The 55,689-nt window shown below is 42.3% G+C and overlaps 1 protein-coding gene across 1 annotated transcript; it reads left to right on the forward strand.

Moving 5' to 3' along the window:
* Positions 1–11,763: 11,763 nt before the first annotated feature.
* On the forward strand, positions 11,764–28,492 carry SPACA1 (sperm acrosome associated 1). The gene is made up of 7 exons (XM_065632989.1): positions 11,764–11,932; positions 15,538–15,585; positions 19,548–19,649; positions 20,016–20,122; positions 20,624–20,759; positions 28,007–28,151; positions 28,426–28,492. The coding sequence occupies exons 1-7, from the start codon at positions 11,764–11,766 to the stop codon at positions 28,490–28,492; spliced, it is 774 nt and encodes a 257-aa protein (XP_065489061.1).
* The last annotated feature ends 27,197 nt before the right edge of the window (positions 28,493–55,689 follow it).

The following is a 55,689-nucleotide window of genomic DNA, read 5'->3' on the forward strand; positions in this document are numbered from 1 at the left end:
AACGGCTTCTCACCCTGCATAGCAGTTGGCCAGAGGTTTTCTACTGAAGCTCCTGCCTCAGCCTACACTACCCTTAGCACTGACGTTCCCCATTTCCCTGCATCTGCCTGCTCTTGTGGCATGATCCTTCTTCAACAGTACTGCTGTTGTCTGCCTCAAAGACTGTAAGGGTATGTGACAGCCTGATTTGGGCTGCTACAGGATCACATAGACCCTTTGCCAAGGTATTAGAAACTTAGAAGAAGCGATATGAGCAAGCAGAGCTACATCAAGCAATGCACTTTCAGTCTAGAAGGCTGAATCCAAGCAGAAACAGCACAAGAAGTTGATATCCTTTATATATGCCCATGTTACTACCACGTGAAATAATTTGCAGCTAGTTTTACCCCATTTAGCTTTCCAATGATGCTTTTCAGGAGCTAATCAAGCATTGCCTCCGTTTGGATCTTTGTGTGATGACTTGTAGTGATGAAGAGTGCGAGTGGGGGTAGATAGCTGCTGTCTTTACCACCATGTTACCTTAACTCAGCCTCTAGGAAGATCTGAGTGCATAAATGGCTCAAGCCTTAATGCAATAGCTCTAGGACCCTGATTATGTAAGCCAATGTCAATTTAAAATTCAGCAAAACGTGCTATTTCACCAGGAAAACACAAGAGAGTAAATGCTTTTCACCCTAAGCAGTAATGTCTGACTCTTCCCAAGAGCCAGTGATTATCAGCTTGTACTGGTGAGCTAGTCAGGAAAACAAGAGGCCTCATTCTGCTCTCAGACTGGAATCATGCAGGAGATAGTCCACCAAACTGGGTTCACCTAAGAGGTACGAATGTGATGCAAATGAAGAAAGAGGTCCACACAGTTTTAAGGTTTTAACTCTTCTCTTAGTTTGAAGGAAAAAGGCTGCCTTGAAAGTACTAATAGATATTCCAGAGGAGATAAGAGAAAAATATGTAAACATTCCAACCAGTTCTGAAGGCCCTCCAGAAGGTAAAAGTATTGCTCAGAAATCAGAGATGATATTCCAGAAGACAAAAGAATGAAATAAACCCCTAAATTACCTTCAACCATGCACTCAGGGACATAATTACATTATTTTGCTCAGTCCATTCTTTCTTTCTAATCAGATTAATAAATATAAACACCAGGAAACATTAATATTTTGTATATGTGTAAGCTGATCTTATTCAGTATTTTGAAAATCCTTAAGCCTACTGTTTATTTTGCGTATTTATCATTTTGCAAAGAGAACATAGGCACCCAGAGCTCAGAAAAAGATCAGAGAGTCCAGTTCTCCTCAAGGCTATTTTTTCTCTTTAATCCTCAAGGACCTGATTGAGTTTTTCTCTGTTTATTATTATTTTATATTTCTTCTCCACATCCTATTTATTTATTTTGATTTAGAAATTATACCACCATGCTAAGGGCAACTGTCCTCTCTGAATCATTCCTCTTTTTGCTTGTGACATTTGTGCAAACCTCACGTCTGCCTTCCGCATTTCAGCCCTCGGTCCCAAGCTACTTCAGGCCACTGTATTTTTTAATTTTTTCCTCACTTGGCCAAGCAGCCTGAAACCAACTGCATAATATCCTATTTGACATTAAGCCTCACATATACTTTACAGTCTCCAAGTTCTCTGGGGCAATAGCTGTCTTTTTAAATTATGTATAGTGGGGCCAGCATAATGGGGCCTGAGGCCTTGAGATGGCTCCCTCAGGCGCTGCCTCAATGCAGCATATATTTCTAACAGCAGAGGAAGTAAACCACCAGAAGAAGTGCCGAATTCTCTGTCCCTTGGTAACTTTGCGTCCCCACTGGAACACATGCTACAGCTAAACATGAGTTCAATGCCGGGGTAAGTGATGACATTTAAGGGCTCCTGGAGGTCAAAAGAGATGATCCAATGGTTCCTCCCAGCCTTCGATCCGTGAATCCATGAATACAGATAACGGCAATTAAAAAGCAGCTCTGTGAAAAGGTCTCCACAGCCACTGTTGCGGGGACGCTGCTCAAGTTCTGCTGGAAGAATTCATCAGGAGCGAGGCCGTGGAGCCACTCTGCCTTCAACGAACGGGCACCACCTCAGGGGGAGAAAACATCTGCCTGGGGCGGCGGAAAGAGGTGTCTCTAGAACAACGTCATCCTAACTGAGGTGGAGGTATGATGACTCTATTGCTGATTCCATAAGTGGTGCCACAAATAGATGAATCAAATTCTCCACGTGTAATTTTTAGGAGTGAGCAACCAAGGACAGTGAGTGGCACTACCGAATTTTGAATCATTCACTGACTGGCTCTTGACTCTCCTTTAAATTGCCACCAGTTTTGGAGTTGTTAATTTCTGTTAGCTGTGGATTCACACTGTAACTCAAAGTAAGCTGCAGATAAAAGAAAAAAAAATATCAGGACATTATTTGCAGGTGTGGTCCAGGCAAGACAAGGACTAGGAATCCCAAACTACACAGCTACGGAAAGCTTGCTAGGCGAGACAGAGAATATGCAATATCCCCAGACACCCAGCAGCAGGTCTTTGAGGCAGAGCTGAACCTCACCTCTTTTGAGATGTCCCGTGGAGAAGAGGTGGGAGTCAGTATGTACCTGGCTGTTAACTATATGCCCTTGTTACACCTTTGCAAACCACAGCCAAAAGACACTGGATCATTTGTGGACATGGAGAAAAGGAGCTGCGTTTTTCAATCAGCCTACTTACTTAAGCAGCAGGCATCAGCAGTAATTGGCAAAAAATAAACTTCGAGCAACCTCACCCTCCCACCAAATCCCTTCCCAAACATGTACTGTTTTGCAAGCAGATAATATTTCTAGTAATGAAGCAGCAAAGCAAATACGGTTCAGTGCTCTATAAACATGAATGCACACAGACCAATACATGAGCCTTGGAACAAAATTCTTTGAAAAAGCACTTCTTCAGATGCTTCCCAGTGATGGAGTAGCTGCCAAAGAGAAATCATGACTTTTCGGAAATTGCTTTATAATGCAAAAGCACTGGAAATCATAGCTATGACTTTCCAACACAAATGATGTTCAGGCTCTGCTTGGGTCAAAGATACAACAGGGAAGGCTAGGAATGGGAGGCTGCTAGCCGGTGGGTCTTAGCTTTGTTTGACTCAGCTCCCAGAATGACCCAGCAACAATTCTTCTTCATTTACTGTGTCTGTGTTATTTTGGCACAGGAATATCCCTAGTTCTCTGGCATGATTTCATAAAAAATTGTTTGATCTTCGCCTGCACATTTCTGCAAGGCCTGGCTTGTTTCTCCTGCCGCAGCAAGACACCTTCTTGACTTCTTTCTGTCAGTGCTGGTGCTGCCATTGCTCTGAGGAGCTGATAAAGATACAAGTCTGGGTAACTTCAAACTGCCCCAAGCAACCGTAATCCTGCACAACTCTCATGATGCACATCAGCTCCAGATATCTCAGAAGTGCTGGCAATATTGAATTTTGCTGCAAAGGAGCAATAGCAGAGCCAGGGGAGAGCCCTGGAGTGTCACAGTTTCCACTTCTGCTATGGCAGAGGTGTCAGGGGAGCAAAGGCTGGATGACAAGAGTTGCAGGGAAGCCCTTAGGTCTTCATGATTGCCACCAAAACCCACGGCCCCACATGTCCTGATTCCTCCAGCCACAGCCACCAGGCCAGCTCTCCAGCGTGCTTGCACTGACAAAGGTGGCTGCAGGAGCCTGAACCCACTCTGGTTTCACCAGCAGTCTGTTGCCATAGGCAACTGCCTATTTTGCCTATACCTAGAGCTGGCCCTGAGCAATATACACAGCAGGATTGCTATGATGAGATTAGCGCTCTTTATTATACTATCCCTGCTCTTATCACCAACCCCAGCTCTCACAAATTCAAGATAAGGAAATTTCCCTCATGTACTTACCATGGTCTTGAACAGCACTTTAGAGAGAAGCGTGAACGCTGCTGTATTCACATTTACATGGGGAAATTTAGGGAGTCATTGCTATTCTTGTTTTCAGGTCCTCTGAACTCTTCAGTGTCCCAGTTCTGGTCTGGTTGCTTATCAGTTGTGCCAGCTTGAGTAGCTTGAGGGTGTCCTCTCTGCACTAGGCTAATGTAAATATGGGACCAAGGCATCATAATCCCCTCAACTGTAGCCCATAATCTTTTTCATTTGTTAAAAGAAAAAGTATCTCCCTCCTGATTCTTCTAAAACACCCAGGAATAGCCTGTTTCTTAGACCAGCTTTAGCTTGCACACCACTTCACTGTCGGCAGCTGGAACAGAGAGCTACATCAGGTAAACATACCTGTTGGCTTACAGGAAGGTAAAAACATCTCTAAAAATACTCTAAGTCTCACTGAAAGCCAAAATAGGACTTAGTCTCTAGAGACTCAGACACACCACCAAATCACCGCTGCTTAACACGTTACCATCCATCAGCTGAGCAGCTCAACTGCAGGCACAGCTGCATTGCACTACCCTGGCCTGACTTGGGATCACCACAGGGACATGGAGTGGACTCCACATTAGAAAAGGTGAGCCTAAACCCTTTCTTGCATATATTTTCTATTTAGGTTCCTCACTCCTTATTGAAATACCTTGTTGATTCCGGGAAATAGCTCACTGAATTTAGCCATGATTGTAAAATATATTGCTTTTTAATCAGAGTGGGGCATCTATTTCCTTTGAAAATCTCAGGTTTTAGATCCTTCAATACTTGTATAGCTCTGAAAGCCTGAGCCTCAAATTGGGTTCTGCAGAAAGATTTATGTAATGTGAAATTCTGTTGTACTAAACAAATACAGGCCTAAGTTGACCTGAAAGTGACCTTTTTAATAACAGAAAAACATCAAAATAAACAAAACACAATGCAAATACAGATTATTTGGTTACAGTAAATTTGATCAAATAAAACAGACAATCTAATTAACCAGTGATTAGATTAAGTAGAAGTCTCTGTATTGAGTGATGGATAATTAACTGGAATTGTATTTACTTATTTTTTATTGTACTGCAGAACAAGGCACATCTTTGCCTTTCTTCCTTTTCACTGCAGTCTTTTAATTAAACAAAATTATTCTGAATGTTTTACACAGAATCTAAGCCTCCAAGTAAGCACAGTAAGTTGGAAAGGGAAAGGCAGCCCTATACTGAGATTTAGTTGTTGATCAATACTGTTTGGATAAATCTCATCCAATGGAACAGTTACAACCCTGACTTTTCAGAGCTGCTTGGCATTTATAGCTCCAGCTGAGTGGAATGTGAGCTGCAGGTGCTCAGCCCTGTGGAGAGCAATGCCCTTATTGTTCAAACATAATTTATGCTTGAGAACAAACAAACAAACACATTCAAAGCAACTTCTAATTTCCACACCTGAGTCCGTCAAGATTTATTTTTTATCAAGGCAAATGCACATAAGGGAATGGTGCACAGCTGATCAACATCTAAGACAGAAATGGATCTTGCACTTTGAAATCCTTATCAGAAATGCTTGTGGTGACTTTTAAGTGTAGGCTATGTAAGAGGCAGTCTTTTAAAATGATTTGATTCCCTCCATTTAAGACCAGTAATCTGGAGGAGTGGTTTGGTTCCCCATGACTATCAAGAAAACCCTCTACTATTGAAGAAGCCCTTTTAATAACACAGCTTGTCAATTGTTAGATGTCATTTTAATTTTCTAAGTATGTCGTTAATTATATATTTGCCAGAGGCCCTGTGATATCCTATAGAAACTGTCATAGCAGGCAAGCACTAGGTTCACTGTATACATGGGCTGCGTATTCACATGTTGCTCTGTTCAGAACACATAACAGTTAATTTGATGAAATATCTGCTGGCAAAATTTCTCCCCTAGCTGTGGGACTACTGCCTGTCTGTCTGTCTAGACACTCTTACTGCTCTCATTACTGTGGTACCTCAGTGCATCCAGACCCATGGATATCTGAGGAGGAGTTAATAAGCATTAGCTCTTGCCACGTCTCTTCAGAGGATGCTTCTGCCAAACTGCAGGGGACAGCAGATGAAAACAGCATGATTCCTGAAAGCGATGAGCTGCCTGACGGGGAAAGCTAGTAGGACAGTGTGGAAGCTCTGGCATCTATTTAGCAGCGCCTTGCAGTCTGCCTCTGGCCAGGTGGCAGGGCATCCGCGTGTTGGCTTATACGCAGGCGTTTTTTCTCGCTTGTGTGCAGAGACGAGCAAAGCTAGAGTTACTGTGAGCTCTGTGCTAGCGAGGATGCCAAGGAACACCATGTGGAGGCGGGTGAATTCTGGATGAGAGAGTGGGTAAACAGAAAGGCTGAAGTGCCAGGGGTAGCCTCGGGGGCATTCCCTGAGGGAACAAACAGCAACTGAGCTAGAAAGTAAGGCCTTGCTACAGCAATTAGCTTATCGAGCTGATCTAAGGTATCAGTTAGGCTTTTAAGAGAAAGACCTGGTTAAGCAGGTGATGTGCATGCCTGCAGTTGCTGTATTGTAAGGCTATATTTTTGGTCCTGAAATGCTGCCCCATGAATTCAATCATTTACTTGTAAAACCTGGAATTTCTTTTATCATGCAGATTTTATTTACGCTGGTGCTGTGTGTGCAAGCTAGAAACAGGTAAAACCTCACCTTCTCAGCACTGTTGATGTTCAGAGCTTGGGTCTTGATCCTTGTGATGTTATTAAAAAAACTTCTACTGTCTTTCACGCAAGCAGGCTTTTAACTAATTCGACTTGGATTCAGTCCCTAATTACATCTAAGCAACCACTCTGACCATAAAAGGCTGTAACAGTGGGAGTAAAATGTGACCTCTGGTTTGTACTGTTTCAGCAGTGATTTCCCCCAGTTCTCAATCTCTCTCCTTACACGGAGTTATTGTACCTCTAACCTTTCTCACTATAGTCTGTTCAAAGTAACAGGAGAATGGAAGGGGCTATCTCAGAAAGTCCAAGAATATATCTGAATTGTCTGATGTTTCTGGCATAAAATATTTAACAAGTATTGTTGTTGAAAAGACTGGGTGTGAGGAAGGCATGTGTACCTCCTAAATATCAATAACATGGGCAAAATTATGTCATTGCAGCATGCTGTTGTCCATGGACAGAAATCTCAGTTGAATTCTGTCCGTCTTTCTCTTCACAAGGCCATGAAGACAAGGAATTACATACAAGCCACAGGACTTGAGAGTGTTTCCCCGTGTCCAGCAGCCTGGATGCATCCTGACTCCATCTCATGGCAAAACACAGGCATGTATCTTCCCCTCCTCCTCTACTCCTTTCTCCTGTTGTCTTCCTTTCTGGAAGGCCAGATGTATAGATGTAGGCAAGAGAGCCTCAGTGCCAGCAAGGAAGAAGGAGTTGTAGAAGATAAAGGAAAGCTCCTCCAGTTTTGGTGGAAGCAAGGAAGGGAGAGAATAATATCAGATCTCCTGAGAAATGTCACATAAGCGGAGAAGAAGAAATAGTGTCTAATTTTTTCTGCTCAGTGGTGATATATGCATGCAGACACCAGCCTAGGAATTGTGGGGGAACTCTAATGAATCTCTCTGAGTTGTGTCTATGATGCTGATTACCGCTGTTCCTGCAGAAGACACTTGTATTTGTGATTTGAAGATGCTTTCAGCAGGCAATGAAATATTAGTCGCTATTTAAAAAATGTACCACATAATTGCAGAAGATAGCATGTTCCCATTCCAATTAGAAATGAATAACTGTTAATACCTGAAGAAGCCCTGTGCAGCATCTGTAGGTAAATACCACTCTTTGTAAAGGGATCTATGCACAGAAAAATGCATAATAGGCTTCTGAATGTTAAAGCTTAGATGTAAACTACTTAAGCAAAAGAACCACCGTGGAGAAATCTAAGTAGAGTTTGAGATGTTTTTCCTAAAATGATGCAAAATATGTTTCTAGCAAATCATGTCTCTTTTATTGCTTGTATATCAATATGGCAAGCAGAACACTTTCTACCTCAGAAAAGTTTGTCTTCAGCTCTTCATGTTAAATTCACAAAAACATTTAGACATGGTAACGCTTCATCTTCAACCAAAGACTGTCTGTACATTAACCGTGCTTGCAGCCATTCTTCAACACTGAGGTCAACTAGCATGAATAGCTCATATTGACCCTTAAAGCTCCTACACAGCATGGGTATTGCAAATCGTTTACTGGGAATGGGACTGTTCCCAGTAAACATCTAAATTAGCTCATTGCAAATGCTGAGATGTGCCCTAAGTGCTAGGTTATGTAGGGGCCTCTATTCAACACGTACACAGTCTTTTGACATGTGTAGAGCAGATGGGCAGATTCTGATGATCTACATGTTGAAGGTGGTTGCTGAAAGTGGCAGTGCAGTGACTAAATACACGCTTTTGTAGATTCATCCCTTAACGATTTATGGAAAGCTCCCATTTCACTCCCATCCTAGAATTAGTACCGTCTAATCATCTCAAACCTATGCTGTGGCAATATGTCAGGAACCTACAGTGTCCATGAACCAGCGAATGAACTTTAAATCAACTGAAAAATCCCACTGATTTGTGAATGGAACAAAATCTGGACCCTCATCAAAAAATGCAACCAGTTCTGCAGCTTCAGTTCATTTCTGCATTTGGAGCGGTGTTGAGAGGGCTACAAAGGCCAGGTTCAGGGATTTGCAAATGCAGCTCTACTCTCTTGGCAGAACTCTACTTGCCCATCGGGGTCTGATTCTGACTCAAAAACTTTATTCACCATGTTCATGTTGCTTTCTTCACATAATTGTACAGTGCTGAAAGATCATTGAACAAACTTATTTTAAAGAAGGGAACAGACATATATATGGACTATGACTGCAGGCTTGCAAACAGCAGAAATACCTGAAAAACTCTCTGTTCTGCTATTGATCCAAAGGAGTGCTGGAAACATTACTATGGCAACAATGCTCACCCAGTGGAAGAAGCGTGCCATTATCTGTGCATAGGAACAAAACAAGAGGAGGCATTTTTCAGAACTGTTGCCCACCTCCCCTTGACCACTACAGATGTGCTGACCTTCTGGCATGAGCTCCTGCTGCAGGAGCTTTCAACGAGATAAGACTTGCGGAATTATTTATTGGTTCATGCACAGAGAATAAAGAAATTCTATCGACCAACAGAGTCCTGTTGCAGAAAACAAGCACTGCATGGAACTCCTGTTTTGTAAGAGTATCAAACATCTTCCTCACCTCGTTAACAACGCGGGTTATCAATGTGAATAAAAGAAACAAGGCTGCTCTGGCTCACTCTAAATGTTGTCTTTGTCATTTGGCTGCACACCACTCGAACTTTTCACAAGTGCAGTTATTAACTCAGAAGACTACTGAGCATCTAATCTGGCCATGTCCCTACTGAGAATGAGTTCAAGCTAAAGTACAAATCTGTTGGCGTTGTGGTAATGGTGTTATTTGGTCTATTAATTAGCAACTAGACTAATAAAATCAGCAAGAAACCATTTTGCGTTATATGGCTAAATTGAAAGTCCACATCCCATACAGCCTGAAGGCAGAATCGAGAACTAATAATATTCCAGGTGTTTGTAACACTGGAGAAGCCCTGTCTGCTGCTCCTGGCTGCACCTCTCACCCCCAGCTTCACATGTGGGTGACTCTAAGGAGTACTCTGACCCTACCCACCGTTCCTAACCCTGTGGAGAGGAATGATACTGGTTACAAGTCCAGGCAGACTGTTCTTCTTGTAGATGGCTGAGGAAAACTATTGTGCTGGAGATGGTGCCAAGCGAGGAGAGAAAAGGAGCAGCCTGGAAGAGAGCTTCCAAATACACACTCCCACTGCAGAAACACTTTATGGCTGTCCTGAGGCTGGGGAGAAGAACAAGCAGCTGCAAGCTCTTTCCAAGTGGTTTGTTTGCCAGTCTTCTCTGCGGGCAGCCTGTGATACAGCCAGCTGTGAGAGCAACACAAGGAGGTGGAACAGCTCTGCCCACTTGGGAGCTCACTACTGCTCCATAGAGCCACTTAACAGTGTGAACCAAGTGGATATTGCTCATTGCCATTAGTATTGTTATCCCCCCTCCTTTTTTTTTTTTTTACAAAAACAGAAAAATAAGAAGAGTCAGAAAAATGAGAGCGAGCCTGAGCAGAACACAGATTGTAGAAAGAGACCAAGACTAATATCAAGTAAGTGAATCAAGTAATATCAAGTACGTGAAGCACAAAGAAAGAATGGAAAAGACATTGCTACTAATTAATAATGTTGAGAAAATACACAAAATACTATCTACCCATTTACTAGGTCCTAGCCTAAAAAGCTGAGTTCTGTAGAAAATGGTGAAGATCTATTTCTTCTAGAGAAGTATGTAGCCCTGCTGTTCCTGGAAATTATTTGTCTTTCCTTCATGTTAACTGTCTCCCGCATCCCATCACAAGCAGCCACAGTGGCACTGAATATTTGTGCATCTGTGTGCACATACAGGTATATTTTGCACATGCATTCACACAGATAGGAAAGCATGCTGTAAATGTCTTGATGAAAGAAAAACTAGAATGCACACTTGGATTTAACCCAGTTGGTCAATCTTTTTCCCTTACCTAGAGACAGCTGATTTTATTCAATATTGACTTTTTTGCTTGTTCTAGATGACTTTAGGTCCTGAAGATACAAAAATAGGAGCTATTATTAAGGATACAATTATTATTTTGACAACATCAACTTTGACAGCTTCATGAACTTTATTGAATAAATGATGGTTCATTACCCATCAAATAGTATTTTCCCACTTCTCCAGCTTTCTCTGCCTTCAACATCTGAGAGCCTCCCAAGTATTTCATAAAAGCAATAATCTCTATCCTAGCCTTTAGGGAAGTAGCTCCATCAGTTCCAAGAATTTTCTTCCTTATTTGCTGTTGCACATCTGAGAGCAGGTGTCCTGGGAAGGAACTATTAAGGAAAGGCTAAGTCAAAGAGAGAAGATACATGGATAGGCTCAAATACAGTGAAAGCTCTGTTCATTTTCAACTCCTGTGAAAGCAAATTTCACAAAGCCCAGGTCCAGCCCTGCACTCACAAGCAACCCCCTGTTGGCTGCATTTCTTTATTCTGGATAAATGCAACTGCTGATGGAAGCCATGCTCCCTGAGGACCAAGTTCTCGCCCAGGTAGCTTGGGACATCTGCAGAGGCTTTCTGAACATCAAAGCGGCGACTACAACATGGATTCAGTGCAAAATGTGGGAGCACCACTTGCGAACACTGTTTCTGGGTGGTGGGGATGCTCACTGCAAGCGGGCTCGTACACTCTCTGCCTGCTGGCCCAGCGTTCCAGTGACACATCAGAACTGGTGTCCAATGTGCCCATCGTACAGGACGACCAGCTTCCCGCTCTGAATGTGGGTGCATTTCTTTGGTTTGCACAGCTGCCCTTTGCACCAGGCTCTGGCTTACGGGGGGTTGAAAGGTATCGTGGAAATCCTAGCACAATGTTTTAAGAAACAGGAGTCAGCTGCAGAGATTTGAATCTAAATCTGCCTTTTCTGGACTTTGGAGAAGCAAAGGCTTTAGTTGCAAATGCAAACGTTATTATTCAGGTAGCCACAAAGTCTGGGTGCCACAAAGCCTGCCACCCATTTCATTAGAAAGAAGGGCTTGCGCTCCAGCACACAAACGCGGTATTCCCGTCACCAGTGATGGCAAACGAAGGGCCGCAACCTGCTCTCCTGCTGCCTTCTTCAACCTACTGCCATGGAGTCCCCGGAGCAGCCAGGGCCGGGGGCCCCGCCGGGGCTGTTGTGACGCGCCGGGGTTGCCGGGCGGCGGTGAGGGAGCACAGAGGCGGCATGGCGGGGCGCCTGGGCCTGCTCCTGGCCCTGCTCCTGTCTCTGCTCCCGGCCTCTGCGGCAGAGTGCAACCTGACCGACAGCAGCGGGGAGGCGGCGGAGGCCCCGGAGGGAAGCGCCGGGGCCCTGCAGGGGAGCACCGAGCCCCCGGAGGGGAGCGCCGAGCTGGGTGAGGCAGCCCCGGGCAGTGTGGGCACAGCTGCACGCTCCTGTTCCGGGGCGCTTCCCCCGGATCTGCAGGCCCTGGTCTCTCCTCAGCCCCGCTGGCTGCCTCCTTGTCTGCCCCCGCAGCTCCGGTGATTCCCCCTCCCCGCCCGACTCCCCTCTCTGGAGGCAGAGGCTGCATGGCCGGGGTGCAGGGAGCCCCAGGTTTCGTGTGGCAGGGCAGATATTTGCGGGGCTGCCCGGAGTCGTGCTTTCTGAGCGAGGCTTAATCACCACCAGGATGTGACGATCTCTCCCGGGTGTCATATGCAGGCAGTGGGAAGGTGTCGGAGTGTGTTCAGTGCTTTATTAAGCCATGCGGCATCACGGGGGAGACGGGGAGAGCTCCAGATCTGCTTGTCACTCTCGTAGCCGAAAGTCTGGGCTACGAGAGTCGGATACATGCAAACCCCCCCCGTCTGTCGTCGAGCAACGAGCTGCACAGGTTCACAGCTGATGTGTTGTCAAGTGCAAAGCCTGCCCGTGGAAAGATCTCCATCCTGGGGAACCTGCATCCCCTTAGCTGCCCTGTGCGGTATCACTTTGGGGATGGAGCAGTTCTGCACCCCCTCCCCTCTGCACTTTGACTTTCAGAAGTGCTCAAGCCACAATATTTGGCAAGAGCGAGATGCCCAAATCGGGAGTGAGCAAGTTCCCCTAGGGTTCGCACCCATGACTTTGCTCTCTGTTGACGTTTTTAGTAGGGTTTCTGTGGGATTTTGAAGCATTTATCAAAATATTCTGCGTGTATGCTGTGATGTGGCTTGTAATTAAAATGGTGTATAATGGCAAAGATTTCTGTTCTACATAGGTTTTACAAGGCTTCCAAATGTAGAGAGGAATACAGACTGCCTTTGCTGTGCTAATACTAATTGCAGCCCCCTGACAGGAATGTAAATGCAGTTCCTTAGCACATTCTTATCTCAGCATGTGTGGGATTTACATATATAACTCCAATTAATGCTAATGGAAGCTATATACATAATTCTTTTTGCATCGGGTTGACACTATATTTTTATCTGAACTTGATGCAACTGGAACCAACCATCTTACATAAGTAGAAAGATCTGTAGTTTCTTACCGGAAGCTTTCTTGACATTTTGGTTCATTTAAAATGTAGGGAGAAAATGCAAGTAAAGGAAGGAATACTGAACTTTGTGTTGTAATATTAACATGGAAGGTTCATAACATTCGTATAAAAATGTTGTGTTATCCAGAGGGTTATCGGTGAATCTGATCCTGGTTTTCTTAATTTGTTGCTTTTTTTTAAAAAAAAAAAAGTTCATTAAATCAGAAATCAAGACTGGTGGTTCCTGATTGACTTGTTAATTTAGAACCAATTGGCTTTTAATGTTTAGATGTGTTTAAAGGTTTATTTGGAGTATTGCTACTTAGAAAATACAGTGTCTTCTTTATTTAGAGCTATGGTCAGTTCATCATTATGCATCTCTGACAAAAGAGCCATGGTGCATGTTGTGGTGCTCCTGAAGACAGAAGCACCCTACAAGGGGATCATGGTTGGTTTCTTCACCCATAATTAGGAGAAGTTTGCTTTCACTGGTTAGCAAAGTGCCTCAACCTTTCATTAGTAATATCTGGAGTTTTGCGTGTCTTCTTGTTTCTAAAGCTTTTTCTTCTTTTTTAAAAAAATCATGTCTGGATGGGAAATGGCAGCTTCTGCTTTCAGATCTAATGACACTCTGCTGTGGCTACGCTCGGCTTGTTACCTCAAAATTGAATTACAGTAATGCCTACTTTCAGGGTAGAGGTTTGGGCCTTACCGTAAGCTGACATGAATTGTCAGAAACCTATTGAGTTGAGAACTGACATCATCTGAAGCTGTCCTAGCCCTCCCATTCATTTTTGCATGTTTACGTTTATTCTGCGCAAGCGAACAAGTGCAACTCATGTTGTACCAAGTTGAAAACAGGTATTTTTAAGCAGGACGGTATTAGACTGTAGATGGGACGCTTAAGTTCTCCTCCTCCTCTCTGCTGTGCTGTGGTGGTTGTCATTAGCTAAGACCGTTGAATGACTGGCCCATTAATTTAAAGAAGCTAAGGGAAACATGACAGGATATCCATGGTGAGGACCATCTTCTAAAGAAGTAATTTTTCAAGGCTTATTAGAGTTTGAGGATATACTAGCTGTTTTAAAGATTGTCTCTGTTTTCATTGGATTTTAATCTTATCATTTTTTTCCTTATGTTTTGGCTAAGGCTGGATTTTTTTTATCATTCAACTGGATAGTTATTGTTTAAGGCTTGCTGTGCATACGCTAGAAGACTGTTCTGACGAGCACAGCTTATATGCTGAAGTAAATGTCAAAACCATAGAGACAGTTAGAGATAACAGAAAAATAAAATTTTGATGGCTCATTTATATTGCTGGGAAAAGGAGTTCAGTATCAGTGTATTGTTGTGGAGAATGCACGGTGCTGCTGTAGTGTAAATCCTTTACAATGGAGGAATAAAGGTTTTATATTTGTATATTGCCAACTGCAAGAGAAATGGATCGGTTCCTTTCAACCCAAGAAATGTAAAGTTTTGGATAGTGTGTGAAAAATGTAAATGTTACTCAGAGATTTAGTAGCAAGAAGTGATATATAAACTTGCATTGCTGCACAGAAATAACATTTTGTAAACATAAATCTTGAATATAAAAAACTGAGAGACAGTGAAAGCAAACTTTACATTGGTAAGTATTTGTTATCAGAAAAAAATAATCTGAGTAGGAGGGACTGGCAGTGCAGACTTGTAAAAACAGTCATAGTGACTTTCCCTTTGCATTTGGAAGAATCGAAAAGACCTATTGTTTATTTAATGAATAATTTCCAAAGGATCTTCACTAAGTTAGTTTCTCTATGAAACAGTTACCGTATCTCAGTATCCTTATAAATAAACATTCAAATTGCATGCTATTAGGAATAAAATATATAATCCATATTTGAATCCCAGATGGAGATTGGAACCTTTTGGTTTTGTACATTCTGTGAAACCCATTCTGTAACCTCAAAGTACCATTAAAAAATGGAAGGAGCCCAATCACGGTGATTAAAACCCTAGCACCTAATTAAAATACTGTACCTGGTTGACTCATCTTTGAGCTGGCTGTCTAAACCTGACCTTGAAGTGTGATGGGGAAAAAAATCATGTGGGAAGGCATACGTTAGCCAGAAAGAATAAGAAAACGACATAACTGAATATTATTTAATGAAAATTTTTCTTAACTCTTTTCATGGAAGACCTACAATTTGCATAGAACCTAGACACTATCCAGAGCATTCAGTAGGATAATTTAACATCATAGGCTGGTTTATATGAAAAATACATTTTTTCCTTTTAAAGAATCATGTTGAGGTTTAAACATGAATACTATTCACACTGGATTTTATAATAAATTCTTCATAACTGTCTTGTTTTTCTGGCCTAGTTAGTGAAAGCAAAAATATGGGCAAATTTCACATTTCAACTAAAAAGTAGTAAAGTCTTCAAGGGGTGGGTTTCCTGTTAATTGGGCATTTCCACTCCTGTTGTTGCATTAGAGATGTAACTTTAGACTTTGTCTTCAGGTTTGAATGCCACGGAAGTAGAAATTGGAGTATGCTCAGTTACATGTGGTAAGTAGCAAAGCAGATGAATAAAACATATTGTCATTTGTTTTTGGGGAAAAAAAAGTGCTAACTGTAGCAATTTAGCAGTTGTAATTTGCTTGCCCTCGTTCACCTCTCATTGATTTCAATTGCCAATAACTATAATTAACAAAAACAATCAGGCTGATTGTCATTAGGAGTTTAGGTCAGATCTGTTGTTTTATTAATTTCACAGCCTGCAAGCTCCTATTTTAAACCAGTTCCCTACGTTTATTGGCACATGAGCTGCCTTCCCCAAAGTAACAATTTTCGCTATTTGTGAACATCTGTGAGATGTTCAGAAGATGAAAGATCTTCTGATGCTTCTCACAGATGTCTTCCCACATACAATATTGCCAAAAAATTGCTTGCCTGCAGTAGACTGTTCTGTATTCCACATTTATACAATTTATGAATTGTGCAATGGAGAGGAGAGGTATCAGTCTGGAGTAGGAAGGGAGAGAGGAATAATGAGATAAACCTTAAGAAGACATCTCTGCATTTGGGGTGATGATAGAAACTGCTGTGAGGTGGTAATTAAATTGCTTAGGAAGCAGTCTTGAATCAGAAATGCTATTATTTTTTTTTTTCAGAGTAAATTGAGCTTCCCATAAGACCACAGAAAAAAAGAAAGGGAGAAGAGTTCTTGTCTTCATCAATCTGATGTTTTCTAGAACATGCCTTTTTCTTTTTTCCAGCCACTCTTTCTTATTTCCAATGACAGAGCTTCCTTGACATCCTCCTATTGCACATCTTAAGACATTATGGGTTTAGGAGATTTTTTTTTTTTTTTTTGCTTCTACATACTTTAGTATTTCTCTTTCTTCACTTCACAGTTTCAAATCTGCTTATATGTTCCATATACCAATGCCTTTTACGTATCCCCATACTCTTAATAACCTCACTTGCCCTGATGCACACATCTTTTCAATACTAAAAAACTGTTCCTTATGTCTCATCCCTCTAGCAGATGTCTCAAATGTTCCATATTTCCAGGGAATTTCTCTAAATTTTGTCTCAGTTTTATCTTTGGTCCCTCATAGTTAATGTTGTGGTGGGTTAACCTTGGCTGGATGCCAGGTGCCCACCAAAGCTGCTCTGTCACTCTCCTCCTCATGGGGGCAGGGGGCGAAAATCAGTTGAAAAAGTCATGGGTTGAGATAAAGGCAGTTTAACAAAGAAAAGCAAAGGCTCTGTGCAGAAGCAAAGGATACGAATGAAAAAAATTCTTCTCTACTTCCCATGAGCAGGTGATGTCCAGCCACTTTCTGGGAAGTAGGACCTCAGTATGCAGAGCAGTTTCTTCAAAAGTAAACCACATTTATAAAAACGCCCCCTTTCTCCCTACTTTCTCTTAGCTTTTATTGCTGAGCAGGGTGTCATATGGTGTGGAATATCCCTTTGGTCAGTTGGGGTCAGCTGTCACAGCTGCGTCCCCTCCCAGCTGCTCACCCACCCCAGCCCACTGCTCTTTGGGGTGGCGGGGAGTGTGTGACGGGGCAGCCTTGATGCTGTGGAAGCTCAGCAGTAGCCAAAACGTGAGCGTGTTATTAACACCCCTCCAGCTGCGAACACCATGCACGGCACTTTGAGGGCTGCTGCGGAGAAAGTTAATCCATCCCAGCCAGACCCGATACAAAATGTTTGACCTCTTTAATTTGGACAATTACATAATCTTACTGAAGAATGAGGAAAGAGAAGGTCTAACAAAGAAGAAAAAGGCATCATGTCATATCTGGAGTTCAGATCATGTTTATAGCCTTCATTCTAGTCTGGCCTGTTCAATGCATGGTCTGTTTGTATGTTGAAGGGCTGAAAGGTGGCTTCTTGGTGCTTCCAGTAAAGCTGTAAGCTCTGTGTCTTCTTATAGTCCATCTTATTCCCTAGATTCATCTATCTGGCCCTTTAAATTTCTTTCTTTCTGAACTGACTCAGTTTTCTTCATTTTTTACCAGTAATGCTGTGGCTCAGATCCATTGTTCCTCTAGTCATAGTTCAGGTTTACAGAGGCATGAAAGCATAATTAAAGCATATGTTAATGATATCTTGTCATAGCTGCCTCAATTTTGCCTTAGTCTCTTTGTGGTCTAATTGCTTTGGCCACTCTTACCTCAAGATTTCTTCATAACTGCGGGTTTTGTATTGCTAAGTATTCAGTTATTTGTAGGTCATCCCTCTTCACCACCCCTCCTCCAGTCTGTTAATTTACATTTCTCTAGGATAATTTCATTTAGGTAATTTATTTTACTGCATTGTGGCCAGTTTTCTCTTAGGTTAACTTGTACAACTTGTTGAAGTTAAGACTTCATTTGTTAGAGCATCTCAGTACATTAATTTCATCAGCATTGGCAGCAACTTAAGAAGACAGGGAAAAGAAACATGGGGGTGAAAGAAGAAGCTGTCCAAAAGAAAGAGGCAGAGGAGTACCAAAAGAACCTGCAGATCTAATTAAAAGAGCTTTTTTTGATCAACCCTTTGAGTATGATACTCTTCCCGAATTTTATATTTGCATAGATAAGATGGTGAGATTTTTCCTGGTGGATGTGACTACAGTTAGTCCAGTGCCCAGACTGTATCAAGCCAGCCTTTTGGCTTTTCATGGGCTCCCTGTCTTTTTTGTTAGCTAAAAAAAAAACCAAAAAAAACCCCCAAACCAAACTACATGGCACTGCAGAAAGAGGAATGTCTTTAATAAAAGTGTCAGTTCACTGCCATTTACACCTCTGTCTCTGCATCCATGAGATGAGACATTCTCTGGAGTGGAGAACGATCCTCGTTTTGTGTCATTTTCAGTAAGCAGTGTTGTCTCCCTCTGTCACTTGAAGTACTGTTTCATGAGTTACATGGCATCTCTGAAACACTCTGAAATCCACTGGTTTATATAATACACATTTAAGGAAGGGAGATACATCATAAATGTAATATTCAAACCAATTTCCTGTTTATTATTAATTCTGCAAGGGGGGAGTTAATTCTCCCCTTTCCATGCCTATTAGTAAACAAAGTTCTTCTGGAAAAATGGCAAAACCTTCAGTGTTTACTGGGCCTAAACATATTATTCTTGCCTCCTCCACAAGCTATGTCATTCCAATGAACTGTGTACACACTGTTTGGCAAAAACAATTAATAGCACTTGTTTTGAATTTATTTGTAATTGTTAAAATGAGGATGTTACCATTGAAATCCTGATAGTGAGAGTGAACATTTGTTTTTGTTTCCTTGAACATTGTGTAGGAATTTTCGTTAACTTTAGACATTTGTGATAGGTTAGGATCCTCCACGTTGCAGGTAGGGTCCTGGTGGTCGACACTTGATTTCACCTGTTTCTCATGAGAAGCCCTATGATACCAACCATCTGTGTTTGAGAGGCTTCATTTTGGGGGCTGTTAGTGGTATTCTTGTGTCACTCATTGCAGGTCACTGTTAGGTAACTTAAGACTCCTCAGTCCCAGTGCCAGGAGGTTTTTAGTGCTTTCAGTTTTTGTTGACCTTGGTGGGAGTTGAAGACACTCAGACAGTCACAAGACTGGAGGCAGACTGAGTTGGCAGTGTGTAGAGGATTCTCTGTGCCATCCAGTTTGAGCATTTAAAGGCCACGAGCCTAAATGCTTCTATATTTAAAGTGAATTAACTGTTTTGCAGAACGCATACTAGCTTCATTTCAGATTATTTTTCTGTAAGAAAAGTTTTAAATTCATTTTCAGTTCTTTTTCTGACACATGATGATTCTAAGAATCTGGCTTCCTACATTGGAGAGTCTGACACAAGTAGATGTCTTGAATTCTTAGATACCAACACAGGATAGCTTTAGCAGGCACTCTGGGAAGATCTGTTTTGCCTAGTATTTGGTAGATATGTCATATTAACATCCAGGATAAAGAGGAAGCAAAAACAGAGTTTGAAGGAAATGAAGAAATACAAAGTGAATTTTTTTTTTCTTTCCCCCAAAGGGATTGGCATTCGAGAAGTTCTGCTAACTAGTGGATGCCCTGGGACCGAAGAAAAATGTATTGTCCGTGTGGAGGAATGCCGGGGGCCAGTAGACTGTGGATGTAAGTGGAACACTGTGATACAGTAACCTAGAGCAAATAAAACATCCTTATTCTCTCTTAGTGTGGTGGAAGTGGAATGAAGTGATTGCATTCTATCCTTCAGTTACCCTGTTAAGAAACCCAGTAATGTTTCAGATCTCGTTTCTGTACTAATGTGTGCTTGATTTCAAGTTCCTGTAAAATACCGTTTTTCTGCCATGCACTTGGTTCCAGACATTAGATGAAGCAAAATGTATTTGAAGTAGTCTTAAGGGAAAGGATAATTTCCAAGTAACATGCTGTGGTTTCAAGTATTACGAACTTTATGATTTATACAGAGATGTTTCATATAGTTGATGATGTACCTATTAAAAATTCCTCTTATAGGGGGAATACCAATTCCAGAGGGCCCTGCCTGTGTGAAGATGCCTTGTATTTCTATATCTCCTGAAAATCAATTTACATATGTTTGGAAGATGTTAATTGCAAACAAGGTGAGTAATCGAACCCCACTTTGTGCAGAAAAATTGCATACTGCATGTATTTGCCACACACTCCATCTAAATTGTACAGGCTTCTGGATAGGTTATTTCCTTTGCTGTCATAATGCAAATAAGCCCCGATTTCCCACTGGCAAGTTGGTAATACAAGGACTCGCATGGCTTTTCTCCTTTATGCAGCTTCAACATCCTGTTTATGTGAGGAACACAATAATTTTAGAGATTAATATTTACTGTTATTTCAGAAAAATGAGGCATAGTGCCTGGTGAGTGCATACATGTCACCAAGTCACAACCACATTGCACTTCCCTGTTGTTCCAGTAGGAGCTGCTGAAGAGATGGGAGGAATTTTTCCAGGGGTCAAGAGGTCCTGACCATTGAAAGATGTTGGAATAGAATAACTACTTTTCTGGGTGTCTGACACATTACAATTTATCTTTGCAGATCTAGTTGATCTTTTCTTTTTCTTTCTCTTTTCTTTTGTATATGACTAGACATCACACCTGCTTCTCAATGATTCAGCTGTTCTGAAAGTTTGCAGAGATACCCATTCACTTATTTTCCAGTGTGAAACTTGGAAAAATGGAAATACAATTGCCTCTGTAAAATACAGAGTCTACGCAGCAACTGGTGAGCTCATAGAGGCGCTTACAGTCTTCTAGTGATATGACCTTGTGGGTTTTTTATGTTGTACTCAATCTTTGTAAGATTGCATGTCACCCGTAGTATATTGGTAGGAGCTTGTGTGCTGTGGTAATGACTGTCATGAAATGCAGGCCAATAAAAGAGACATATAAAAGGAAATGACAGAATGGGAATTAAGAGGTTCGTTGTGGTAGGAATGAGTATTTTCTTTATCTTTCATAAAAATTCAAGCTAAAATAAGGAGGTTTTCCTATTACCTGCTTATTTTTTTTACTGCACCCAGGCTGGTTAACATAGACTTCTTTTTGCCTCACTAAGCCACATAGCACCATCAGCATGAGTTCTGCAGTTAAATCTCCTTCCCACTTCAATACCGAAGCAGGAAAACAACCTTTTGGGGTTTTTCTTTTAGCAGCCATCTGGAATTTGCTTATACACAATGTATTTAGAAAAGTTTAACATTAAAAAGAATGCATCATAAACAGGTTTCCCAGTACTATCTTTCTCACCTCTTTTGCTAATGAGATTTTTGCTGACTTCATCAGGAAAGGTAGCTGTGTGTCGATTTTCTCAAACCATGAGAACAGCCATGCAGAAACTCTGCCTTTCCTAATCAGAGAAAGGGTGAAAGTGCCTTGCTCATCAAAATTTAAAGTTTTTTTCCTGAAATAATGTAGATTCGGGTCTTATGCAAAATTATGGCAGACTAGGGAAAGAAATCCCTCCCCTTGTTTCTCCTCTCCATGTTTTTTACATAGGTAAAACTGTCTGGGAATCCTGCTATTTTTTCCTCTCTTTAGAAATTTAGGCTATTTCCTCTATCTTTATTGTGGTCCCTTCTGCCTTTGTACAGAAACATGGAATTTGTTTATTCATTTCCTAAATTCATCTGGCAATCACAAAACACCCAGAGCTTTCCTTCTCCCACTATTCAGTGTCTCCATTCTTTTGTTTGTACAGAGGAAGCTTCCTTTTTGAGACCTGAATTAGCAGAGCACATAATCTGTTTTAGGCTTAAGGATGCAAATGGTCCCATTGACTTGAGTTGGTGAGTCATCAATAGGACGACTCATACACTTGTGTTTAAGCTGTGACTGAGTAGTCCTGAAAAGTGGTTAGATGAAACCTGCCCAGCAGATGTACCCACTGAGAGCTTCTTACAAGGACTGAGATTTATTGGTTCAGAATATATTTACGACTACACAGAAATCTGAAGAAGACAAGCTCTAAGGTTTATTAAGTAGCTTAAAAGGAATGCGCTGTTCTGCTTATTGCCAGATCAGCATCCCTCGGCTTGGTACAGAGGTGTGCATATGCCCAAAGGAGTTTCTGTGCTTTGGTTCCTCAGGAGTGACATTGTTTGGACTTTAGAAAGATGGTCAGAAGTCTGGCCATATCAGAAGATGGCAACAGGATCAGGAGGAAATGAGAAAGATCCTTCTGACAGTATCAATGGACACATTAAGACTTCTCGTGTTTGGATGTAGATTTTCTTAGCTGCTGCCTTGTGTTTCATGGAGCTGCACTGTTCTCGAGGAGCATGGCTTGCTGTGTTGTTCAGACTCTGTGAACGGCTAATGCTTCTGCACATGGTACAACGCTGCCTTTCCCAGTTCCCTTTAAAAGACACTTTGACACGAGGGCTGGGGAATTTCAGACTTAAGTTTATCATCCCTGTCAAGCAGGTTTCTCTACCTAATACAGAAAATATAAGTCTGTTGAGTGAACATCATTTTCTTTGCCATTTATGTATCTGGTCTCCAATCTGAAATATGAAGAAGGGTAGAATCACAAAATCAGTATCAGAAATAGGACAAAAATCTCCTTTTTCAGGTAATCTACAGGACCAAACTGGCTTTTCTTCCAGCATCTAAAACTGGTCACAGAGATTTCTAGTCAGCATGAGCTGGGCGGGTGTGGTGGGCTGACCATGGCTGGTGGCCATCCCCATCCAGATGGGTCAGCCATGGCTGGTGGCCATCCTCATCCAGATGGGTCAGCCATGGCTGGTGACCATCCCCACCCAGGCGGGTTGGTTGGAGCCAGCTGGAACCGGCCATGTCCAGCACCAGGCAGCCCTGGCCTTTCCTCACAGTGGCCGCCCTGCAGCCCCCCCAGCCTGGGCACCAGCCCCTGGGACAAAAGGCCAAACTGTCTGTGGGGAGAGGGTCCTGTGTAGATTTTGGAAGGTGTATTTGAATCAGCCGAAAGGGCAAATCAGTTTTAATCAGGAAAAGATCAGGCCTTCTCTATTACCTCAATTTTTTTTTTAAATCCAGCTGAGGCAATTCTGACCACCTCTATGCCGCACTCAAGTCAATAAGCTTAAGTTTGCATATTTTGTCTTTCTCATCACCTAAATCATGCCTTTCACTATTCTGCAGAGATAAATTTCTTCATGCCAGAGCTCCAGGATGGGGCAGGGGAAGTGGAAAGATGTTTGCACTGTGGCTGGCCTTTCTTCTTGTTATTTTCCTAGAAAGAAAGCCTTGATTTCATCAACAGAGCTAGAAATTACCAATGCAGCTGTTAGGGGATGAATATGTTTGCTTTTGTCTCATCCTCCCTCCTCTTTCCAGAGTTCTGATGTTTTACCCATAAGAACAGTGGTGGCAAGATTCAGCAACACCATCTGCAAACCTGGCCCCAAAATCACTTGAAAATACATAGCGCACAATTTCTGCCTCAGATTTTGAGGCATGTGAGGTGGGAGGAAAGAAAGACATGTTGCAAAAGGGCAGGTAAAACCTCACAGGAATTTGTGTCTATTTGCCATGTGGCAAAACTTTGTATGAGTTAATTTTAAATCTATACATGGAGAGCTTCTATGTGTCCTTTACCAGTGGTCAGTGGGCTTCTTGATGAATAGACGTATTGATCTTTTTGCATAAGGAAGTGGTCCTTAGTGATTTGGCTTTTTCTTCTGTTTTCAGAGCTGTTCAGACCCATGAGTTCTCTTTGGTTTTTATAGCGAGAGAAACATAACAAGGGGGAAAAAAAGTATTTTATCTTCATCAAAAATTATTGGGATCTCTGCAAGGAAAATCCCATCTTTTAATAGCTGACATTTCTATATGTCCTTGTTACAAAATCACTGCCCTGCAACAGTGAAGGGTGTTGTTTCACACTCCCGCCCATCATGTCTTTTGGTGTTTTGTGAAGACTTTGGAGCTGGAAGGCAGTTTATTCGGTTTATTGGTACTTACTAATAATAGTCCTGCGAGGAGGGAGGACCCTGCAAGGGAGGAATGCAAGAGCAGAGAAGGATCCTCATTAGGATGCTATGTGAAGGGTGTCAGCCTGCTGAGATCCCAGCTGTGCTCCAAGCTTCTCATGAGCGAGCGAGTGAGGTGAGGTGTGTGTCTCGTGGCACTTCTGTGGAGGAGATGGAGGCAATAGCATTTCTGTGTCTCAGAGGCCATTCCATTCCAGCCCCCATCTCTTCAGTTAGTTTTCTACTGATGACTTCAGTGCCAGAGCTTCCATGAGAGAGAAAAATCACATCTCTCTAACTGGCTGCTGTGCAAACACATAATCAGCATGGCTGTGTTGGCCTTGCATTTGGACAGAAATGAAGTGGAAAATCCCAGTACCCAACAGCCTGGATCTCCTCTGTGTGCATGTAATCCTGCTCTCCCATTAGTGTATAGCCATCCATTTTTAATACATAGAAAAAGGCTTACAGATAATCTAGAAGGTAAACAAACCTACACATCACCATTCTATTCAGGGGAAAAAACCTCAACAGTCTGCAAAGGCAAAATCTCTTTCCACTCTGCCAAACTGATACATACTTTCTGGATCTCAAAACTGGTGGAAAGAAACTCCTATTGGCTGCTGGACCATAGAAACTATTGGTTGAGAGTCTGTTTATAGATGGAGCACTGCTGTACAGTCAACATCATGGTCTAGGAGGAAGTCCAGTTCAATGAAAAACCCAGAGGAAGAGGAGGATGAAGAGGAACAGTGCTGCTGGCAGAAGTAGTGGGTTTCCTTTGGACAGAAATGATGCTGAAAAAGCAAGTGTTCCACTTTCTTGATGTGTATGATTTATATTATTATGAATCTGTTTCTTACTGAAGAAATGGCTGAATAGAATGCAGAGGCACAATTTGTCTTGCTGATATTTTATGGAGGGAAATGCTAGCAATGGCAACAGGTGCTTCTGAATGTATTTGGATTTAAGCAAATTAAAGGTGAAGAGGGTTCCATGAAGGCAGAGGACAGTCCAGAGATGCACTGCACTGCATAGAAATCAAAGCAGCTTTATTAAACTCTGGTATACAATGCGAATATAGTTACTGGGCCACACCACGGCAGAGTATGTGTTGCTATCCTGCCCTGGTGCTTGGTGTGAAGGGTGTATGTGATGTACCTCTTATGACCCAAATAAGAAAGCAGTAACTTGCTATGGTCCTATTGTTCTGATGACACAAAGAAGGTAAAAAAGCTGTCAAGCTTCTTAGCAGCTGCTTGTGGCCATACAGATGAGACTTTTGTTTTCTTTAATCCAACCTGTTGTCCCCTCATTGGCATAGCAGCTAAGGACTGGGGTGGAGGGAGTGTGAGGTGGTTGGACCATTTGAGCTGTTGGAAAGGCTTCTATGAGCCATGACCAGCACATCTGGGGTTTCTGCCGCAGGGCTGGCCTCAGCTCACCAAGCCCTGGTGGAAGCTAAATACTAAATCTGAGCATTCCTTCTTTTCCTTCTTTTCTGTCTTGTTTGGACCTGCACAGATAAATGGATCTTCATAGTTTTGATCCAACAGTGCCTACAATCTAACTGCAGTATCCCACCCTTGCATTTAAGTGCATTCCTTTTTTCGTCAAGATGAATACAAATAATCAACGGGTTAAGTAAGAATGCCAAGCTTTTGGTAGGGTTGGAGACAATGTGCTTAAAACTATCAGGCATGTTACCAATCTCTTTTTTGTTTGTAGATCCCTAGAAAATTCCCAGTGAAGATGCACACAATCTTAGGAAATTTTTTACAATGTAATTGTGGCATATATGCGATAGCAACTTTCTGCATCATTCTTTATAGTGAAGTAGTCCACAGACCCAGTGTGGGCTGTAGACTTCAAGTTGAAAGTGATTGAACCAGACTTTGAATGTTTCAAAAATGAACTGTTTTTCCTACATTTGCTAAGATAACTGGACTTTTTAAAAAAGTTGGTGTAAATACATCTTCATAACCTTAACTGTAAGCTGATTACTTTTTTAAGGCATATTCTGGCTGTGGCAAAATCCTCACTGTTGCCTGGACTTTAAGAGTGCAGTTGGGCTTAAAAGTGCACCTGACGTGAATCGGTGTTTGCTCATTATAAACCAGCTTATCAGGAAACTGCTTTTCTGTCTGCTTCCTGCCTGCATTTTAAATGTGTATTTACTTGGAAGACATCCCCTCTGTATTATCAGGTTGTCTCTTGGGCAGTTCTGGTTCTTGACTATTGGAAGAAGTTCTTGCCAAGGAAGAAAACTTGAGTAGATTAGCCATGGATAACATAAAACATGCTTTTCTCTTCAGCAGGCTCCTCTTACAGCCTGTAAATAGAGGTATTCTTAGAGATCTAAATTCACACCTTGCCAAGGGGAAAATATATTACATTAATGAAACTGCAAAACCAAAGATAATTTTCATTAACGTTCATGCCCCACAACTGCATGTAATTCTACAGGAGATAGTCTAGTCGGTGAAGTGAATTAGTGTAAAACCAGTCAGCCCTATGCTGTATGGAAACCCCAATATTCAGACTTACTGTGTATGATATTCTCAGCCAGTTCACCATTCTCACCTGTCCTGTCTCTTGCAGAAAAAAACTGGAGAGTTCTATAGACAAGCTGTCGCTTAAGAATATCAAAATGAAAATTCTGTGATGCAGAAGAATGAAACTCAAATGATGCAATGGAAGAGTTGCTTAGATACTCAGTGATGACAGTAACACCTGACCTTATATAAAAGTAGAAATGAAATAGAAATAGGTTTCCTGCAGTCATTCTGCTACACAGAATTCCTGCAAGTGTGAACATGAATTCTGCATACCAGTCAGCAATAAGATAGCACCTTATAGTTTTAGAAATGATATGAGGAAAAATGAAAGAGAAATTAGGGTTGACTTTTCTAAATTTCTCAAAGCTGGAGGGATCTGGGAACATACCTGATGGTTCATTGATTTGGTTTATTGTGGCTGAACAAATAAGGTCAATTAAATTTCAGCACAAGGTGACTGGGTTTGGTTTCCAGGCATTTCATTATCCACTGTCGAAAAACAGATGAGGAAGTTGGTTGACCATCTTCAGCATTTTTCAGTCTTCCTGGGTTGTATGTTACTCATTTCCTAACTGGTACACCTGGCCTTAGAGATAATGGCAGGGCTCTCAGTTTCCTTAGGTTGAACAGGCTGCAACGTTACAAAATGCATTTTTACTTGATATCCTTGCTACATTTTTCGTGTCTCAGCTTCATGCAGCTGCTCCTCACTACACGTTTCTGGGCCATGCAGAACAACTCCTTTCCATGCTCAGTGGTTATTTGCTTTAAATAAAGGCTTTGCAGAGCTAGATAGAGACAGAAAACTGAAAAACAGCACTTAAGTCCTTGAATCCAGTCTTTTGTTAGCATATGCTCTTTTGGCTTCATTATTATCATCATTATTGCAGCAATTACTATTGTTGAATTATTTTGTAGCACAGTAGTACCTTGGTGCCTTAGAGCTGGGTGATGGAGCACCTGGTACCAGGCACAGAACAAAGAAGTCAGCCTGCCTCAGGTGACAGACAGCCTGTGGTAATTCTCCTGTCATTATCCTTCACATATCTTAGGTGGACATGTCTTGAAATCTTACATTAAAGCATTTCTTAAAGCAAAAATATTGTTATATTAGTCATTCTTAACATGTACCAAATAAACACTTTTCCCACTTTAATTTTTTCCTTGTCTTTAGGAATTGCAGTTCTTTGTGTTTCATGGCTGTTAAGTGACATGTATCCCACTCACATGCCTTGATCTCTGTTCTTTTGCATCTTCCTTTGTTAGAGAGGCCTTGGCAAAAAATGTATAAAATGTTACTATTTTGACTTTTGCTGATACAGTAAAGGCCTGAAGGTTGTGGAAGATGTCAGACAGTGAATAATCAAGCTGTGCTCCTTTTTAGTCCTGTCCGTCATATTAAATGCCTGATGCGTTTGAAAATTTGAACATCATAATGACCATGTATTTCTTTTCTCCAGGAATGCAAACAATGAAGCCAAGGACAATAGAAACGAACCCATTAAGGAAAAAAATGCTAGATACCATTCTGGTCTTTTGCCTGATAACTGGAGTCATTGTGATTGCTCTTGAGATCTTTGCCATGATCTTTATTGTTGTTTTCTGGTAGGTAGACAGCATACGATATTATTTATGTTTTATTTAATCAAAATATGTTATTAGTGGTGACAAATATGACCGGGGTGAACTATTTAAGTTTCTCTGTAGTTTAATATTTGTGTTGCCAGTAGAGAAAACAGGAATGAGCTTCTGGAGACTGGAAAGAAGTACTTTACAAAACAGTTACAGTGATTGTGGATGGGAAGGGAATGATTCAGAGCGATTCGCGTAAACCTACTTAAAGGTATGGTTTTGTTTAATTCTTTTTTTTCCATTTCAGGGGTGTTATAAAATCTGTTTGGCAATTAAAATCTGAGCAAGACAAGAAGCTGGCCAACAAAAAATAGCTCCACCCCTCAGGGTCCACACTGGCCTTTCAAGGAACTGGAGTCTCCATCCACAGCTACAGTATTCTCACCATCTGCATTGGTTATAATACAATAACTTAGAGAGCCCTCACTCAGAGAGGATGAAGTACAGAAATCCTTCCAGGACTTACATTACGAACAAAATTAGAAAAAAAAAATAGATTACATAGAAATATGATATAAAGAATATTAAAATATGTTTGAAATGCTGGTTTTAAGAAGTACATTTTACAGTTCATTTACTGTCTTGGATCACTGAACTTTACGTGAAATGCGTAAAAATACTTCTATCTTAAGGTCGACATAATTCCTCAGGTAGTTTAATAGTGTGAGCACCTCTGAACTGCACAGCCAAAGCCAGCTTTTTGTGAGGATGTTGAAAATGATGTATTTAACATGTCTTATTTTTGTGAAGATGTTAATATGGACTAGGTGAAACTAAACGTATAGTCTAGGCAGAGACCATTTTTTGTAAAGGGCTCCTAATCTCCTCGATGGTCGTCAAGCACAGCACCTACTATGTAATCACTATAATCTAGTTTCTTCTTGACACGTGGAAGGATGTGTATGGTAGGGAAGATCATTAGAAGTTGCTTCATACATTTAATTACATTTTTACCTGCACATTTGTGCACACAACTATTTCTGCCATCAAGGGGACCAAAAGATGTGAACAGAACAGTAGCCTTGTGGGATCAGACCAAGGGTTTATCTACCTCTGTATCAAATCAATGGACAAAAAAGGGGTGTCTAGGGAAGAGTACAAAACCAAGACAAGGGTGTATGATGTTTCCCACATGTATTCCTCCAGCTTCCAGGCATTTGCAGGTTTTCTAAACCAGATGCAATTTCTAAGCAGTTAGCAATCTTGAATGGATTTCTTTTCCATGGCTTTGTTCAGTGTCCCTGTGTACCTGTGTGAGCTTGTCACATAAAACACCCTATGGCAAGAAGATCCACAGCACAACCACATCTTTTGTCCAGCTTGAATCCACTTCCTTCTAGCTTCATGTGTCACACCTTATTCTTGAAAAGGCACTGAGCTGTCATTGCACACTATCCTCTCTCTGAGAGGGACTGTTTTTCAGACATTGAGCATATTCCCTCGTTTTTTTCTTTCTGGAGTGAAAAGCGCAAGATTACTCAGTGATTCTTCATCCTGAAACTGTACCATACCTCTGACCATCCTTGCTGACCTTCTCTAACCCTTCTCCATTACATGACTGTCTTGATTATAAAGGTGCTTTCTGTTTGTGTGAATAAACCTTGTTCGATGCAAACAAAAACCCGAGCTGATGGCATGTTGAAAAATGGACAGTGAACTGATTAAAATGTTCGATAGATTTTATGATTAAGATTTTCTCTTGACTATAGTAGAAGCGCCGAAAAGAGGCCAAATATTGAGCACTCCAGGGTAGAGAATGCTTCTCAGTAAAGAACATTGTGAAAAAATTGCAAAAAAATAGATTGGAGGTAGTAACTCATCCTCTCAAAGAATTCCTGTTCTCTTCAGATCTTGTATTGCTGCAGATGTTCTAACTGCACCATCTGCACATCCTTAAAAAGCATTATCATATTTTTCAGAGATACATAATTTTGTTTGCTCTTTAGTGGAAAGATCATTTACATTTTTGAAAATAAAATATCGTATTCAAAAATGACGTGCACTTAATTCTATAAAAATATCTTTTTTTGAAAAGGAAATTATATTTTTGGTAACACTATCATTAGCTATGTCCTTTTATATCATTTGGTGGACAAACCTAAAAGTCTTGCAACATTCAGGAGAAAATGCATAGAGAATGAAAAAACAGACAATAACAATTTTGCAGTTTGCAAAACTAGCTTATGCGTTCAGTGTGAGGTTTTGATCCCCTGCAATCAAAGATAGCATATTGCAGTGAGTCTGGGATTAGGTCTGGAATGCTGGTCTTAAAAAGAGACCAAACCCAGTTGTTATTACTGAGGAAAATGCTTCCACGGAGAGTATGGTAAATATGAAGCCCTGCCATCAGCTCTGTGACTGACTTTTGAACTCTTGCTTTCGTGTTCTAATTTAGGTGTGACATATCTGAAAGAGAGGAAACTAGATTATACTTTTCCATAATGATGCAAAGGTGTACTATTAAACAACTATTTTGTGTTTTAATAACATTTGCAAAGAACCTCTGGTCTCATTTGTGTTGATATTTTGAAGGTGTTAAATTTCCATGGTCTGCTGGCAAATCCAGGAAAAAGTAATAGATACATAAGCAGAGTAGTTCAGAAAATGAAATTCAGAAACAGCTGAACTAATCCGTTCTGGTGAGTATGGAGGTCCTTAGGGGAGATCATGAAGGTTTGGGTATTTATGGACTTATATTTTGTAAAATATTATTATATTCTTCTGCCCTTTTTTTTGCTGTTGTTCTCTTATAACTACTTAAAGTTACCTGGGAAAAAAAGTCACTAGAAAATTTTATGCAAAAACAGTAGCATAAAATACAGAAGAGTGCCTTGCTGCTCAGCAGATAGGGTAAAAATGCTGTTCTGTTGTTGAAGCTGAAATCAGAAGCTCCAAGAAGTGAGGAAATTCCCGCAGTTAAGATTACTCTGTCCAAGAAGTCATCACACGACCACTGTATTATCGTTCTCTTACCCTAAATATAAACTTGAATTAATTGCTCTTTGTACTACATGCAGTATAAAACACATAAGAAGTGCAAAATTATTATCTTAGCACAACCCACAGCAACCTTCCCAGGCTTTTGATTTTGTAATCTGAATAATATACTTATTAGTTTGGTAACAAGGTGGACAACCATGACAGATAAAGGACATCCAGAAATAAGTATTTCAACTGAAGTATTTCAAAAGAGATAAAGAACATGTTACAATCTGCTTGAATACTTCTGGTAAGAAGTGTTCACCGTCTAGGATATATAACTGTATTTGATGTAGCTCCTTTTATCTGCAGTGACTGACAAACATAAAGATTGTTTTTGTTGTTACTTTCTGGTAGTGGGTTAATTAAGACAACCAACAAGAGTTTCTCCTTTTCCACAGATTTAAGTAAGGTATTTCTGTCTCCTGCTTGCTGACTGCAGTGGAAACTTTATCTTTACTGATCACCTCAAGGTATTAAATTATTCTTACTCTCAGACCTTAGACGTGTGCCCAACTACTGTTTAAGCCAGTGCTATTAAAGCTCTTGAGGTGAGAATCTGCTGCATTTCTAAGGGAAGAACCACAGAAGAACTGGAAGCAGAAGGGACAAAAGTCACATCATAGTCTCAGGAGTTTGTGCTGCTGAAAAGAACTTTTGGTCAATACAGATTAGGCAGCCTCCTGTGTCCACTTTGCAAAAGCGTGATCTGTACAGAAATCCCAGTGCTCTGGGAGCTGGTGGCTTCAGACCCCACACCTTGGAGGGTCATCAAGCTCAGTTCATCACCTTTTCACCTGTCTATGCTGCACAGATACTTCTGGTATCTCCTCCCACTACTCCAGCTGCTGGATCCAGGATACAGGGGCCAGAGTGAAGGTGAAAATCTCATCATGCTTAAATTTAAGCTTATACTTTCTTTCCTGAACTAAGATGTCCTCATATATGTATTTAAGCGGTTTCCTGAGTCAGGACCAAAATGAGTGTGTCATCCCTTGCTTTTACTTGCTTTGCATTGTCTAATATTGTGGCATAATCTAGTGGGTTTTGTTTTAATTTAATAGTATTTTAAAAATTTCCCCACTATTCTTTTATCTTCCCTTCCTTATTCTTCTTAAAGAAAAATCTTTTTGAAATGCATATCTTGTCTGTATATGATCCACCATCTGTCTCAGGAAATTTAGGATGCATTTATGTAGTTATTTAGGTCTTGATGTATGTGCAGTTTCAATTATGTATAGTCTAATAGTACATACCATAAAAATGATTTTTTTTTTTACTTTGACAGCTTTACTAGCTCTTTTTGGAAATGAAATTTTTATGGTGAATTGCAGAGATTTTCATTATTTTTTTATAACTTCATTTAGTCAAACACACTTAACAAAATAAGAAGTACTCATGTTTTTTTCTTTCTTTGCTGCTATGTGTACAGGAGAGAAATTGCCACAGAAATATGGGCCATTTTTTAACCTGATGCGCTATAAAAAAATAAAGAAATACTAGTTGAATACAGATTCAGTGCTCCATGGCTGGTGGCAAAATTTCAGCATTGTGCAACTATTATAGGAAGAAAATAAGTAAATAATTTGATTTATGATTTGATTAATCAGAAAGCTAAAACTAAATGTTAAGTCAAATGTACAGCATTTTATATGGATTTTGGAAACAGGTCTTGCAGTTTCCAGTTGTTTATTTACAAAGTATAGAGATGCATTTTTCAGGAGCTGGGCACTCAACCTCTACTTCATTATGAGAATCTTGTTATGTTAGACCAATATTGTTCAGTTACAATTTCAGTTACGAAAGTGTTTTACTGTGCTGCAGAGGAAAGCTTTTGACTTAGAACTGGGTCAGAGTGCTCAGACTGGAAAATTCATTATGGTGAATTTTCAGGACTATGCTGTTTTAACCGGAAATTGTGTTTGCGGGCTGTGAAAAGGTAACTGGAGAAAAAGCTTGCGTGTCTGAATCAATTAAACCACAAATCTAGCATGGCTGAATATGGATAATTGATTATTTAAAATTACTTAACCTACAAATGTTTTGCACTCTATCCTCATGTTCTTATAATCAAAAAGTTACTAGGCAAAATGGAAAGACTTGAGCTGATTAAATCTTCATTTTGGACTATAAGCCCTTTCCCAAAGAGATGGTTTTGTATTATATGTGCCTACAAAGTCTTATAACATGATGTTCTGATCCTTATTGAGAGTATCACACGTTATGACAACGTAAGAATTAAATAATAGTATGAAGTTCTCATGCAGATGAAGCAGTTACTATTTTGGGATAATATTATGTTGCATTATGCCTAGAATAATGGCAAATTGTTAATTAAGATTCCCTGAGATTTACAATGATCCAATTTTCTGTTGCTTATAACTGCCAAATTTTAGTCTTTAGGCAGAAATTTTCCATGCTGAATATGTGATCCTTAAGCTACTATTTCTCTTTCTGAGTATGCAGAAAGTGCAGTTGAACGTTTCATTTTTTCTTTCCTGGGCACACAAGAAAAATGGGTTACTAATCCCATCCTGACCATTTCTCTTGCATTCCTAGTTTCTGCTTCTGTCCCAGTTTCCTGCAACCCAGCTTGCTCTCCTATGAGCTGTGGGACTTGGAGATGATGGAGGAGAACAAGGAAAGAGCAAGAAGGTTAAGATAGGCTGGGCAAGTATTTTGAGAGGCTCCAGTGAGAGCAAGCTGGGAGGGGGGAAACTGGGAATGGAGAAATAGACTGGGAGTGTGAAAGAAGTAAAAATAAATTAAGCAGCACCCTGAGATCAGTGGAACACAGAGGCTGTGGCTAAAAACCTAATGGGAGCGGGTAGAAGGAGCAGATACTGTGAAAAGAGAGATGCCTGTGAACAGAATCTTCACCAAGGGGGAAGAACTGGCTGGATAGAAAGCCAGGCAGGAATTGTGAGCTACACAGAGAAGGAGACTGGGATTGTGAGACCCTGGGAAGCAGAGAGAGAGGTCGAATAGGAAACCGAGAGTGCTGAACATGAATATAGAGAGAAGAAAGGCAGGATGAAGACACTGAAAATGGAGAAACAACCTGGGTCTGAATGCTGGGACAGGAGGGCAGGGGAACTGGAGTGATGAAGAACAAGGCTGCAGGGGAAGACTAGGACCGAATGGTTAAGAAAACACAGACTGGAGTTATGTCACAGGGGAGTAATTTAAGGTTTTGCTTACTGCAGAACAATGTTTAGATTTCTTAAAGAGAAGTGTGACTTAAAAGAGTTCGGTGGCGGGTTCACTCTATTATTTACTGCATGGGGAAAATATGGCAAGCCGAATGCTGCTTACCTTCTCTCCAGGTGCCTGTATCTATTCACGAAGTGAACCTTCAGGTGTCTTCCCTCCCTGATAACTGTTCGCTCTGGAGTCTGTGTCCTGGAGCTCCAAAGACAAACTCAGGTGAGGTCGTGTCTGTCGCGGTGCAAACTGTCAGGGTTCTTCTCTCCCTGATAACCGTTCACTCCGGAGTCTGTATTTTAGAACTCCAGAGGCAAACTTTCAGGTGAGGCCTGATAACCATATGCAGAGCAGACTTTCAGGAGACAAAATTATCAGAAAATAAAAAATTTAATAGAGTAGAATAGCAGAAGGGCTGGCTCAAGCTGGGTACCTGTGCAGAGTCTCCCCAAGCATAGAAAACTACAAACTTTTATATCTTTACAAACCATTCACACCACAATTTAGTCCAATAGCAATGTTTCACCACCAGGTCCTTTTGCTCCCCATTGGATCCTCTTTCTCTGACTCCACGTGGGCCTTTGTTTTGTTCAGTTGTAGACATTGTTTTTGGTCCATATCCCTGCGAGTGCCATTTTGTCTGGATGAATCCTTTCTTCTCAGCAAAGTGCAAAATAGGCCCCGCTTTGCAGATGTCTAATGTCTCTGAGTTAGCCTTGGATTGTCGTTTTCCCAGTCAGTTCCATTTTTCCCAGCAAAGTGCAAGCTAGACTTTAACTTGCAAGCATTTAGTGTAATCTGCAGTTGCTTTTGGTAAATACAAGCAGGACTTTACAGCTTAAAATTTTAGCAAGTCTAGCCTACCAAGTAACATGAATCAAAGAGTATATTAAAAATCATACAACCTTATATGTCTAAATAATCCATTACATTTGGTGTGCATCTACTTAAGCTAAATGATTAATATTGCACTTGAATTGGGCTCATCCACTGACCTGTTAGTAGCAAAACCATTGCCATACAGCTCACTTATTTAGCAGGGAGAGCTCAAACTGGGCTCATCCAGGCTGTCGAATTTATAGAATGAAGTGGTTGACTCGTAGTCAAATTGCATACAGTAGGAAAAGTCTGCACGAGACTCCCTGTGCCCACAAGTTACCGGCGTTCAGTGCACCGTTCTGCTTCCTTGCGAGTCTCCTGGAAGGAGTTCTTGGCCTGGCTGCGGCTCAGGCCTTTACCTCCTCTGGAGTCTGGACCAAACTGCTGCCGGTTTGGCTGGGGACGGGGAGTCGAGTGCATCTGCCACAGGTTAGCAACCTGGAGAGTGGAGACTGGAAGTCAGTGGCAAGAAGAGACTGTGAGAATGAGCAAGGGAGACATGGGCCTAAGCAGGGGCAGTTTTGGAAGGGACAAGACAGGAGCGGTCAGAACAGAGTATTTTTTTGGAAATAGCTGTGTCCACTTGAATACTCTTCCATCATGAGCCCTGGATTAGGGGCAGTTTTTCTGGGTTTCTTTGTACCTCTGCTGCTAGCAAACACCTGTAAGACCCACTAGCAAACTATGTCCCTTTCTCCCTGCATTTGCAGTTAACTTGGGGGTGAATATTTTACTGCATTAGCTGAAGAATCCAGATTCTTGTCCTGGAGCTGAAAGTCTTGACTCTGTTGATGGTGTATGTTGTTATGAGTACGGTGCTGCCTGGCAGAACATCTGAGTTGTTAGTGTGGAGTTTAAGAAATCACAGAAAACATTAAAGGAATCGCAAGTTTGAGCATTAAGAGATGTCAGTGTGTACGTGGGCTGTTCAGCCCCTGTCTCTGGTATGTAGTGGAAGACAGAGCGGCGTGCAGGCTTATTCCTGCAACACACTCACACAGAAGGGGGAGAAGAGCTGGGGAGCAGAGGACCAGCCAAAGCTGTCAGGATTGGTAGGGCTGGTTAAGCAGATGTGGGGATCATACCCATGCAAATTAGCCAGAAGACATTTTAAAGGGTAAAAAAGACACTGAAACCCTTCCTCCGTTCTCCCCCATTAAGTCTGGCCATAGACTGATGTGGGGCTAGCATTAATCCAAACAACTGAAAAAGGAGAAGGAGAACACCATTGAGGAATTCAATGGGGCAATATGCTGAGAGACAAACCTTATAAACTGGTAGATTAGTGTGTGTATTTACTTCACTGTAAATGGTCCTGAAAAGGCAGTCAGAAATGGATAAAGGTAAATTCCTTGTCTCATAAAAAGTTCATCAGGTGAATGATGTACTTCTTTCAAAATGTCATCAGTCTTCGTGGTCCAGGTGGTATTCACAGCAGGTTCTCAGCCAGTGGAAGTCAAAATGCCAGCTCCCTTTGAATAGCATAGAGGCACGTCATGTATAATTGAATCTCTTATTTTTATTGTTGAAGCACTGATTTTATCTAGGCTGCCCATGTGCTGCACTTGCTAATCTCAGGGGAAGATACTTGTGATTTTCTAAGAAAGCTTTAAAGACCTTAAGTGCACATATCACAGAGCACACGTCCAGAAGCACCCACCAGATCATCCAGTCCGATCTTGTGTCTGTAAAAGACTCTTCCCTGTCTGTCTATCACTCTTGTGCTGAGGCTGGTAACTCAACTGAGGTCTGTGTTTAAATGATATCTGCAAGAGCACCCAGCCTTGAGGACAATGAAAGACTGAAGTCCAGCACTTCTCTTGGCAATTTGCTCCAGGTTTATTGCCTTCTGCGCTAAATAAGAATTGCTCCTCATTCAAAATATGAACACATCTGGCTTCATCTTTCAGCCTCTGGTTTTTCGTTCTGCTAAAATCAGCAGTCTTTTAGTGCTTCGCATTTTTTTCTTCATGGAAAATTTTTTCTTCACCAACACACACTAATCAATCATTTTTCAGTCTTGTTTTATGACTAGGCTTCTTAAAGGTCTTCTCAAAACCTTTTCTCTTTCATGTTTGGGGACTTTTTCTGACTCTTTTGGACAGCTTCTAATTTTTCAGCATTATCTGTTCAGCCAAGAACAATATATGCCCTATGACACCAGTGTCTGTGTTCAGCTGCTTGCTATCTCTACATCCTTCACAGAGTCACATCTTTATAAAACACAGTTCCTCATTCAGTAGATACGAACTACATTGCTTGTTCCTGAACCAACTTCTCATTTGACCCGGGAGACTGCACAGGGATAAGATTTATTCCTATATGTTCCTGATCGTTCCATACAGCTCTCCCAGCTTAAGTTACTGCTTCATCCATCTTCATGTCCTCCACCCGTTTTGTCTTCACCAGGAGCAGCTGTTGGAGCAGAGCCACTATTCAGAGAAGAATTCAAGATTTGTTGGCCTGGATATACAAAGGTGCTAGTAGGAACACAACCCTAAATCTTCTTCAGTTTGAAGGGGATGCCTGTGCCTGCATTTTACATTGAACAATTGTATACTAAAATAACAGAAGAAGCAGGGACTGCTGTTTCGCCACTTACATCCTCTTAGCAGTCCATTTCACCACTCAGAGCCTCCTAGCTGAGGCTGCATAAGGGCAGGTCCCTGATTTTTCTCATGCCCTGCCCTCATGTTTCTACACACTAGTACAGCTTGAATAGAGAGGGTGGAATGTGGGATGCAGGGAGAAGTCCTGCATGTCATTCCCTAGCCTGGCAGCTGAGGTACTTTCCTGGGAAATGCAACTCTGCCTTCCCTTCAGCTGAGAAAAAGGATCTGGGATGGGGTCTTTGGTCACTGCATGATTAAGCAGAACAGCAGGTTAGTTTATAGAGGACAAACCATTAAATTTCACTCAATGAAAAATGCTTTTGGATGTTTTGTCATTGCCTCTTTGCTGGAGACCTCTCTTACTCCCTTGCCTTCTGACTCGCATGAAATACCACGTTTCACGCATCTGGGGAAGCTCTCCTCTGCCTCTGCCGGCTAGTGCTGGTCCAAACTGGATAGATGCTTCATATTGTTTTTCATTCTAAAGAGTGTGAAATTTATGTTTCAACATTTTAAATAACGAAAAATACTTTTTTTTAAAAAAATAAAGTTAGAATTCCAACTCTCAATCTTTCTCCCTTCAGGATGAATAAAACGAATAATGGTCCACGACTGACTTTCTTTGTTTTTCGTTCTCTTTTTGTTCAAGCTCGTTTAACTGGAGAGGGGACACTGTGGCAAAAGAATGCCCAGAGACCTCTAAAGTTTCGAAAGTTAAACCAGCAAATTTACTGTCTAATTTTCACAGGTTTTTTTCCTCATAGTTTCCATAAAGCATTTTATGGCAGGCCTGTATTCAGGCATCATTTACAGCAACTTCACGCCACCAACTTCAGTGTGTTTTATTCCTAACTTTTAACCCTGGTGATAAAACTTCCATGCAAATCCTGGAAAGGACTTACCATACCCTTCAGTGGTGTCTAAAATTTCAACTTGTGTTTGGTGAGATTGGCTCATCAAACAGTGACATGTCAGACCTTAGCAGAGAAAGGATTACAGCTATCTGTCTCTGGCAGACTGATGCACAGTGTTGCTTGAAATGCAAATTTTATTGCTAGAGTTTTCCAATGTGAACGAAAACACATTAAACGGGAAGCAAAATGGAAAAAGCAGATCACAGTGTAGAATCCTTCTTTACAAGTGTCACTTGTAAATGCAGGTATAATTCTCCTTCCTTCCTTCCTTCCTTCCTTCCTTCCTTCCTTCCTTCCTTCCTTCCTTCCTTCCTTCCTTCTATTATTTCTTTGTTCTCTTCCTTTTTTTGTCACTTTCCCTCTTTCTCTCTCTCCCTTTCCTGGTTCCCCTCCTCCTTTCTTTTCAATTCTTCCTTCCTTCCCCCTTTCATCCCTTCCTGCACTTCTCTGTCCCTCCCTCTCCCTTGTTCCTTTCACAAACTGTTGACTCTGGGTAAAAGGAAGCAGTTTTTTAAATCAGAATTGGCATATGGAAAAGTACAATACCCTGCCACCTCTCAGCCTCAGTTCTGAGGATTCCAGGATTGTTTTTCAAAGCACAGAATTAGCTCAGAAGTTTGGGTCAGCTCTCATAGATATCAGTGAAAAGTCAGGTCGTGGTGACTAAAACTACTCTGCAACAATAATCTCAAAGTAATAATCAAAGCCTAGCTCTTTGCTTTGACAACTGTGGATGAGCTCCTGGGCTGTGTTTTGGGACCTGTGTGTCACTGGCTGCTGGCAGAGCGTGGGTGCAGGACACGGCCAGAGGGAACCAGGCAGCACTTGCTGCTCACCTGGGGACTGCAACACCTCCTGACTGCTGGTTGCCCTCAGACACCCATGGACTTCACTCAATAAAAACAAAATAAGGGGCTTGTACCAGAGTCAGCATTAATGCAGGGGGAAGCACTTGAGGAAAGCAAGCCCTGAGGCTTGAGGCTGCTGAGCCCCCAGAGCTCGTGGGGGCCAAACCTTGTTAATAAGATTTGAGTCCAGACTAGTTCCTGATAACAGTGAAGCTGCCCAGAAGGTTGTAGGGAGCCTTGGTGGCTGGGAGGACCCCAGCTGCAAAGAGAAGAGTGGGGTAGGGCCAGCGCCAGCCCACAGCTGGACACATTTTGCTGCCTGTGCCAAGGCCGTGCCCACCAGCATCTGGCCAGCTGGGGGCTGTAATCCACACAGGTGGCTTTAAAATCCCCTTTGCCTGGGGAATAAGCTGCATTGGCACTAACTCACACCCAGTTGTCCCTGACACACTGCTCTCATGGCTGAGCTTCGCAGGCTGTGGTGACAGACCAGGCGTCCTCCCTCCTTGGGCTCTTCATCCTGTGCTGAGGATGAGCCTTGGCAAGCCACAGATTTCCTTCCACCAGTGTTTGGGGTCATGGGTGTCACCTCCTCACTCTAGGAGCTCTTACCACTGATCCACGGGCATCACTGGCAGTGTCTGCAGGCTTGCCTGTCTCTGCCAGAGAAACACTTTTCATAGAATCACAGAATAGTTTGGGTCAGAAGGGACCTTCAAAGGTCACCTGGTCCAACCCCCTGCCATGAGCAGGGACATCTTCAACTGGATCAGGTTGCTCAGAGCCCCATCCAGCCTGGCCTTGAATATCTCCAGGGATGGGGCATCTACCACCTCTCTGGACAACCTGGGCTAGTATTTTACCACCCCCATTGAAAAACAGTTCTTCCTTATGTCTAGCCTGAATCTCCACTCCTTTAGTTTAAAACCATTACCCCTTGTCCCGATGCAACAGGCCCTGCTGAAAGGTCTGTCCCCATCTGTCTTATAGACCTCTTTTATGTACTGAGAGGCCACAATAAGGTATCCTCAGAGCCTTGTCTTCTCCAGGCTGAACAACCCCAAATTTCTCAGCCTCTCTCAGCCCTTTCTTGGGATTGCAGTGAGATACCATGCTGCCCTGCACACGCTGCTTATAAGAACTGGGGACAGGTCTCACCTACACGAGATGAGCTCTTTGTGCTAGGTACACCTTCTGCTTTGGCTTTCTATTTCTGATGGATATGTGTGTTACTTGGGCTTTGGACCTGGGCAGCCATGGGAGACTAGTGCCTTTTGTCTGGAGGGGAGCTGGCCACCCCTCATTGCACCACCCCACAACGTTTCACTGCCTCACTACCAGATGAATCTCCTTGCAGAGAAACTGCCCACAGGGCTGGAAATGTCCAGTTGCTCAGATCATCGTCTTGTGCCTCAGATGATCTTACCATGCAACAGGGCATGTCAAGAGCTTCAGGGAGCCAGCACCCCTGGTGAGCTGGTAGGTGGAAAGGGCTGTGGGCTGAGTTAATGAAGTTTTCCCCCTGCCTTTCGTAGCTGACTCACAGCAATTAATGCACTGTAGAAGATGGCAGCTGTGCTGGAGCAGCACCAAAGATCTACATGATTTAAATTCTGTAATGATAAACACTTGTCAGATAGCTTACACTAATCAATCAGTGTCATCTAGTAGCAACATATTGCCATCAGACATGAACTCTATCCATGAGACTTTCACCTTGGATTTAGAAAAAATCTTGTGAGATGAGCAGCTGGGCTTGCTCTATTTCTTATGAACTACAGCTCTTAAATTCTTGGCTTACGTCTTTGCATGTCAAGGCAATTAATGTGTTTGTTGTTTATTTTTTTTAATTTCGGATTGGGTCAGTCTGCATATACATAGCAACAAAAATCATACCAATAGAGTCACATGGCAGGAAATATAAGGTTAACTTGATCCTGGCTATGCTTTTTATGCTTAACAAGAGAAAATCAGGAAATAAGGAGAGTGTTGGATTTAATTTTGAATTTCCTGCCCTTTGCTGTTTGTTGTCTTGAAGATAACACCACCTAAACATACAGGGTCTTAAAAATTTAATTTCCTTTTTCTGTTTCCTAATTCCTATTGCTTAGGCTTTCAGGCTTCTATTGTGACTCCTCTTGAAGTAGAGACTTTTTATTATTCTGACTGTGTTTTCTGATTCACACTGCATTCACATTCCTCTTGTTCCTTTCCACTTTTCTCCCAAGTGAAAGCTCTCCATTCCCGCACACGGAGTCAGCCTGGAGTGCTAGAAGGGAAGTACAAAAAAGGGAATCTGATGATACTGCCAGACCTTTTGTATTTTCCTTTTCACTCTCCTCTCCGTGTCACCGAAGAGGACTGTTGCCCAACAGGGCATGTCGGCAGACCTGACGTAGGGTATGTTTGATCTCAGCATCCAATGTGCTCCGCAAGAGCAAGAAATCCTCTTTATAGAGGCCAAAAATAAATCCCATCTTGTCATCGCACCTTAAGACCAACAGGCACAAGTACAGATGCTTTCCTCTGTTGTGACTGAGCTCACCAGTGTAATTTCCAGCTGCTGCCACCTCAGCGGAGGAGGGAACTCTGTCAGGGTTTTGGCCACAGTTGTGTCCTTGCTGCCCTTGCCATTTGGGGGCTGGCGGTTGCCCATGGGCCAGGGAGGTCATTTCCCATCTCACAGTGGATTTTCTGCAAAGAAAGACCAGCAAATTCAGAGGAATTCAGCAAGGGATGTGGTCGCTCCTTCCAGGGCTCTTTGAGGGCTGGAAGTTTACTCTTGCTTAGTTAAAATACAAGGTCTACAGACAGAAAAGCATCTGCTGTCCTCACACATTTGTCTCATAGTCTATGCTATTTTGTGCTGACTCCTTCAGTGATTATAACCTGCACAATGTTTCCCATAATTGGATTTTTTATATGAGCTGTTTCTTTTGTTGATGCTAAAAGGGCATCACCTATTCTTTTAGTGTGGCCTGGCAAGCAGCACTCTGCAGAGTAGGAAATAAAGCCACATTTTCATAACAGAGGGTCTTTTGTTAACTCTAGCCAGACAAACTACCTCCCACTTAAAATCTAAAACAAATTAAAGTAAATGGCTCAGTATATGTGGAAATTATTTTCTAATAATGGGTAGATATTCTTGTTTATTATTTATATGCATATAATTCCAGTAGCAATTAACATCTTAATGAAATCTTTATATAGAATAATTTTTTTAATGAAAACACAATTGTGAATATGATTTGCTGCTCCTAGCAAACCAAGCATAATTAGATCCAGTTTAATAACGTGCAAAACTATTAATGTATGAAGAATGCACTCTGAAAACATTCCTGCGATGACATAGGATCATCAGAAGAAGCTGAGCGCACTTTTCCCAAGGTCCTGCAACACAGATAGGGCTGAGATGCTGTTGCAATTACATCACACTGATCCCATTGGTGAGATACTCAGCCATTTATTTGCAGAAAGCCTGTGCACTGTGAACCTTTATTTGCCTTTTCTCACCAGAAGATTTTACCCCTTGAGCAAAGGATGAAACCTCTTTCAAGTTTAGATTTCAGGAAATTTAAAGCTCAATGAGAAATCAAGGTCTTGTTTGGTTTGGGGATTTTGACATATTATATCCACTGGTGACAGCCGTTGATGGGGCTTTGTCAGCATTGTCCCCAAGTGCACAGAGGAAAAGGTGCTATTTGCACTGGTGGAGATTAGCCAGCCTCCGAACAGGAGTAAATTGCACAAATGCAAATCACGGCTTGCTACGCCTTGCTGACTTATGTCCCTGCCCATGGCAGAGGGAGCGGACTACATGATCTTTAAGGTCCTTTGCAACCTAAACTATTCTGTGGCTCTGTGACCTGCCTAAAGGATTTCACCAGTGCCAATATGTTGGCTCTGCAAGTGGAGCATTTCTCCAGGGCAACCTAAAGCTAGTGGCCAGCAGGTATTTTGATGTGACATGTCACACCTAAAGCAGAGCAGTGGACAAGACATTAAAGACATGTAAATATGCTTTGGATTGGCCTTATGTGTACATGGGCCAGGTGATTCATGGGCCCCAGCGTCCCTCCCAGAGTACACAGGAGCCTCTGCAAAACTTCTTTGTAAGTCTGTGTGAAATACATGAGCTTATAGCAAATGTTTCATGACTTCTGTCCCAGTTTTTGTTTGATTTTTTGAAGTGAAGTCATCATCCTGTTCTGCTCAAACTCACGCTGGGCAGACCAGGAGAGGACTGAGGTGGGAATCCTCTCTGGATGCCTTAAAAGCTTAGAGGCCATTCGAGGTACTTCAGCAGGCTTGGGCCAAGGTTAAATCCAGATGGGCTTTCTCTTCCTGAGATCCGTTTTGCCATGGCCTCACCATTATTTATACATCAGGACTCACATTTTCCAGTGTGGCTGTGTACAGCCGTTTTTACACACCTAATTAAGCACAGAAATGTGTGTTCAGTGTTCTAGCGATGACAGAACCACCCAATAATCTTTAGCACTTATGTACATATGAAATGGTGCATACAACATCAAAGCTGTGCACACACATTAAATAATTCATCCTTATAATAACCACTGGAGGTGGGAGGGATAGGCATTAGCTAAACAGCCCATCCCTGTTCTGGCAGTGAGTCACTGGCAGGGCTGGGGTTAAGCGCTGTGAGGGTACGGTGCCGAGCTTTGTGCTCCATCCATTAGCTCTCACATCTCTGCGGTGGATGTACCTGGCAGCTCGTATGTTATTTGGAACATTTCCTACTCCAAGACATTCTCCTGTGGGAGGCAGCTACGAGTCCACGCGAACAAAATATTCCGTAAAAATAAACTCGTGATCCCCGGGTTGGAGTGGCTGGTGCTGTTGAGGCAAGACAACGCTACACAGGTTAGCGATGCTGCTGGAGTTGCTCGTGACACCAACACCCATGAGCGTGTTTTGGCACCGAGAGGCCACACACCCACCCGCTCCAGCCGTGGGCAGGGGCACCCGGGTGCAGGAGCATCAGGGCTGGGTGCTGGGTGAGGGGGAAAAGCCCAAAACAAGATGAGCGTGGCAGCCGTGTCAGTGGCTTTCTGCTCTGCCATGCTCACGACCAGAGTACAGCCCTACCTTGGTTGCCCTCCTGCTCGGTGTCGTGATCAAATTCAACCAGCTGTCACCAAAAATGACTTAAAAGCAACAACAAAATCCCTTTCAAAACAGGAGGTTTTTAGACTAGTGGGGGCTCCTTTCCCCCTCCCTCAGCCTTCAGGCAAAGTGAGCAAATGGAGCACTACTGGAAAAATGAATTTCTCTGCAGACATCCTGTAGCTTTATGACGAGGATGCATCCTCTTGCGTGATACTATTTGCACAGTTCTGTTCTGTGTCACATGCGTTGGCTTTTGTTTGCCCGTTCCCCTGAGCCGCGAGGTGTGTGACACCTCTGAAAAAGCCCATCTGCAGAAGGCAGCTTTCTGAGGCTGGTGGAAACGGTATCCAATGCTCTGGGAAAGAGCCAGCTCAGATGCAGTAATAATTTGACGTTTCACTGGCTGGGGATGGTAACTCTTGCTATTCTGCTTGCAATTTGCAAATTGTGCATTTCTGACAGACACAGCTATTTTTCCAAGAAGCCTTTAGACTTCAGACATTATAAATGTGTTGCTGTTTTATTTTAATCTAGGTTGCCATTTGCTGTAGTTATCTTTCTGGTCAATACAAGTTTACTTGTGAAGTTTATATTGCCCTTTCGGGATGCTGGCATCGAGTCCATATATTCTTTAAAAAGCCACTTTATCTTCAAAGAAAACACCCTAAAATTCCTATACATAATCCAGAGCTTCATACAACATGCTAGAGGCTCTGGAGAGACCTAGATAACAGGGACCATTTTCTATCCAGATATGTTTGGACATGTGGAAATATATTCCATTTTCAAATAGATACACCCTCCTCCTGTAACATGAGTCAAGAGGAGAAAGCCCACACAGTTGTTTTGGTTACTTAGGAACTTCCATGCCTGATTAATCAGTTTCTCTCCTCTGCTTCGAGGAACCTAATTGAACTTGTCATTTTATTCCTCTGAAATGTACTCATAGATTCAAAAAATTCTGGCATTTCTAATATTTACTTTCCACACTGCGGCCGCCAAATGTGCCTCCCTTGGGAATAATATAGATTAACTTCCATAGTATCTAAGATTGTCCCGTTCATTTTCTGGTCCTTGCCAATGGGGAATGGAGCCTCTTCTGCTCTTTTGGTGCAGTTTGGCAGGAACTAAGCCCATTCCTATACCATGGAGTCTGCCATATCAGAAGTGCACATCCTTCTCTTGCTCCCACCATATCTTTTCCCTCCAGCATCTTCCAATTACAGTATTCTTTCCATTACCATTAAATTTAATATAATCCATCAAGTAGTCCCAGAGGGGATATCTTTCACTTTGGATTTATCTGCTAATAGACACATGGTAGCAGACGATCTCACTCTCTCTCTTTTCTGGGAGATTATTAATTACTAATGCAATTTTATCACAGAAACCTGACAGTCTCCAAACACAGCATCGTATCTCCCCATTTCAGTTGAATTTCTCCAGTGTAAATTACTGCCTAACTCCTGGTTTCTATAGGTGTTCATCACATTCCAGCATAATTTGTAAAAAATAGAAATAAATTATTTTATGTATGTCTTTCTTCTTCCTTAGCTCCCCATCCATCGTTTTATTCTTTTTTCTTTGACGCATTTATACACTCATTTTTCATGGGTTTATAAATGTTGCAGTGGGAGCTTTGGATCAAATTCTCAGCTATAGGCAACGGGCTCCCACCTAGATGAATAGCTTCTTAGGTTTAAGGCCAGAAAGAAACATTAGATCATCTGTTCTTACTTCCTGTATATCACAGGCCATTACATTTCACACAATTACCCATGTATTGAACGTAATAGCTTCTTTGGCTAAAGCACATCTTCTAGAAAGGCATTCAGCCATGATTTGAAACTCTCCAGAGATAAGAATCCACAGCTTCCCTTGAGGATTTGTTCCAGTGGTTAATTACCCCCACTCTTAAAAATATATGCCTAATTTCCTATTTTAATTTGTCTGGCTTCAGCTTTCAGCCACTGGCTCTCGTTATGCATTTTTCTGCTGGTTAAAGAGCCTTTTAGTAGCTGGTATTTCCTCCCATAAAATACTTCACACGCTACAAAAGAGTCATATTTCAGTCTTCTCTTTGATAAAAAAACAAATGTTATGAGCTAGGTCTCTCACAGAAAAATGGATTCTCAAGCCATTAAATCATTTCTATGGCTTTCTCGGCACCTTTTCCAATTTTCTCACACAAGAAATGACATTCATGTGTCTGGTTGTGACCTGCAGGAGGAAGCCCTGCTGCTTTCTCCTCTGTCCATTTAGGATACAGTCCAGGTGCCATCAAGACATGGTCACGCATAAATGCAACAGTTGGGTCCAGCCCTTGTAGGTGTTGAGCTTTCTCAATCACTTCATCACAACCTGAAAACTAAGTCTTGTCCTTCCCAGGACACGGAGGCTCAAGATAGTAACAAAGTCTTCATCCAGATGCATGTCCTCCCTGCTGCCCTCCCAGCTCATTATGAGATTGGCAAGAAGGACCATGCTGCCATGTGTACCCTTGGCTGAGCCGGCTGAAAAACCTGCTGCACCTGGCAGCGCGTCTCCCCTGGGCCAGATATGCATCAGGGGACTCTTGGCATCTGATGCTCTCCATCTGAAGCAAACCTCCTGTGACAGGGTACAAAGCATGGGGTGATGGATGAGCAACCACACTGTGGTGTGGTAGATGGGCTTCCTGGGCATGGTCCCTCAAGCATCCACCACAGAGAATCTCTTTTGGTTTTTTGTGTTGTGCTTTGCTCCCCTGAGGATTGGCAATTTCTCTGCAAATAATGGTACCTTCAGAGAAGAGGGTCTTGAGTGGCCATTCCCATCTGTTACTTGGGCAAGGAAGAAGCAGCTATTGAACAAGTAGACTGACGTATCTAGCCTGTCCAGGACTAATATTTATTTTTATTACTGATAAGTAGCTGTGAGTGTCTCTGAATGTCTCTTCTAGATAATGAAAGCTTCACTTCAAAAAAAACAAACAACAAATAGCTTTAAGGAAGTTTTATGACCCAACTGGGAAGTACTGTTGTTCTTGTGGCTTGCGGACCCCAAGGACTGGAAGCACTTTGCATTGGGCTCAGGCTGCCTCAGTTCCATCTGTGCTCAATTAAATTCTAGCCAGCTAGTGATAAGCATCACTGTGCCTGCTGCTGAGCCCAGCATGGCTGTTGCAAGAGGTTAGATGTGGCTGGAGCCTAAGGCAAAGGGTAGATGACTGAGGCAGCCAGCCCTTGCCCATTTATTCAGACCAGGACCAGGGTTCTGTCCCAGAGCTCCTATTATAGAATCATAGAATAGCTTGGGTCAGAAGGGACCTCATCTAGTCCAACCCCCCTGCAATGAGCAGGGACATCTTCAACTAGATCAGGTTGCTCAGAACCCCATCCAGCCTGGCCTTGAATGTCTCCAGGGATGGGGCATCTACCACCTCTCTGGGCATCGTGTGCCAGTGTTTCACCACCCTCATTGTAAAAAATTTCTTCCTCACGTCCAGCCTGAATCTCCTCTCCTTTAGTTTAAAACCATTACCCCTTGTCCTGTCACAACAGGCCCTGCTAAAAGGTCTGTCCCCATCTTTCTTATAGGCCCCTTTTAATTACTGAAAGGCTGCAATAAGGTCTCCTGGGAGCCTTCTGTTCTACATGCTGAACAACCCCAACTATTTAGGTGCATATAAACCTTTATACTCCAGAATAGAGGTACTAATGGTGGTCGCTAATGATTTTAAATGCCTTTAGATATCAGATGCTGCCAATGTATGCTGAATTAATGAGCCTTCGGGTGCCTGAAGTTGGCATATGATGGGATTTAGATCTGCTTATGGCTCGCGGCAGTACAGGACAGAGGAGGCATCAGGACAGAGTTGCATGTGCAGGAGCACAGGGCCCCAGCCCTGTGACTGTCATTGCTGTGTTGTGTTCCATGGTGTTGTCTTCTAGCATGCATGCAGGGATGGTGACTGGTGCCAGGCACTTTCCTTCCAGCCATGCCAGCCAGCAGTGAGAAAGTGCTTTGACTCTGCTCTTTGAGCTTCATTAGCAGGCTCCAAGCATGCATCTCCAGCCAAGAAATCAAAGGCAGTAAATACATTCAGACTTTCAAAGCAAGGTTAGACACTGTGAGGTGCACTGGAAAAGACTGTTTCCAGGCTGCTGATGGCAGTGGGGAAGGAAGAGGCGATGCTGAGTGCACTGCAAGATCTGCTCCTGGCTGACAAGCCATCAGCTTCAAGGTTTGGGTTTGATCTTGGAGCCCTGCCAGATGGGTTGAGATGTGGTTTGCTGTGTCACTCCCAAGTACCCCCTTGGACGCCTGAGCTCATGGATGTAGTAGAGAGGAAATATCTGTGCTAACTGATAGTCCTTAGATCTTGGTCTTCCACAAACCTCATGGCCAAGCTGCAAGGTCCTCCCTTTGGGCATTTGGAGAAGGGAAAGATGAGGCAGGGAAGAAGCTTTCTTTGATGTTGAAACATTTTGTTTTTCAGGGAGGGGGGATAGCTATTTATTTACTTTTGATGGAGCCAAGGCAAACCATTTGTTTGATGGATTAGGCAGTAAGTTTTAATTTGTCAGGTTGCCTAGGGTACAGGACAGTCAGGTTAGCTGGAGCAATTGTCTCTATACAAATGGAAAGAATAATGTCCTGAAAAGACAGCATTAAGGGGACTGCTCTCTCCTCTGCAGACCATTCCACAATACTTAGCCTTTAAATCCCAGTGAAGTCTCTTGAGGAGACCTGAGTTAGAAGTAAAGGCTTGTGTGGCCTTTTAGCTACAGACTAAATACAACTCTAATAATGCAGCCTTTGACATATGCAATACTGGTATTTTCCCTCATAGGAATGGTTGGATAAAGGCTGTTTATTTTTTGTGCTGTTGCTAATACTGCAAGGCTCTATTATTATGAGTTGCCAGGTGTAACAGCAATATATGTAAAAACAGGCCATTAACTCAGTGACTTGCAACGGAGAATATGACTCTACTCCTCTTTGGCCAGAGAGCTTACACATTAGTGGTAACATCTGGCTCATTTGGTCCTCAGTTTATGTTAGGCTGGATTAAGGGTGCACGACCTACACACGTAAGTTACTGTGAGGAGGGGATAGTCTGGACTACCTGGGATGATGATGACCACCAGCTTCTCACGTGCATCTTTGCACCCCAGCGAAAATGTGTGGTACCTTGCCCTCCTGTGAAAGGATATGGTTGCAATTACTTTTGTGGAGTAAACACATCCACACTCAGCAGTGCAACGGACTGATGTATGACTGGCCTCTATTGCTCTGCTTGCGAATGTGGTAGAGCTCTTCTAATTTACAGCAGCTTCTCCTCCTGATTTATTTACCAACCCAGCCTCCAGAGAAGATTGATTTTTTGGATATAGAACTAGACAGTTTCTTTTTTTAACAATACAGGCCTATAAAATCAAAGTGTGACTTGTTTTTTCTAAGAGTGAACGTTTCCCAAGTGCTCATGTTGTCATTGGTAGGGACTCAAACAAAATTTGAGGAGAGAAAAGGCACCAACTGCTCACACTGCTGAAGGGGTTGTAGTGGTTGTCCCGCCTGAGCGCTGCAGATGCACCTGAGATGTAGTTTGCTTCCATGATTGCCCACCAGTTGGTCAGCAGCTCCTTCTGCAAAGCATCTCTGTGCCTCTCTGCAGTGATGAGAAGCTAACTGCTTCGATTCCCAGAAACTTACCACTTTGATTCCCAGTAACAGCGATGTAGAAGCGGATACAGCAGTACAGCGAGGGGCAACACGAAGCAGGCAGAGAAAGGAGTTTGCCCCACAGGTGATGGGCACCTGTGCCAAGGGGTGCTGACACTGCGATGCGAGGGCTGCAGCAGCGCCAAGCTGCCTGCCCTGGGACTGCGTGTACCGGTGCAGAGAGGTGTTCACCGTGGCATGCCCAGGGCAAGGCGTGCCCACAGCACCTCGGTCCTGTGGGTGGTAGACAGAGGGATGACTTGCATGTTCTGCCCATCCACCTGAACACGAGCATTTCCAAAGGCTCAACATGGATGTAGGTATCTTTCAAGAGAAGGAAAAGCCAAAGGGAATTTTCCAACCCGACTGTTACTTTTGTTGTTGAAAAAAAAATGCATTCATGCCAGCAAAGTGTCTTGCACTGAGAATGAGGAGAGTTTTCTTAGTTCTGGTGAGGACCTTGCCTTTGCAAATGCAGACGCAGCCCCGGCAGTTTTGGTGCTTCAATTGGCTCTGAAACTCAAGTTGCCCTTAGTGCTTGTATTTGGAAATGCAGAACACGACAACCCCGAAAGTCCCATTACATGCTTGGCAGAGTAGGAATCTGGTTTGATGGAGCTGTTGAGTTGCCCATCTGACAAATCCTGTGCCAGCTCCCAGCTCTGAAACCCAGGTCATGCAGTCTGGAAACAATCTGGCAGGCATAACATGTCCAAAAAACGAAAAAAAAAAAAAATTAAAAATGTTATTTTTTACCTGGATCAGTTCAGCTGGATCTGACTCACCAGGCAGCCATGCAAATGCTTGTGTTGGCACTATGGAGGAGGCAACATAGGGAGGAGAAAGAACAAACTGCCAGAGAGCAAGGGACCACAGAAAATGTACATCAGCTCATGTTCTCACGCTTTGCCATTGTTCACTTTCCTACAAGAAACACTTTCATATTCACTCCCACCTCCACACTCTGCTCTCTAGAAGGCAAGTGCCCTGTTTCTTTTTGAGACATCAGTCTACGCTTTCGTAGTCAGCAGAAGGATTTAAGCCTCAGCAAGGGCCAGCTGACACAGCAGCTAAGATTAGATCCCAAACATCTATTTAAAAACCTCATGTAATCATCAAGAAAGGGCAAAGAGCAAAAGCATAAGAATAAAGCAGCACTGAGTTTGAAGGCCTCCTCTGTCCTTTCTTATGATAGCCAGTAGCTTCATCTTGTTTGCAATAATAAAATAAAGCATCTGCAGGGCCCAGCAGTGTTCTGTATGGGATTAAAAAGAAACAAAATCATGGACACTCTCACTTCAAATCAGGGCTGAATTTCTTGAATGAGAGAACCCGAAGGTCTCAGTGTAGATATCTGTTTAGAGGTCAGCTGTCGGTCACTATAAGAGTGGTCCTTTCCACCACCAGATGCAACCACTGCCTGCATTGCCATTGAGCGAGACAACTCAGTCCTTTAAGCTAAACTAGATGCTCAGCTTTCCCAGAGGAACATGGGGTTAAATGGTTTGCCTGCAGATATCGCTTCCACATAAAACTATTTGAGCTAAATGCCCAACTTGTAGGTGGATAATGTGGTGTTTTCTGAGTCTTTTATGACATTTGCTCTTAAGCTAGTCTTTCTGTAATCTATCTATAAGGACTGTAGAAGTGTGGTTTTTTAATCATCTGCACATTTTCGTCAGCCCCAGGTTCCTGAGTGAGGAACACCAAAGCTGCAAGTGGAAGCTTGTCTTAAAGAACCATTTAGCATAAGAAAAAGCAAACGTTCAAGCCATGCACAATCCACACTCATGGCTGATGAAGCACAGGCAGGAGGAAGCCAGTTCCCTTTGCAAGTGCCTGACCATGGGCACCAACCCTTGGGCGCAACAGTTTTGGCCACGTCCCTGCCAAGGAGCCCATCATCACCTGCTCAGGTGGGAGTGGGGGGATTGAACCTCAAGCTTTCTTCCCCCCCAGCAGCATGCACCCAGCACCTCCCAAGCAGTAGTGGGATGTAGGTCCCTGGGGAAGGAGCGGTGCCCCGGAAGGCTTTGCTCTTTTTCTCATCTCCTGCGAGGCTTGCTGTGAAGTGGCAAATCCTCTCCCTTCACCTCCTTGTCCAGATCAGCATTCTGCAGCGCCCGGGCGCCCCGGCCCCGCTGCTGCGGGGAGCTCAGCAACACCACCGGCTGCATGCGGAGAACAGAGACGGTCTCTCCCTCTGCCAGAGCTGTCAGGTGGTTCCAGTGCTATAGTAAGAATAAATAAAAGCCCTCAAATAAATAGGAAAAGATAAGGAGGCAGATAACTGTAATTCTCATGACTGATAGTATTACCCAATTTAGACATTAACATTCTGGCTAAAGCTTTAAACCTTGGATTTACTGAGCATGCCTGTTATTAATTTTGCCTACTCAGACTGCATTGGTAGCAGGCAGGTGTATAATTTAAAAATGACTTTGAATTAGGTTACAAGTTAAGCATTGCAAAGACAATGATTACATTTTTTTCCCCAGGCTGCTGACGAAGGGCCTTACAGGATTTATTATTACTCTTGTGAAGGTTTGGGAGGAGTATTTACTAGATGGATTCATAGCCTGTCTGATTCCCCACATTCCTCTATTAAAATGATACCCCTAATCCTTGTTCCTCAACTAAGACATGACGCATAGCAAGTCCCCACCTCTTCATTATTACCCTGCTACGTCTTAAATCCTTTCTTTTCAGAGTTCCAACCAGAGATACTTATTCTTCATTCCTTTTTTGAGGTTTCTGCTTTCGACCAGGTTACAGCCACCCCTAAGCCCTGCCTTGGAGGACGGGGATGCGGGGGCATGGGGAGGTCATCACCAGAGACCCTTGCAGCATTACACACAGAGCAGCTCCGGGAACGGCCTGCCACAAACTAGAACCAGGGCATTTCCAGCTCCCTTCCCTTCTCCCTCTCTTCAGGTCAGTGGAAAGTGGGGTATTCCTGTGGTGCTGAGCCCTGGAGACACTTAGAGTAAGATCCACAGGGAAAAAAAATAGCAAAGGCAGGGCTTGATCCATGCAGTTATCACTATAAATGGCAGAAGAGGTTTCCCCTTCGTGAAATCAGCGGCTGTGAAGTTGTTTCACGTCGTTGTTGTTGTTATTATTATTATTATTATTACTACTACTACTACTACTACTATTATATGTAAAGAGATTTCTTTATTTTGGGGAAAGATTTTTGAAAATGTGTGTAGCCTGTTTTCACCATGCATACACATATATGCATTATAAGGGTACATATGGGGAGAGGGAGAGAAAGCCGTGTCAAAATGGCATCAGTGCAAGCGGTCAGAAAGCGACTCTGTCAGCATTACTGTCAGAGCAGTTTTGCTCATGATGTTCTCTACCCCATCTGCACACATATCGATAAATAAATTGCTTCACTCCCATGACAAGTCCATTGAACTCCTGCCAGACTTATGATTCTGCATTGACCCACCAGAATTCAAAATAGATTTTCTTGGAGGTAAAAAAAAGAAAAAAGAATATAGAGGCTGTTATTTATTCTGTCTCATCTCTGTTTTAATGTCAGTGAAAATGCAAATACAATGGAATATAAAATTGCACTTTCCACGTGCAAACTCATAGTTTGAAAATCTGGGATAAGATATCATTTCTGCTGAAGTCAATAAAAAATTCTTAGTACCTTTATTGAGATAGGATTCCAAACCTTGATATGCTTTAACATTAAACTGAGTGCTGCTCTGAATGCCAAAGATGATTTATCGGAAAGCAATACCAGGGCATGTCATATCTAGTCATTAACATTACCTTGGGCTTATTATCACTCTTTCTCCTAACTGAATTTTAAAGATTACTATTAGACAACTGTTCACATTAAGAAGCCCTGTTAAAGGCAATCATGTGCTTCATACGTTGTGCTGCTATTTAAAGAAAACTCTGTTGATACTCTTTATATAAATCCATTACCTAAAAAGACCAATGGACGAAGGCAGAACAGAGGAAGACGTATTCTAAACTGTTAAATAAAGCCCCCCCCCACCTTTCTTGAAAACAGGCAATTTTTTTTGCTTCTTTTATAATCTGCTGCCAGATATGATGATTTAATTTTTAAATCAAGCAAAAGCTGGACTTTTATCGGAGACAAAACATATTTTTTTAAAAAAACCAACAAAACCCAGATGTTTTATTGATGATGTATATGCATGATGATATTGTGACTTCTTAAAACAGCTGTCAGAAGAGTGGAAATAATAATGGATGTTAATGTGAAAGGGTGAAACATTGACACACTTCCTGAGCTCGTATAGTGTGGGAAAGCAGTCGTTTTGAAAGTTGTGATTATTTCTCCTTGTGTTGAATTATTTTATTATTTCCTCTTGGTCCTCTTGTAACCTAGGTGTTACCATCAAGAGGTGAAGAGCATGTGAATACAGAAGGAGTTGTCTCCTGGCTGCTTTGGAAATGACAGCTTTCAGCAGAAATATTCAGATTTCTTCATTTAAATGTAGTATGGAGCTAAAGATTAAGAGCTGATCTTTCATTTCTGGTTGCTGTTGTTTTGCCAAGGCTTTCTCAATTCGTCAGTGACCTAATTTTTAAAAATGGTACAACCATGATCCAAGGCCCCAAGACAGCCCCACTTCATCCTCCAAGGACCTCCGCTGTGTTCAAACCACAAATGCAGAGAATTGCCCAAGTAACATGAATCTGGGATTAAGTCATATGAAAAACTGATCCTTGGCAATGGGCAGAGACCTTTCTACAGCATTTGTTGGGCTTTGGGACCACAAAGAGATTATAAGTGTTTTTTTCAACCCCTTCTTTCAGTCGTGGATGAGCAGTGGTGGGGCACTTCAGGTAGCGGCACGGCTGAGCTGGCTCTCCCTGCACAGCTTTTGAGCATCCCTGCTGGACCACTCCATCACCCTCCCTGCCCAAATAACTCTGTCCCCACTAGCACTGGCCAAAAACAGACTAACTTTTTGTTCGTCTGAAGTCTTTGATTGCATTTACAACCACCAATAACTTATTTAGGCCATCGTTGCTGTTGGCAGCGCTATTTTAGTTTGTATTCCTTTCTTCTGCTCTTTTGTGATTTGTTTTTCTGAAGTATATGGATTCGTCTTAATGTGACATCTCTATGCAAACATATGCATCTGAGGAAGGCAAAAGAGATTTATTGCATTTTGGCTAATACAGAGGAAAGGGGAAATTGCCTACATAATGAAACAGGAGATTCAGTTTCAACTATGTCATT

The sequence above is a fragment of the Caloenas nicobarica genome, chromosome 3 (genome assembly GCF_036013445.1).
Source record: "Caloenas nicobarica isolate bCalNic1 chromosome 3, bCalNic1.hap1, whole genome shotgun sequence".
Classification (NCBI taxonomy): domain Eukaryota; kingdom Metazoa; phylum Chordata; class Aves; order Columbiformes; family Columbidae; genus Caloenas; species Caloenas nicobarica.

Coding starts and splice junctions, on each gene's coding strand:
- SPACA1 (XM_065632989.1), top strand. CDS start 11,764: ATGGCGGGGCGCCTGGGCCTGCTCCTGGCCCTGCTCCTGTCTCTGCTC. Junction 19,650..20,015: donor GGGGCCAGTAGACTGTGGAT/GTAAGTGGAACA, acceptor TTCCTCTTATAG/GGGGAATACCAATTCCAGAG. Junction 20,760..28,006: donor CAGAGTCTACGCAGCAACTG/GTGAGCTCATAG, acceptor TCTTTTCTCCAG/GAATGCAAACAATGAAGCCA.